Source organism: Phodopus roborovskii, unplaced genomic scaffold (assembly GCF_943737965.1).
Source record: "Phodopus roborovskii unplaced genomic scaffold, PHOROB, whole genome shotgun sequence".
Classification (NCBI taxonomy): domain Eukaryota; kingdom Metazoa; phylum Chordata; class Mammalia; order Rodentia; family Cricetidae; genus Phodopus; species Phodopus roborovskii.
In genome coordinates, this window is record NW_026126480.1 from 20,097,611 (window position 1) to 20,155,803 (window position 58,193).

The window sequence follows — 58,193 nt, forward strand, 5'->3', positions numbered from 1 at the left end:
CAGAGATTAGGTTTAATTTGAAGAAGGGATGATGTCTTAGTTATTTTCTCTTTGATGATGTCTAATACTTGACAAGAGGCCACATAAGGAAAGAAGGAAGGAAGAAGGAAGGAAGGGTTGTTTTGGCTCCTGGGTAGAGGATACAGTCTATCATGGCGGGGGAAAGGCACGGTAGTGGGACCAGTTCCTGACCTCAGAGATGGGGGCTGCTCTCTCACATCTGTGTGGGCCAGGAAGTAGAACAAGAACAAGAAGAGTGTTTGCATTCAGGGCATGTTCTCTCTTTTCTCTTTTTATCCATGGACCACCAACCCTGAGAATGGAGCTGGCTATGTTCTCACTGTCTCAGTTAATCTTCTCTGGAAATGTCCTTATAGATGCACTGAAAGGTAAGTATATGTGGCTACAGTAAGGCCAGTCACCCCAGCTAGATCCAAAACATTTGCTCTCTGGAGAGCTTAACCGAAGGCCAGGTTTTGGGGGAGCATGAGTACCTACCAGCATGAGTAGCTGGTACCTACTACGGAAAGTTGTGGATGTACCTGACCGGTGAGCATTGTGTGTGTGTGTGGGGGGGGGTAGTAAAGCTTTTATTTCATCTTTTTTTTTTTTTTTTTACATACTAATCCTAGTTCCCCCTCTCCCATTCCTCACACCTTTCCCTCACCATATCCCTTTTGATCCTCAAAGAGAGTAAGGTCCTCACCTCTGTGTCTAGGCTGAGCAAGTATCTCTCTATAAGAAATGAGCTCCAAAAGGCCAGTTCATGCATCAAGGATATATCATGGTCCCTCTGCCAGTGGCCCCACAAACTTCCCAAGCCACCCACTGTCACATGCATTCAGGGGGTCTACTTCAGACCTATGCGTGTTCCCCAGCTGTCAGTTCAGAGTCAGTGATCTCTCACTAGCTTGGATTGGGTGTTTCTGTAGGTTTTCCCATCCTGGTCTTGAGCCCTTTGCTCATATTATCACTCCCAGGAACATTTTTATGAGCGGTCATCTCTATAATCATGGAGGGAGAGCTGAAGTGCCTATAAATGGCTCTAGGCAGGAGAAGGCTCCCCACATTGGCTTCAGTGTCCATGCACATGGTAGGAATCCTTGGATCAGAAGAAGCTGGGAACACACAGTAAACACCAGGACCCTAGGGAGAGTGGGTATGAAGAATTTAAAAACAGGTTTGTGAGAGATCTAATAAATGCTGGACGAGTAACAGGGTTTGGAAACATTGATTTTTGAACAGCACTGCCCTGGAGCTCTAAATGTGGTTTTGCTTACCGAGGCTGTGTGCTACTTCCTCTCAGCAAAGCAAGAAATGCACACACACCAAAACCCAGTTCTGGCTGTGTGATCACAACAGAACATCTGATCACAAACACGTGAGAGAAAGAAAATGAGAGCTGGGTGCTGTTTGCATGCATGGTCCCAGGGCCTCTGCAGCACATGAGTCTCTCCTGCCCCCTCTTGTATTTTTGCTCATGTCTCTCTTCCAGTCATGGTTTGGGTTGGCTTTTTGACGAATGTCTTGTCTCAACCATTAGCTGACAGTCTTCATGAAGCAGAGGACTACACTCTATCCTCCATTGCTCCTCTAGGACCTAGGGTCTGACACCTGCTAGGTGCTCTGTAATGGCTTCACAGACGACAGTGTGTTTGTGGGTCCTTCCAAGTGTGCTGGATTAAAACTGGCCTCCTCTGTAAGAGGAGGTGAAGTATAATAGTACCTGATGGTAGTGACTTTGGGTCTGTGTGACCTGAATCTTTCTGCCATAGCTATAGTGGGACAGAGTGTGTGATGCCAGTGTGGTCCTTCAATACATCAGAGGTCCATGAGCAAGTATAGTGAGGGCTTTGAACAACTCAGACTGCACCCTCACATCGTGGAAGAGATACCCAGCTCCCTTTGATGCCCTTGAAGTTACCAAATGTTGTCTTATGGTGGCTTCTGCAACTCTGCAGACAAAGTGGCATTCAACAGGAGGAGTATGGAGGTGTGAAGATAACTAAACTGCTCTGGGTTGGTATTCTTCTGTTTTCTTTAACGTGAGACTCTAGGCCTGGTGCAACCAAATTAGCCATGGAAACCAATGGTAGTTATATTTGGAAAGGAAAATACTTTGGTGAAGTTATAAATGAGAAACGAAATACAGACACATGGTTAGTGATGTTACAGAGAAACTTGGAGTGGCCAATGAGAAGGTAATCTGAAAGCTCTCTGAAGTGACATTTGGTCTAGAGAGTCAGTAAAGCGCTGTCCATGCAAGTATAAGGACCTGGGTTTGATCTGCCAGGATATATGTGAAAAAGCCAGGCACAGAACTCTCAATGTGCCTTTAAGCCCAGCACTTACAAGAGGGATACAGGAGAATCCTTGGAGTTCTCTGCCAAGCAAGTCCAGTGAAATTGGTGAGCTCTGGGTGTCTAAAAAAATAAATGGAGAGACAGTGAGGAAGGGATCAGCCATGAACCTCTGATTTCTGCACACACACACACACACACACACACACACACACACACACACACACACACACAGAGCCCATGTTATCTGTCTTCAAATCTCTACCCCTCCCTTCTTCTTGTTCCATGGAACACAGCTGCAATGGTTAAAGGTTCCCCTGTTGACACTTCCAGAAGGAAAAACTTTTTGCTGTGAGGGCAAGGGACATATTTGAGGGATAGCACAGCATGGGTTGGAAGGAGCCTGGGGGTTTTTGGAGTGGTATGTAGTTTTCAACTCTTAATTAGGAAAATGTTTTCTTTTCTTGCTTAGGTCGTTATTTCAGGTCTGTTACCAACAGCTGAGGCTAACTGCCAAAAGTTCATTGTGAAACGCTGAATTGTTGACGTACAAGTATTCACTGTGTTTATCTAGATAGGATCTGAGTTAGGCATGGTGGTCTTTTAATCCCAGTACTCTAGACGCAGAGGCAGGTGGGTCTCTGTGAGTTCAAGGGTAGCTTGGTCCACATAGGGAGTTCCAGGACACCAAAGCTGTAAGGAAAGACTTTGTCTAAAGGGGAGAAAAAGAACCTGTACTTTGCCATAGGTAATGGGGAGTTGACCTGGTTGGAGCAGGAATTATCCGAGGTACAAGAGAGACATAAAATTTGTAGATGGCCAAAGTCAGGGGCTCATCTTTTGGGAGCAGTGGACAGGTGACAGACACCAGTGAATCCTAAGAGATTTACTACTTCTCTATCCCAAGGATTCGTCCATTAGACAGGCAATGAGCTAAGGGAATTGTTGCTTACCCAGAGCTGTTGAGGCTTTTCCAGTGCACTTCAGTGTCAGAGGGCCTGGACCTCTGTGTGGTAGTGACTGTTGGGTCTCGACTCCTCACGTACGCTCTTTCCCCCGCTCTGTCCTCCTGTTCCCTGGCCTGGCCCATCTGGACTGTGACTTCCTGCTCTGCTTCCCAAAGCAGCCTTGCACCCTTGCCCTGAAGGGTTGTGGGAAGCTGCATAGTTGATAACTAGCCATCTGCCCTGCCCTGTTCATGCTTAATGATGCAAAGACGTAGTGAAATCCTGAAGTAGCATTGAAATTCCTTTACAAGCTTTTGGTTTTTATGTCCTTTATATTTTTATGATTTTGTAGACAAAAGGACACATGAGTCATAAGAGGATATAAGGTTAATTTTCTTTCATAATTTTTTTAATATGGAAAAACATATCTAAGGAAAATTGGCCACTTTAACCATTTTACATGGGCAGTTCAGCAGCACTGGTTGAATTCACATTTTTGTGTAATTGTGATAATTTCTTGTTTGTTTGTTTTAGAGGAAGGGTCTTGGTTTGTAGCCCAGGCTTTCCCCAAACTCTCCAACTTCCCAGCCCTAGGTTTACAGGCTGGGGCAATCATACCTGGCTTTCCTCACAAATTTTTTGGTATTTAATTTTCTGTATCAAATTAATCCCTTCTTCTCTCCCTCATTCTTTCCCTTCTTTCCTTTCTTCTCCTCCCTGACTGCTTTGAATTCACTGTTAGCAGAGGATGGATGACCTTGAATTTATGATGCTCTTGTCTCCACCTCTCAAGTGCTGAGATTAGACCCTATGCCTGGTTTATTCAGCATGGGTTAAACACAGGGCTGACAAGCACTCTACCGATAGAGTGACATCCCTTTCTCATATCAAAATATTTTTTTAATGTAGCATATTTTTAGTTACCTGAGAATTTCATGCATACATACATACACACAGTGTATCTTGATCCTATTCATCCCATTTCTCCCGGAAACTCCTTCCAGATCTCTCCCCTACTCTCTCAATCCTTTTCAACCTCATATCCTCCTCTCCTTTTAAAATAACTATTGAGTCCAATTTGTGTAAGCTGTGGGACCATTTGCTGGAGCATGACCAACCAACCAGGGTTCAAACTGTTAAAGAAACTGACTCTCCTCTTGCAGCCACCAGCTGTCAATAGCTCCTAAGCTGCCGGTCAGGGCTCATGAGCTCCTCCCTCCTTCCTGCTCAAGTGTTGACTGGCATGGTTGTGTGCAGGCAACCACAGTTGCTGTGAGTTTATAAACATGATGATTCTGTTATGTACAAAAGACAGTTTCACTTGAACCTCTGGCTCTTAAAAACTGACTGCCCCACCCCCAACCACATCAAATTTTTAAGCAGACTGTTTTTCTCTTGCCCAGAGGTATCTTATTCTGAGAGACTGTAAGCTCATTCTTAAAGTAATTAAGGAGCTTGAATCGTATGATTTTTCTCTGATACAACTTAAGCTGGCCCTCTTCCAGGTGTCCCTGGTAGAAACCACATTGCTATGGATAGTACAATGAAGGACTGATAGTAGCCAGCTTTCCGGAGCCTGCCACACAAATCTGATGCAAATATTGTATGGCAGGACAGTTACATACCCATGCTTCTGTTCAGCCTTTGCCTGGTAGTTTGCTGAATGGTCAGTCCTCAACCAAGAATAAAGAAGAGGATAGCCAAGATTAGGAATGTTAGAAGGAACACTGGGAAAGAGTATGGCCTAATAGGGATGCATGTATGAGTGTGGTGTGGTGTGGAGTTAGATGGATGTGGTGACCGCATCTCTAGGAAGCAAAGGTCCCAGCCCTGTCTGAATTCTTCATACCTCCCTCTCTTATTTCCAAACATTATAAAGAACCACAGTAGAATTAGAAATCTAGCTTTTAAACCACAAGGCAAGAGATAGTGGAGATTGAGGGCTGATGATTCAGGGTAGTTCCAAGAAAAGGGCTAAATAAGTAAAGATGCTTGAGGTTGTGATTCCTGTCTGTGTTCTTGCCAGAATCTAATTCCTTGTGTCACCTAGTTTGATTTTGGATCGAGTCTTGGAGGGAGTGCAATGACAACAGGCCATTCTTGGATGAGAAAGGGACTCCTAATTTAATTAGACTTCATTTAATTGAAGAAACCATATGCTTGTTAGGCATGTTCCCCGAAAAGCATCAGCACCCACTGTGCTCAGACCAAGGAGAAGCACAGGCTGTGGGCCCCAGCCCTGAGTCCCAGGCCACTAATCTCCTTTAGAACAATCCAGAGAGAAGTGAGGGCTGTAAGCCTAAATATCTCGGTCCCCAAGAGACCAAAACACATCCTCCTGAGCCCTGTACCTCTCCCAGTCCTATTCTCTTGAGACACTGATGAATTCAGTCTCCACTTCTGTCACAGTCTCAGGAGCTTGTGCTTTGTGATCAGGGCCAAACTCCCCACACTGATTTCTCAAGTCCTCAGACAGGGCTGGCTTTTCTTAGGACCCCCCCCCCACCCTCATCCCACAAAGCAGAAACTGGCTCTTTACAGTGAAGGAATAGCTCCACCCTCTGCCAGTCAATGCCAGCTTGTTCGGGTTGGCTCATCTCTGTGGAGCTGTAGTCCTAAGAAGGAATCAGTCTACAGCTAAAGTATATGTGGGGAAAGGCTTATACTCTGCCATACCGCAGCCTCTGGGTGGGCTATGATGTCCTTCCCTGGCAGGAGCCAACATCACTGTCCTGGGTACTTTCCCCGCAACCACCATGTATTCTTGTTGCCCTGTTTCTTCCCTGTTGTCAGACCATATGCCATGATTTCAATCCACTCAATTCAATTAGTAGCAGACCTCAGGCTGTTTGGGCGGGGAACTGAGAGAGGCTGCTCTCAGAAGCAGAGCCCCTCCCCTACAGCCTTCTTGTGGGGTAGGGGTATGTAGTTGTCTCCTAGCACAGGAGACTCGGTATTTTGGAAAGCACCACACCCATCTTGGATGTGTACGTGCTCATAGTGGGGCGACTCTCCAGAGGACAGCATGCCTGTGTGGACTGCTTCAGCAAGCCCCAGTCCCCCAGCGCATCGGAAGTACTTCCTGGTGCAGGTGCCCGTGTCTCTGGCCTCATGTATTCTTTAAGATGCCAAAGGGCTCAGTGAATGGAACAGTTCATTAGAGCAAGGAGCCAGCGAGGTGGGCTGTTTTCCTCTGGAGACAGAAGCATGAAAAGATTGGTGTGTGCTGCAGCTAGGGCAGGCAGGGGGACAGGTGTCTCAGGGAGGTGGTGGTAGTGGCCAAGGCTATCTAGGTAGTGCTCATATTGACCTAAATCAATGGAAGGGAAGTCTTCAATCAGTGGTCTTTAAAGTGGGGTCTGCAGAACAACCCACTGAAATACAGAGGAAAAATAGGAATTACACATATATTCTTGTTTAGAAATTTCTCATGCTAATATATACTAAATAAATCCACATACACACTCCTATTCAGTGCACAGTCTGGTGTCCATCACACATAGGCAGGAAGGGAAGGGAGCTTGGGAACTCCTAGTCCAAGTGCTTTCACATATAGAAGGGGGCAGGGTCTTCAAACGACTTCCATCCCAGGTAGTGAACAGATGGAGTATGCAATCTAATTCTGCTGAAGTTGTTCTCATAAAAGGGGTGGGTGGTTTGGAAAGACCCCCCCCCTGCAAAGGCCTAGAGACAGGTTATGATATGAACAGCTGACTCAGAAAAATGACAGAGTTAATGAGTTCCTAGGAGATGCCCCTGCTTTCCCTTTTCCCTCTCCCTCCCCCACTGCACAGAATTCAGGCCTTGTGCATACTACACACATGCTCTACCACTGAGCCATATCCTCAGCCATCGAAACCTTCTTTGAGGCTCTAATTAAAAGGCAAAACTACCTCTCTGTTTGCCATGGTTAAAGTGACTGCATTGGTTAAGAGAGAAGACAGGCATAAAGGGCACAGGCTTATTTAGGGTTTCTATTGCTGTGAAGAGACACCATGGCTACAGCAACTGTTATACAGGAAACATTTAATTGGGGTGGCTCACTTGCAGTTTTAGAGGTTCAGTCCATTCTCATCAGGGTGGGTGGGCAGACCTGGTGCTGGAGTAGTAGCTGAGAGTCCTACATTTTGTAGGCAACAGGAAATGATCTGAGACACTGAGGGAAGCTTGAGCAAAACAGATGTCAAAGCCCACCCCACAGCAACACACTTCCTTCAACATACTTCCCAATAGTGCTACTCCCTATAAATTTATGGGGGCCACTTACATTCAAACTACCACAGGCACCATATTGAAACACACTCAGAAAACATTGTCAAAGAGTCAAAGAAAGGAATTTAGAATATATAATGTGTTATGCAAGATGGGTATGAGTTGCTAACATATTTCATCCTGTCTTTGCCCTGTCTTAGCTAGGGTTTCTACTTCTGTTGCTGTGATTGAACACCAAGTCCTAAAGCAAAGTGTGGAAAAAAGGGTTTACAGCTTATATAGTCCATCATCCAGGGAAGTCAGGGCAGAGACTCAGGGCAGGAACTTGGAGGCAAGAACTGATGTAGAGTACTGGATTGCCTCTCATGGCTTGCTCAACTTGCTTTCTTATGGCACCCACAATTACCAACCAGCCCAGGGATGGCACTGTCCACAATGGGTAGGACTGTCCCGTGTCCATCATTAATCAAGAAATGCCCCAAAGACTCATCTACAGGCCAGACTTCTGGAAGCATTTTTCTCAATAAATCTTCTCTTTTTAGATATGTCTAAGTTTCTGTCAGGTTGACAAAAACTAACCAGTAAACCATGCTTCTTCTCTATTAACCAAGTTAGTTCTTTAATGATTTCAGACATACACAGTACATTCTGGGTACTCCTCTCAAACCTGTCATCCTCCCCAGTCCTACTCCTTGCCAAGGCTTTCCCAGATTCATCACTTGGTTTAGTTTTATATGCCATTTCATTAGTTTATGAGGGCCATTGGACTGGGGCTACCCACTGGAGGGGAGGGTGGGGGTCACTAGCAGGCATACAGCTGAAGAGAGTGACTCTTTCATTCCATGCATCTATCAGGGGAATAGCTCAGCCCTGGGAGTTAAGAACCCCCAAGCCTCTGTTTTTTTTTTTTTTTCATATTTTGCTGTTGATGGGCCCATTCTTGGCCAGCCCAGGATAGCCCACAATTGTTGAGTGATTCCAATTGCACAGAAGATGCCATGCTTCCTGATGATAAATCCTCTCTGATAAAATAAGGATAAGGATGTGTTCACAGCAATGGACAACTTATCCCATGATGAGTACTACTATGTTCTGGTGGCCCCATCTGAAGACTGTGACATGAAACCAGCCATTTATTCTTCCCTGGATAAACTGCCACAACAAAGTTGAAGGGATATGAATAAGAAATACCCTTTAAACACAGCGGGGTGCTTTACAATACTTTATAGTGAAATATTGGGGGACACAGGAAATCCTGACTATTGTGGCTCCAAAGTTCACTGTTCATCCTAGAGACAAGAACTTGGCATCCATGGAATTTACAGATGTATTTATTTATTTATTTATTTATTTATTTATATGTTCATTGAAGTTTTGCCTGCATGTGTATCTGTGTGAGGGTGTCATATTTTGGAGATGCAAACAGTTGTGAGCTGCTATGTGGGTGCTGGGAATTGAACCAGGGTCTTCTGTGAGAGCAGTCAGTGCTCATAATCCCTGAGCCATCTCTCCAGCCTCTAGAGATGTCTCTCTTTAACACAAAGGCAAATGTTCCAAATTTTCTGACCTCTCATGACTATGACTGTTACAAGTGTGTTATGTAGAGGGGGTGCACACATGTACACAAGGTTGTACACACACACACACACACACACACACACACACCACCACCACCAACAACAACAACAACAACAACAACAGCAATAACAAAAAAAAAAAAACAAACCAAACCAAACAACCCAAAAACCCCAACAACGTCTTTCAGGTAAGGGGGATATTTTTAAGGGAATATTTTAATAAATAAATATTGCAGGAATGCACTATGAAAACTGGCATTTGGACTGTTCCTGTTCTGTAAGCTTAATGGCAAAATGAAATGTGTCCCTTTCCCCTTTTGTTACCATCTTCATGTGCCAAAGCCAGAGGTTGTCAGTGTTTTCCTCAGTTGCTCTCCACCTTATTTTTTTGAGACATAGTCATCACTGATTCTGGAGCCTGCTGATTTGTCTAGACTGGCTAGGTGTGAGCCCCAGTCTCCTGCCTCTACTTCTCCAGTGCTGGAATCATAGGGACACCAAATTAAGGTCCTCATGCTCTCAAGAAGTCCTTTTACTGGCTGCACCATTGGGCCGGTTCTGAAAGCATGTTTATAATTTTATAAGTTCACTATCTCAATTAGCAGTATCCCATGTATTAAAGATAATTGCAAGAACAGTTGATGAAATACCCACTGAGAACACTGATTTCAGGGACAAACCAGTTTTTCTGTAGCACTGCACATTTACAAAGTTGGGAGGCATTATTTAAACAGAATTATGATTTAATAAATGCAAAGACAGAATTCTGTTTATCTTTGCATGATGTAGCTTCTTAGGAAACAAATAATGACAATCCAGGGAGCTGGTGTGATGGCTCAGCAGTTAAGAGCACTTAAGATCCGGATTCTATTCCCAATACCCCATAACTCCAGTTCCAGGGGATTCAATGCCCTCTTCTGACCTCCCCAGGCACCAGGAACACAGATAGTGCACAGACATACATGGGAGCTAAACATTCATACACAAAATGAATTGAAAACAGAACAATAGCCATTAGAAACAAGTATCCCTATTAATTGAATCAGAAGCATAGGTTCTAGTCTCATTAACTACTAAACTAGGACTTAGTAAACTATTATTAGGATTTAGTAAATTAGTTTAATCACTGTGCTCTCACCAAGCAGATTGTGGAAAACTTTAAAGTGAAAAGAGAAAAATATAACATACCATTCATTAAAAAGAAAATAATTTGCTGCGCTTGATGGCACAGGCCTTTAATCCCAGCACTCTGGGGACAGAGGAAGGTCTACATAGCAAATTCTAGGCCAGCCAGGGCTGAAGAGTAAGACACTGTCTTTTTGTTTTTTGTTTTTTTAATTATTGGTTCATCTTTATCACATCTTTTAACACTTGTTAGTGTGCTTTGTGATGTATATTAGCAGTCACGTGCATATTATTTGTAAATGAGCAGATTGTAAGCATCAGGCTATGATGTAGAAAGAATAAAATTTGGTGCTTGCATGAGACAGCTGTGAAATGAGTGAAAACACACAGTGGCAGAAACTTATAGAAAGAAACACAAGTCAAGGATGGGTCCTCAATGTTGCTCAAAGGCTTGGTGATGTCAAGACTAGGAACACGGGCAGACCATTAGGAGTTGGGCCGTGAACCGCTGGTAGAGATGCTCTTTAGTATGTTAGCACCTGCGGCTCTGGAGTATTCTGGGCCTAAGACTAGATTCAACTGGCTGTTAAAACCATGGGGATGAACCTGGATTCCCCGAGTGAGCTGAGGGAATGATCCAGGGAGCTGGCATCCTGAGTCTCCCCGGAGCAGGAGCAGTATAATGGAAAACCAGGCCATGGAAGCTGAGAAACCGGTCACCCAAGCCTGTGGAAAGTGTGCCTCACACAGCGTGGTTGTGCGAGGGTGGCAGGCCCCCGGTGCTAACTATGGGAGCAGTGTTCCAGGAAGGAAGGCGTGGTCAGCAGGCTCCAGTGCTGGGAAGAGGTGAGCAATGGTGCACAGAAAGCTCCCGCTGGCCATGGCTACTCGGAGGTCATTCCGGACTTTGAGGGGCGGGCATAGAAACCAGACCGTAAAAGGCTGGAGAGCAAGGGAGTGTGTGTGTGTTTGTGCTTGTTTGTGTGTGTACATACGCGCCCGCCTGTGTGTTGGGAGGGGCGAGAAGGTAATTCAAGGGACCCGGCAGACACCTGGAGAAAACCAATGCTTGATGATCAGTTTAGCTACCGAGAGTAAGTGTCCTGGCGGGGATCGAGCCTCTAGAATCTCGTTTTGGTGAAAGTCTTGGTGGGGAGGGTAGGAGGTCGGCAAACACCTTGGGGCGCGGCGTTGCAGCTGAGTTGGTGGTAACAAGGCACAGAACGAGTATCCTTGTTGGCATCTGACCCCAGACGGTGTCGCGGCCCCAAGGAGCCCGGGTGGAGCCGGGCTCGCTTCCGGCCGAAGACAGGGCGGCCACCGCTCCCGGGTGCTCAGGTTTCCTGCTGGCAGCGCGGCCCAGCGCCTCGGGTAGCTGCGGGTCCTTCAGGTAGCGTGAGATCCGCTGCGCAGGCCGCTTGCGCTCCTCCAGACCGGCCACCCGGGTCCTGCTGCGCAGCGCTCAGCTCGGTCCCCGCCAGTCGCTGGCTCCTGCCGGGTAGGCACCGGCTGCAAGCGCGGCCTGGTTGGGTCCAGCTCGGCGCGCCCGGCCCCACAGGCGTCAGTGCACTGCAGCCGCTGCCCTGTGCGTCCTGCCTGGCGCAGCACCTGCGCTCCAGCCCCGCAGCCAACCCGCATGGCCCTGCCCTCCGAACCGGGTGAGTGCGCACGATGCTGCGCCGCCGACCTTGGGCCGGCGTCCTGCGTCCAGTCCCCTGAGAACGAAGAGACCTGAACCTCCGCAGTGCCCACCCCAGACCTTGTCCCCTGTCCTGTGCTGCCTTTCCCTACCCAGCAGTGGCGTGGGCTGCCCAGGCCTTTGGTGAGCCTGAAGCATCCAAGGTTCCTATCTTAGATCAGATTCGCAAAAAAAAAAAAGAAAGAAAGAAAGAAAGAAAGAAAGAAATTAGGGAAATTAAAGGACCCGGGATATGTTGGATCTTGAGCTCCTGGATAAGTTTTTAGGTGCTGGAGACCAATGGAATGGGTTTGGCTGGGATGGACTTCTAGCAGGAGGCAGAGGTGTGGACGGGATGGGAGGGTGATAAGTCGTTTGAGTCCCCCTTTCTTACCTCCTCTGTCACTGGGCAAGGAAGAGTACAGCCTTGATCTAGTAGGTTGGGTTCCGCCCTTGAACTTCCTGCCTCTGCTTTGCAAGCAGATTTGCTAATGGCTGGTCTTGGCTGGCAGAGGCCTGTGATGTAAGAATGAGAGGCCCTGGATAGGAGACTACTCCTAACTAGATTGTCCCCAAACTGTATGTAACTGGAAGCTTCTTGGTGAGAAATAAGTCAAGTTACTGAGTAAAAGCGGGCAGCACTGAGTCCAGCACAGTCCTGAGTAGTCGTGGGCTGGACACTGAGAAAACATGCCTCCCTGGATTCAAAGAGTCAGGGATGAGTTGCTGCAGAGCCTCTGAGCCAGGCAGAAGCCTCTGTCACCCCTGTTCCATCATCAGCTCCACCTCTGGGGAGCAACTTGGAGGGACTTGGCTTGCTCTGAAGAGGGAGTCCTCTCTGGGTGGGTTGGTGGGAGACTTTGATCTTTCAGGCCTGTCCATCCTTAGCCCACCCTCAGACCTGAAGTCTTCGATACAGGTTAACAGACTCCACCTACATCAAGAAGTTCTTCGAGATAAAATGTTCACTTTTCTTGCTCTTACTCTTACTAGTCACTCTTCAGATGGCCTCTAAACCAATCACAGATCTTGACAGTATCTTGGGCAAGTTACATGTAGTCTTAGATTTAAGTAAGAATATACTTTTCTCTCCTAAAGCAGTGCAGTCAGTGGCCTGGTTCTGCTACCAAGTATACTAATTTATTTCCTCCAAAAGCGCTGACTGCCGTTCTAGGACAAGAGGCAATGGCTCTCTGTCTTTTAGCACATGGTATGAGGAGCTGATGAGGGTACAGGCTGATGGCTCAGTCCAGGATGTTCACAGTCACTAAGAAGTAGCAGTGGCAAAGGGATAACTTCCCTACCCCTTCAGGTCTGGCGTCACATTTAGACATGACTTCTATCTTCTCGTACGCAGGTAGGAACTTGGGAGAGTACCAGCTCCACCATGGTGTTTGATAAATGTCAAATAAAAGGAGTTGGTGTCCGTGTGAAACGTCACATTCATTCCCCTGCTGGACTCTCTTGTGTCTGATATCATGATGATGAAGAAGATAGCGACGCTGACAGATAATACCTATAAAACACATATGCTGAGCTAGGGATGAGTCTAAACACTTCTCATGTGCTGACTAATTAATCAGGGCATCTCATGGCACTGCTATTTTTGTTACTCTTCTTTTATAGGGAATAAAAAAGCCACGGAAAGTTTCGTCATCTGCCCAAGGCCATATAAACAAGTGGTGGGCCAGGATTCAATGCCAGGTAGTCTGGCTTGAGTCCATATTCTTAACCATACACACAACTGACTTGAGATCACCATAGGGGGATTCCACCTCAACTTAGACCATTCACTCATTCATTGTCTTATGTAAACATCTTTTCAACATGCACACACGCTCATGTGTGTGCCAGCGTGTGTGTTCTTTGGAGTGCCTTGGCACTGGATTATAATTGAAAATGAGACAGGTGATGTTGTGGAGGTGATATTTTGCAGGTGTCCAACTCTTGTCACACACATCTCAGAAATAAGAAGGAAATTGATCCTTCTAAGCAAGCCTGCAAGCCTGTGCCTTGCTTTCAGAGAGCAGAGTGGTATGTTTCTTGATGACTCATAATTTGATTCTAGTCTTTGCTGCCATGTAGGGACAATTAAGTGATAAATGTGCACACACCCTGGTCTCTGGAGGAGATGCAGGCCTTTGGGTCTTGTTATCTTAGGTCATCCTGACATCCATTCAGGAGGGATCAGAAGGGAAGTGAGGAAGCTGGGGAGATGGCTCAGTGGATAAAGTGCTTGAGCATGAGGACCTGAGTTCAGATCCCCAGAACCCACATAAAAATAGGGTACATTAGTACTCATCTGTAAACAAAATTGGCTGATCCTGGGCCCTTCTTACCATGCTAGCTGAACAGTGACCAGTAAAGAGACTTTGTCTCAGAAAGATAAAGTGATGAGCAACTGAGGAAACTGACATCAACCTATGGCTTCTACATGTTCAGGTGAGTGCACCTGCACACACACATGCGCACGCACACACACAGAGACCTGAGGCTTTGAGTAAGGGATGAACACTTAGTCCAATTGAGGTAAATATCTCATGAGCCACAAGAAGCAACAGCGTGCCAGTCTCAAGGTAAACTGTGAGGTCTTGAGCATCACAGGTCCTCCTGAAAGAGTTGTCCCTGGTCATTTAATCCTAAAGGCCTTTGGCCTTCGCTCTGCCTGTGTCATCAGAGCAGACCTGCCTTACTCCTCTGTCTAGACCTGGTGGAGTTGACCTTGCAGTTAGCTTGGTCTCAAGATGGCAACTTTCTCTAGATTGGAAACTGAAGACCAAGTGGAAGGTGTTTCCTAGCTCTGATGTCACGAGCTATTAATACGTGTTCTTTCCCACGATGGGATGGTCAGTGAAGCTTTCTTTACTATGGGACTTCTCACTGATGTATCTCCCAGTAGAAACTGTGGAGACAGGGCTGCACTTGGGAGGCAGAGACAGGTAGATCTCTGAGTTTGAGGCCAGCTTGGTCTATGTAGTGAGTTTTAGGACAGCCAGGACTACACAGTGAGACCCTGTTTTGAAAATAAATGAGCAAACAAACAAAAACCCAGAAACTGGGTGGGACTCTCTATAAAAGAAAACAATATTTTCAGATCTTTTTCCCTTTTGGATTCTACAGACTACTTTGTTTAGAGCAAGGCTATCTAAAATCCCATTAAAAGTAGAGAATAAAATTATCTGAGTATGTTGGACTCAAAGTCATGGTCCAAGATGCTCTGACCACTTTCCCCACATATCATTGCCTTCCCAAAATGCCAGCAGTAAGAATCGTTTGTCTCATTTGTCTTTTGACTGTGTGTGTGTGTGTGTGTGTGTGTGTGTGTGTGTGTGTGTGTGTGTGTGTGTGTGTGAAGGCTAGAGAGGGCGCCAGAGCTAGGATATACATGCTGGGATTGAACTCAAGTCCTCTGCAAGAGCAAGAAGCACTCTTAACCACTGAGCCATCTCCTCTGTCCCTTGACAATTTTAAGGACTCGGCTTCCCCTTTCCCTATGCTTTAAGCACATTAAATGATTTCATGAATAAACATCCCCCTTCCTTCCATGCTGTATGTGGCCCGCTGACTATCCTGCTTATGAAACAGTTGTGTGGACAAATGGATTGTGATCTCTGGGTTGCTAAAGCCCAGCAACAGGTCATATGTCAGCACTGTAATCCTGCTCTGGGCTCACAGGCATTACAGTGTGGGCACAGCAAGGCACAGCCTCTTGATTGGACATGAGGTGGTGACTCAGGTCCAAGACAGGGCCACAGTTAGCCTCCTAGTAAACAACTGACCTGTTCTTTCTGGGCTCCTCTCCCTAGGATTTCAACAGCACCATGGAAATAGCCATCTCTCACAGGGGAATTTCCAAGACCCACACAGTGTGTATCGCCACAGCCTCCCCATTTTCCTAAAGGGCTGAGGAAAGGGCTTGTGTAAACCCTTTATTTGTCTGTGTTGTCCTCTGTGGGTCACAGTTATAGAATCCAGCCTGCACTTTGGAATACAACTGTGAGTAGTGGGGAGAATAGGAGGGCTGGGGTGAATTTGGTCAGGCCAGGTTTGAGGTGCTTCTGTCCTGGCTGTGAGTGAGGTGTATGTACATGCATGTGGGGGGTGGGGTGGGGATCATGTGAAGGGAATGGCGCTTGTCAGTCTAACCAGTCACCTGGATGTGTGGGTTCTTTTGGATAGGGTGGGCTCTTTTTGTCTCAGCTGCCTGCCCTTCTGCTGTCTGCTTCTGTATGGAGGCTGTCCCTTATTCTGGGCTCTGTTCTTTCCTGGCCAAGGAGGAAGCAATTTATAGGCCTTTCCTCTTTTTTTGAGGGGGAGGGGAAGGAGGAGGTAGTGTTGGGTCCCCTGTCGACTCCTGGGGTGCCTTCAGGAGGGTGGTTTTGCATGATGGGGCTTCTGAGAGCAGGCAGAGCAGTTCCTGCTATAGATGAATCCCCTTGATGATGTTAGCCTTATTATCCCATCAGGCCTAAAGTGAGGTTCATACAGGAAGCAGCCAAGGTGATGGTATCACCAGTCTCTGCTCAGCTTTCATTGGAGCCTGGGCGTTGGAGGGAGGGTAGCTTATCCTGTGTGGCTGCCCCGGGCAGCAGAACGAGCTGCTTTCATTTCTTCTGGTGAAGGCTTGGAGCAGGGCCAGGAGTTGGTATTCAGGATCCTACATCCATTTTGCCTTGGATAACCAGCATTACCTGAGGCCTTTAGAGCTTTTGGAAATTTTCCACTTGCATTTCGTATTCGCAGGAGAATTTCCAGGCCAGACTTTTCCTGCTCACAGATATGCAAAGCAGAGACCTCCCACCCCAGCCACAGCAGGGAGGACTCAGCTAGCTGCTCCCGCCCTGACTCAGCTCCAGCCAGCACAGGCAGCACATCGCCTGGGTGGCATCCTCAGAATCAGTTATGGAGACACCAGGCTCAGGTCTGTGACATGGGTACTGCATTGAGGTTCTGGCAGGAGGAGGGAACAACAAGTTTGTGATTTTGGTGGCATTGGGCCACTTTTCCGGAGGGGTCTTAGTGCTGTGCAAAGTTGAAACTGGTGGTGTTGTAGCGCTTCCTAACTCCTGGACAATTGTTCATGGTCATTAGAGGGTGCTGTGTGTAGCATTAAGATAAGCTGTATCGTTAGCCGACTGATGCTGGTGAATTCACAGCTAAGCCTCACAAGCCTGCTGGCTTCAGTTGACAAATGATTTAAAGCCAGGCATGATGGGGCTGCTGGAGCAGAACTTTACTTGGCATCTGTAGAGTGGGCTTTCCTTGGCAAGACTGGCCTGGCATATGCTAGTAGTTTGGGAACAGGATGGCAGGGTGTCCATCTAGGATGCTCAGAAAGCTGCAGATGTGCTGCAGGGTTCAAGGCCCACTGAGGTCCATTTGCACACAGGTCCATTTGCAAGACTGGGGCATGGAAGCCTGGACCAAAGTCCTCACCATATGTGGTACACTCATCATAATCCTTTAGCTGATTCATGCAAGTTCTGAAAAGAAAAGGATCTTGGGAGGGGTCAGGAGGGAAGAGAACACGTGTGTGTGTGTGTGTGTGTGTGTGTGTGTGTGTGTGTGTGTGTTGGGGGGGGGACTAAAATACATCACATACGTGCATGAAAATGACATGCTGAAACCTGTTATTTCATACAGTGAATTTACACTAATAAAAATTTAAGAGAGAAAAAAGGAAAGGGGCCTATAGGGAAGCATTATTCAATGATCCAGGAGTCTTGTGTGCCTGGGGGACCTGGGGAATTCCATGTCTCCTCCATCATTGAACTTAGGCTCAGCCTAGCAAGGAGCATGTATCTTCTCTTGGGGCCCAGCCTGAGGGAGACAGACTCAAGCTAAGGAAGAAGGGAATGATCAAGTGTAAGGAAGGTACATGAGGAAGACTATGTTTGCTTGACTTCAATAAGGAAACAGTGCTTCAGGGATGGAGATGGTGGGCTATGGTGTAAGGAACCTTGGGCATGTGGGCTGTCCCAAATGTCCCTTCCTGAGGGGTCCAGAGTGGCTTAGGTTGTGTGCATCTGTTGAGTAGAGGGAGCAGCTTTACACATGATAGGAGCTAGGCAGAGAGTATTTTTCTGTGTGGGGCAGGTGGGAAAGGGCCCAATAGTCAAATACTGGAGGAAGACGTTTGACTTACTTTCCTTTCATGGAGTCTTAAGACCACCCATTTTTTCTATTATCTTAGTATCTTAAAAATGAAATTAGCTAGGTGTAGTGGTGCATAGTTTTAAACTAGCACTCATGAGGCAGAGTCAGGCAGATCTCTGTGAGCTGAAGATCAGCCTAGTCTACAGCAGCAAGGTCCAGGTCAACCAAGGCTACACAGTAAACACAAAAAACAAGATGAAAACAGGAAATTATAGCAGCATTAATTATTAAAATAAGACATCCCAGCTGGGTATAGCAGTTTATACATTATAATCCCAGAACTCAGGAAGCTGAGGCAGGAGGATCACTACAAATTTAAGGCCAGCTTGAACTAGAACAAATATCAGGTTAGTCTGGGCTATATAGCAAGATTCTATCTTAAACAAAAACAAAAACAAAGCAACCCAAATCAAAACAGCTATCCCCTACCATCTGGTTGTTTTGAATGTGTAACACTCCCATGGCCCTGATCCTAAGGGAATGCATTTTTATACCATTGTAATCAAAGTACATCACAATTTCATATATTATTTCTTTATTTACAATTACTTTACAGGATTACAAAAATGTGGCTGCTCCTGTTTCCTTGGTTCAGATTATCTTCTTGGTGATTTCAGGAAGTTTCATTTGCTTGGGTAGTATTGGCATCTGCTGCCCTTTGTCTGGGTCTCTCTGTGTCTACTTCTGAGATGTGACATAAGGTTCAGGATACTGCACTTGACCAATGGACTAGGAATTGGGGCACAGGGTCCCACTTTGTTCCTGCTTGCCTGCCAAGCCTATTTGTACTGCCCCATGGTTACCTTCATCTCGAGCTTCTGCTCTGATGGCCCCAACCTCCCTCCCACACAGCCATCTCTATTCCTCTTCCTCCTCAAAGTGGATAGGTTTTTGCTTGTTCTTGGCTGATGTGCTCCCTGGCTGCTCTCTGGACCCTTAAGATTGGATGAAGTGGGCCTTCCTCCCCCTTCCTCTCTCATCTTCCTTAGACTGAGAGGCCCAGAAAAGACACATCCCTGGGGTGGGGAGGAGGGAGGGATTTGGTTTCACAATCAAGACCACAGACATGGCTCTGACTGTCCATTACCAACCTGTTTTCTTCCTTCCTGTGTGTGTGTCATGATTAGCCACACGTGCTACAGAGAAGATCAGTGCACTGCATCTCCAGTGCAGGAAACCTCTCCACCACTTACAATAAGAAGACCCAAGAGACCGCTTACAGTGCCTCGTAATCTCGCAGATGAGAAAAATGTGAGGCCTAAGAGTGACTGACCCAAAATGGCCTAATGAGCTCTGCTCCTGTAATTGCTTCCTGTCCTTGACTGAGAGCAGCAAGGCCCATCCCACCCTCATCTAGCCTGGCCAACAAAACCACTGTCTCTTGAAATAGCCTTAAAGAAACTTGTAATAGGTGGTGGTGGTGGAGGAACCCCTCCCCACACCTCACAAAGCTCCTGGGGAAGGCATCAGGACTATAGGCAAGGTCTATTTACCCAGTTATATGCTCAGGACAGAGAGGAAGAAGGAAGAGAGGGAGGGGAAGGAAGGGAGGAGAAAGGACATTTGAAGATAGGAGGATAGCAAAAGCTTCTTTTAGGAAGCGAATTTTCAGCTGAGTAAAGAATGTTACTGTTAAGAGCCTTTGAAGTGTTTGCTGGATAGTGTTCCTGGATAGTTCCTGTTAGATAGTGTCCTCTTAGATAGTTCTGGAAGGTTGGGGGAACTTGGGATTGTGGTCTCAGAGTCCTTCTTTTCAGCTCGAAGAGTACTCCTGGATATCCCCGGGCTCGGCTGAAGCTCACTGTTAGCCCTGAGCTTGGGCCTTCTCTCTTGGAGGGGACTGGGATGGTAGAGGGCTGGGGGTCCCTGGCAGTCTTGAGAAGGGCTGTTCTGATCCCTGTCTTGACCCTCTCAACTTTGAAAGTAAAGAAGGTGGGGTTGCATTCCCACAGGTTGGAGAAATGGAGGAGCTTAGGTGATTAGTCCGTTCTTTGGTTTCTGACATTTGCTGCTTATGAAATGTGAGCCGCCCGTGAGCTTCACACCCACTTACTTATGAAGCTAATTTTGAAATCTGGTCTGCTGGCTGGGCTTGCTCTGGGTCTTCATCTCCACAACTGACTCAAGGACCAGGCCTGGGGTCAGTGGCCTTCTGTTCTTTACTCTGGGGACTCAGGACATCCACAAAGCCAGGAAAACTCACATTTGTTCTTTCTTTGTCAGCCGAGATGCCTCGCCAATTCCCCAAGTTGAACATGTCCGATTTGGACGAGCAAGTCCGGCTGTTGGCGGAGAAGGTGTTTGCTAAGGTGCTCAGAGAAGAGGACAGCAAAGATGTTATGTCCCTGTTCACTGTCCCTGAGGACTGTCCCATTGGACAGAAGGAAGCCAAGGAGAGAGAGCTCCAGAAGGAACTGGCAGAGCAGAAGTCTGTGGAGACAGCAAAAAGGTTTGTTCCCACGATCTAGCTTTCATGTGTGTAGAGTTGTGTGACCTGACTTGGGACACCTGAGGGAGATGACACCCTGGGTCTCTGGTGCTCTCTTAATCAAGGCCATTTAACTCACTAGGTATTTAGTGAAGGATACCTTGCTGCCTCTGCCTGCTTGAAAAGTTCCAAGGCCAGGCTACTTGTGTGTATGTTCATGCATATCCATGTGCATGGAAGAACATGTGTGGGGGCACACATTCATGTGGGGGCCTGAGGTCACTCTCGGGCACTGTTCCTCAGAAACTGTCTACCTTGTTTTATATTGAAAGGTATATTTTATTTTAATTTAAAGTTATGTGTAGGCATGTGCATATTTGAATGTGAGTGCCTGGGGAACCTCTGAAACTAGAGGTGGTTGTGAGCTACCTAAAGTGGGCTTTGATCCTCTGGAAGAGCAGTATGCACTTTTAACTGCTGAGCTGTCTCTTCAGCCCCAATATCTATTTGTGTGTGTGTGTGTGTGTGTGTGTGTGTGTGTGTGTGTGTGTGTGTGTGCTGGAGTATGAACATAGGTATTTGAAAAGGCCAGAAGAGGGTATTGGTTCCCTCTTGGATCTTGAGTTACAGGTAGTTGTGACTGCTTGAGTCAAGCCTTCTGAATGAGCAGTGTAAGGTTTTAACTGCTGGAACACCTCTCCAAACACCATCTCATTTTTTGGGTCTCTCACTGAGACCTGAGGCTCTCTGATTAAGCTAGACTGGCTGACCAATGGGCTCCAAGAACCTGACTGTCTCTGCCTCTTGTGTGCTGCGATTATAAACTTATAACACCAGGCCCAACAGTTTATGTGAGTTTTGGGGACAGAGCTTAGGACTCCATGATTGTGCCATGGGCACTTTACCAAGTAAGCCATCTCCCAGGTTCCCCTGCTGCTGTTGTGGCAACAGATTATAGATGGAAACACACACCATTTTCACATAGCATTTCTCTCTTCAGGAATTTGAGGATTTAGGTAAAACACCAGTTTTTACTTGTTTTCATTTTTGTTAGCATGCTTCAATGTTTGCCAAGCATGAACTGGGACTGTAGGTGTCACAATGTGTACTATAGATAAAGTTTCTGCTCTGTGGATCTTACGCTGGGTGGGGACAAGAATTAAGTAACTGTATACATTAATAAAAGAATGACAAGTTGTGATAAGGACTGGAGTAGTTTATGGTTAGACAACTAGAAAACAGGAAGCACCCCAATATTAGAAATAGGGTTATAGTGTAAGGAATTGGTTATATGGTTCATGGAGATCTGAGAATAAAAATAGGGGAGAGATTTGCCAGAGGCAACATGCAGTAGAGGGCAGTCACCACCTCTAGGTGAGACAGACAATAGACAGATGTGTGCCTACATCTGGAGCTGGGGTCACCTGGAAAAGCTGGACTAGGCAGTAGCTAAGAGCTACCTTCAGGGCCAAGGTGCAGGCCAGGATTCTCTCTCTCTCTCTCTCTCTCTCTCTCTCTCTCGTATTAAATATTTTTTATTTGTTTTAATTTTTTTATTAATTTATTTTTTACATTCCAATCCCAGTTCCCACTCCCTCCACTCCCTTCCCCTCCCATAGGAAGTCTACTAAGTCTGTCCCATCAACTAGTTGAGGCAGGACCAAGGCACCTCCCCACCTCCATGCCCCTGTGTCTAGGCTGAGCACGGTGTCTCTCCATATAGAAGGGGCTCCCCTAAGTCAGTTTGTGCATTAGAGTTAGATCTTGGACCCACTGCCAGAAGGTTAGGATTCTATCCCTCACTTTACCCTTCCTAGACCTCTGTTCTCACAGTCTCGGTCATTGGCCAAATCTAGTTCAGAAGCCAGATGACACCCTGGGAAGGGAAGGAGAGGGCATAGGTTAGATTGGAGACAAATGGGCCTCAAAGTGGCACAAGTGCTACCAGGTGGATGAATAAGGAATTGTGTGCATGTGTGTGGGGATGGGGAGGTGGGGGAGGGTTAGGAGTGGCGGCCATGAGAACGGAAGCACACTGTTTAAAGGTGGGGTCGTTGAGGGTGGCTTTAGTTGATACCCCAAGTCTAGCTATAGTTTGACCTGTGGCAGCCTGACAGGGAGACAAGCCAACCAGAGCCATAGGCCCTCACACCTTCAAGGAAGCCCATTCAACAAGAAGGAGCAATCCTCTGCCCTGTGGCTGAAGATGAGTGGGACCCATCAGGCTAGCTTTTTGCACCTAGTAAACAGGTCTCGGGTAAGAGCAACAAGGAAGTTCTAATTTTCCTGGGCAAGGAGAATTATAAAGGAATAAGGCTTCTAGGGGTCTTTATTGGAGCTATTAGTCAGGTCCCTGTCTGCCCTGCACCCTGCGGACTTCAGCAGCAAAGAGCTAAGAATGCCTTGGACCTGAGAACTCTCCCTGAACATTCCTCTGGGATAGACCTCTCATTTTACTTTTTTTTTTTTTTTTTTTTTTTTTTTTTTTTTGAGGCAGGGTCTCATGTACCCCAGGCTGGCTGTGAACTCTTGGTTCTCCTACCTCCACATCCTATGTTCTGATGTTACAGACGTGAGCCACCACGCCTGGTTTATATGGTCCTGGGGAAGGAACCCAGGGTTTTATGAGTGCAAGGCAAGCCTTCTACCAGCTGAGACTGAGCCATACCCCTAACACGGAGACCTCCCTTTTGAGAACAAGCCCCACTCCCTTTTTCCTTGGCAGGACAGGATTTTGGCATTTCCTTGGAAGGATGAAGTTGGTATTTGTATAAAGAGGTTGATATTTGTATAAAGAGGCAGGGGCAGAGCTTGGCCATCTGGAAGATCAGCCTCTGCTTCCCTCAGATATGCCCTTGAGCCCTTGAAGGAAGGCGTCATGGCTAGCCACTGAGTGCCATCCTTGTATCAGGAGGTAGCTGGCCCCAGACCTACTGCCATGTTCATCCTTGCAAAGTAGAAGGAGTCAGACTGTGGTGTCCCTTGTCTACGCTGCCTGGCATCACAAGGGCTGGCCTCAGGGGCTGAATGCTCGGCAGGGCCTTCTGTGTTCTGTGAATAGGGCATTCTGGGTCTTCATAATGAAAGCAGGAGTCCCTGGCATTTGGTATTACCAAGAATAATAAGTGTCTGAGGCAAGTTTCCATTGACATCTTCAGAGGGAGTCTGTACTTTCCCATCAGAGCCCAAACCCAGAGCAAAATGAAAGCTTTGTTACTCTCGATTCAAATGGCACTGTGGTTTCCAGAGAGCCTGCTGCAAACTCTGCAGAAATGTATCCTGTCTTTTCCTGCTAGGTGGAAGTTTCCTGGTTTGTACCTATCTGATTCCCTGACTTGGGAACTATGTCTGCCTCTCACTTCCCACGGCCCTGCCTAGGCCTCAGCCAGGTTGGAGACCAATGGGTGTCAGCAAAGAAGAGGGTTCTGCCTTTCCATTGCCACCATGCATAGGACAGCTGCCACTCACTAGCATGCTTTGTGACTCATGGAAAAACAAAAAAACCTTTCTGGGACTCAGGTTCTTCCCATCTAAAAATGGGGGGGTGATAATGGCCAGCCTTTATGGGGCATTTTGAAGGATGATGGAATTAGCATATGTAAAAAAGCTTAGGACATCATGTCTGGGTCATGGTTCACCATGTAAATATTGCCGCCTGGCTTCCTGCTGCTGAGGTGGGTGGCAATAGCACACGCTGCTGTTGGATGCTGATGGTGTGGCAAGTCCTAGGCATCACAGTTTTGTAGTAGTCCTTCCTTGGTGTCCCAACCTGGCTGACTAGGCAAGTAGAGCTCTTGGGAGTTGCACAAGGGCACAGTAAGTGACAGAGCATGTCCTGTGGCCCCACACTTTAACCAGGACACTGTCCTGCCCCCTGAAGTGACACCTGGAATGTTAACTGCTGCTTCTTAGAGACATGTGGGGAGAAAAGCCAGCTATAGCTTCATTTCTGAAAGACACCTGGATCCTTGATTATTTGTCTGATGTCCCAGGGACCCCTGGGGCTGAGTTTATTCACCTCTCTGCTCACTGGAGGTGCCTTTATGTAGCCATTAGATACCCACATCTCCGGGGACCATACCTTCCCAGGTCCTCATCCATCAGTGATTCCTCCCAATGTTCTGGGATAAGTGGTGACAAGGACCTTTGGGGCACAGGCCTGCCAACAGCAGCAGGTCTCCAGATCCCCAGTCTATGAGTCTGTATTTCCAACTGTGACACAAAATGGATCTTCTAGTTTGGGACACACACCTCCCCCACACTCCATCTGCCCTGAATGCCTGTGGTGCTAGCAGAAGGCTCTTCATACGGCACCATATTTTTTCTCTTATTTAGACAAAACAAAACACCTACAACTCTTTTTAAATCTAATGTAGAGGCACAAGCTGGGAGCTGAGCTGTGAGGAGGAAGATGAGCACCTGTCACTTGGCAGCCTGCCAGGTAGGAGTGCCAGCTCTTGGAACAGGGCAGGGTTTAGACAGCCTTGGTGGAGTTGGGGACCAACTCAAGGCTGCTCAGAGAAGTGCTAATTTTGTAGGTCAGGCCCAGATTTCTAACCAGCAAGACCACTCACTGAGGATTACCTCCCTCTGACAATAGCCCCTCTGACAATAGCCAGGTTTCTGCTAGGCAGGTGGGTAGGTGGGTGAGGGTCTAAAGGGTGGAGGGTGGGCTGCTTTTGAAAGTCAAGTTTGGAGGCTGGGCTGGAGGGCTCTGCCAGTGGGTCGTGCATTCCCTTTGAGGCTCACATGTGTTTCCTAGCATGTAGAAGGCACAGCTCACAGAAAGTGTTTGGAAAAAAAAAAAAATCAGAACTGTTAAACATGCAGGCTTTTAAACGACTGGTGCCTGTTCACCTGGAAGGCTGGAATGGATGTTGTCTAACAACCTGGTGATCTCTTGCTAGTAGTCTAAGAGCCAGCCTTCCTGAATCCCCCACATCCTGAGCTTTGTCTCTCAGTAAATAGAATCCATACCTATGAAAGGCCCCACGTACTCAGCATGCTCAATTAATAGACCCCATCTTTAAACCCTTTAAATCTTCCTTAGGCCCCATGCCTGAGCACTCAGAACTCATTCTTATGCTAAAGTCACAGGTGCTTTGCTACTGGGATGTACTTCCCAAGGGAGTGCAGATGTAGCCAGGCCTGAAGCTTTGTTGTGATAACAGTCGCACAAGGAGACTTTCCCCCAAATTTTACTGTGTTTAAATGTGTAAAAACAATAAACAGCTTGGTCAGACTCTAGAAGTTTTTGACCCGGCCTCAGCTAAAATGCTGACGGGAGTTTCATCCTTAACCTCACCTGACCCCCACACTAGCAGAGTTCAAGTCCTACTAATGCATGTATTGGAGCTCCGCCAACTTTGAGGACAGCATGGAACATTTTCTGAGAAACCAGTGTGCATTCTAGAGCACCTCCATCTTTCCTGTTTCTTGCTGCCTTTCCCTCTTCTTTTTCTTTTACAGCTGTACGGAGATCATTCATGTGCCGTGTAATCCACCCACTCACCGTGTGTGTGATTCACCGGGTTTTAGTGTACTTACTCATATGTCACCAGTATCATGATCAGTTTGAGAATGTCATTCTTATTTTAATTTTTAATTAATTAATTAACTTTGTTTATTTGAGACAGGGCTTTGCTCTGTATTCCTGGCTGGTCTGGTACTCATTATGCAGCTCAGTCTGACTTCAAATACATGACAATCCTTTTACCTCCAGCCTGCCTCAGTGTTCCCTGCTGGAACTATAATGCTATGAGACCAATACTGGCCTTGGGCCCATGGCCCTCCTGCCTCAGCCCTTTGAGTATGAATCTGTACCACCGTGTCCAGGCTTTGAACTTTGTCATCATTCCCAGAAGAAACCCAGTGCCCTTGACCTGCCACCTCCTAGATCCCCCCACCTCTTGTCTCATTTTAAGACATATTCTAATAAACGTGTCTATTATGATAAAGCTCCAGGGGAACCTTGCCTGGGGGGACCCTGGCGGAGTCCATGGCAGGTGAGGTTGACCATGGCAGAGGGACAAATATGTCAGGTAGACAGAGCTTAAGTGAGAAGTTTTATTGGAAAGGGGAGGGAAGGGAGTGGAGGAAAGAGAAAAGAGGTAAGGAGACACAGAAGCAGAGACAGAAGAGGGAGACAGGAAAAATCCTGTCTGCCCCTCAGAGGAACAGAGGGAAAGAGAGAGCAGAATGGAATGAAGAGAGTGGAAAGAGTAAGTGGGCGGGGGTCTTTCTTTTAAAGGGGTCCTTTGCATCTGGTGCAAACTGCACAGTCATGGAACTCTGGGCTGACCACAGTACTGCCTGAGTGCATTCTGCTAGGTGGCAGGGGCAGACCAGCATAATGCCTGAATCCTTATAGTGTCTTTCTTGCTTTTCAGTTCCACGGTAGGTTTGAACAAGAAAATTAGGAAGATGGATTTTAATGGCCTGAGCCTGTCTCTTGGTTTGTAACAAGAATATGATCATAGGACCTGCCTCAGGAGACTTAAATGAATTAAATGAACTAATACCCATGATAGCCAAGCGTGGTACTAGGGGCATCTCCCTGCGTTTGTTATTGTTTTGTTTGGTAGTAAGCAGTGAGGGAGGAGACAACAATTATGAAAAGTAAATTTGAGGATTGGAAGCCTAGAGGTCAGGGACACATTGAGACTGGATTCCATGATGATGATCTGAGTCAGCCAGGGAGAATTTTAAGTCCTGTCTGTGTGCTCTGACAAAGAGCTCAGGACTTAGGGATTTCATTGAAGAATGCCTTGTACAATTATTTTTAGAATCAGGATATAAAGGGGGCAGACTTAGGGGAAGCATTTGGCTGTTTAGAACAGCTGCCTCCCTGAGAATGTCTTGAGTAAAATCGATAAATGGGTATTTGTTATTAATTGAACGTAGTGTAGCTGAAACGCCATTAACTTATCTTGTTTTATGAAGCTTAGTAAGCCAGAGATTTGTAGTTATCAACAAAGCTTTATCTGAAACATCCAATTCATCTGCTTTTACAGTAAAGAATAGAGTGTAACATTTACTGTAAAAAGGGTCTGGGGAGATGCCATCATTTTAAAGGACCTGCTGTGCAAACATGAGGTCCCGAGTTTCACCCTCAGCAGCACTACATAAAGAAGGTGGGCACGACAGTGTGCACCTACCGTTGCAGCTTTTCGAGGATGGAGGCAGGAGGATCCCTGGCTTTGCTGCCCAGCCAATCTATCTGAATTGGTAGCTCCAGGTTCAGTGAGAGACCCTGTCTCAAAAGCTAAGGTAGAGATCCACTAAGGAGGACAGCTGGTGTTGACCTCTGTCCTCCGTATGCACACACACATACATGTGCGTACCTACCTCATATGTGTACATACACATGAGCATGCATGTACATACAGTAATAAATAAACAAATTGCAGTAAGGACTGTGCTTCAGTCTGGCCACTGGGGCCTTTCATGAAGAAAGACAGCTGGACATGGCTGGGCAAAGTGTGATGAGGCCAGGGGAACAGTTGAGGCAGATGAGACCTGTCCTTGGTTAGGTTGGGAAAGGAGGACAAAAAAGAAGCCTTCCGGTGACCAAGAGGGACCCAAGACAAATAAGGAAGGAGGGTTGTGAGGCTCTATACCTCATGAGCTTCTGGGTATGGAAAAGTTGCACCCTCCTACTCAGGCTGCTGGTCTCTTGGCCACATCCACAGAATGAGTGGCCTGCAACCCTGTTCCCCACACATTGTCTGTAGATGCCTGTTAGGGCAGTTAGCACACAGCATGCCCCATGCTTTCCATGTCCTCCCCACATAGGCTTGGATCTCTGGTATCAGGCACACAACATGTGTCAGCCCTTTCTTTACCTGCCCCCTCCTTACAGCAGGGGTCTCATTTCCATGTGGAACAGTTCCGTGACCATGATAAGCCACCAGCACAACTGAGTCTGTGGAAGAGAAGAAACCTGTCCCTCCTAATAGCATGCAGAGTGTTCTATTAACCATTCTTTGCTGGCTGCTGCCTCCAGAATTTAAGAGTCTCCTTGCTTTTCATCTGGAGGTGGAGGGACCCCTGGAATGAACTGGTGTGCTTCAGGGATGAACTCCAAAATCTTGCCATTCTGAGAAGCCCCCTCTCTCTCCCTTTGCCCCTGTTGTTCCATTATTCCCATGCCCAGTCTGGATTAGGTGTCTCCTCTGGGATCCCAAAATACCCCGTGACATGACCACATTGCATGTTAAACATCTGTCCAACTTTCCAGGCCCATCTCTGTGATCCTAGTGAGCCCGCAGAATCTGGGGTTATGTTTGATGTACCTGTCATTACCCAGGACCTGGCCCTCAGAGATTCATAAAGTAGGGTCACAAGTGGTCCCTTGCTTCACTGTGCATTTCTGAGAGCTCGGTGAGAGTCTTGCATTGGCTCTTCTGCTTGGCTAGCTGGCCTTGGACAAATGCACAAGAGCGGAGGCTTCGGAAGGCTCTGAGAAGACCATCCATGCAAACTTCTGGACTTGGATTTAGTATGTGAATCAGAGGGATTGGGCAGAGTGGGGGTGGGGATATGATGAGTGGCAGGGATATCCAAGGGCTGTAGCACAGGTGGAGAAACTGGATCGGTCCAGCTTACCTTATTGTCTTGAGAGCATGGTCAGCAAGAAGTTCCCTGTGGCCCCATGAGGATGAAGCTGCTCCCAAGCCCAGGCCTCAGGCTTGGTATGAAATTGGTGTCTTCACAGTGGCACACCCTGCCAGCTCCTTGGCAAGCAAGAGTATTTCTGCCAGGTGGTTGGAGGAAGGAAGGAGCAGGCCAGCTGTGCCAGAGTGAGCTGGCTAAGCCTGGTGCCCTAGAGGCTAGCACAAGGCGTGACAGGTGGGCTGTGGACAGACTGTTGACGAAGTGCTTCATATCAGTGGCAACAGGTCACACTTTGTTCAGCTCTATGAGTGTTTGTGCGTCTTGCACTGGCCTGGCCAGGAACAGGTGTTTGGTAGATGTTTAATGAATGACTAATTGAATGTTGACGCTTCACTCAAGAATGTAGGACTGGGTATATAGTCTTTCAAGTCTTCCTGCCAGAGACCCTATGGTTCTCTAAGTCTGCTGAAGCTTTTGGTAGTTCTGTGTGACTTTTTATTATTGTGATACATGAAGGGTTCATACAGCCTTGTGAGGGAAAGAGTGCATGTATGGCATATGTACACACATCCACATATACACATGTGTGGATACAAGTATACTAGTCTATAGTCTATTGTAGGCAGAACTAATCAATCAATTAGTTAATCTTGTGTGTGTGTGTGTGTGTGTGTGTATGTGTGTGTCTATGTGTGTATGTATGTACACATGCACACATGCATATGTATGGAGGCCAGAGATCTTTGTCAGGTGTCTTTCTCTGTGGCTCTCTGTTTTATTTATTTATTTTTTAGGTACTGTCTCTTACTGACCATAAAGGTAGACATTCTGTCTAAACTTACCTGTTGGCCTGCAAACCCCCAGGATTCACCCAGCCTCCCAGGGCTGGGACAGGCATGTGTTAGCAACTCACAGATTATATGATGGTTCTGGGATCTGAATTCAAGTCTTCATGGCAAGCACTTTACCTTTGGGCCGTCTCTCCATGCCCCATAGGCAAATTTTTTTAAATGTCTCGCTCTGCCAAGATGTTGCGCTCTGGTCTCCAGACTATGTATATAAGCTGTCACTCTTGTAATTACCCTACAGACAAGGCATCACCTGACATTATAGTTGGGAGGTTGCCAGTGGACTGGATCTAATTACAAAGGCTGTCAAACAGCACTTGTCTAGGCTCAGCACAGAGGGGTAAGACAGAGAGACTGGTAGCACACAATGCTCAGGGTTTCCTGACTGAAGACACAGGGATTTCTTCAAGAATTAGTGCTGTCTGTAGGGGTCAAGGTGACCTCTAGCCAAGTCACCAGGGAACTGGGGATCTCAGTCTTCACAGTTATGTAGAACTGAATTCTGCCAACAACCTGACTGATCTTAGAAGAGAATTCTTTCCAGAGAGCCCAGTGCAGCCAATGTCTGTTTTGGTCTGAGCTTGGAGCCCTGCCAATCCCAGCTGACCTTCTCACCAACAGAACTGGGGAGTCACAAATAGGCATTGGTCCAAGTCATGAAGTCTGTGGCAATGTTATATAGCAGTAGACAATAGCATTTCTACTTCCAGATGCCAGCTCAGTGTTTCCAGCCCCCAACCTACCCCTCACTAGGATTGTAGCCTTGAGGAGGTGGTCCAGCAATTAATTTTAAACTACCCCTGGACTTGTAAGTGTGAGCTGTCAGCCTGTGAATGTTTTTTGTATGATAGTCTTTCTTATGTAGCCCAGGCCATCCTTGAACTTGCTGAATATCATACAATGTCCTTTAATTCAGATCCTTCTATCTCTACCCCCCCCCCGATAGCTTCAATTATAGGTGTGTGTGTGTGTGTGTGTGAGAGAGAGAGAGAGAGAGAGAGAGAGAGAGAGAGAGAGAGAGAGAGAGCATTCCTGATTTATATGGTTTTGGGTATCAAACTTAGGACTTTGATGAATTCTAGGCAAGCACTCTACCAACTGAGTCATATCCCCATCCATGTGTGACAGTATGGCTAGACCCTCAGTGAATATGGGCAAGAAGGAACATTCTCTGAGTACCAGCTGGTGGGTACTGGCTTCCTCAATGGAACAGATGTATTCATTCCTATCAGGGCATTCATAGGAAAAGCCTAGTAGGTTCTTGACTTAGGCAGTCTTCCAGATGATTTTTTTCAACCTTTCTTACCTGTCGCTCACCTGAGAAGTTACTCATTGCTTTGCCTTGGTTGGGCCAGACCCCAGGCTGAGGCACAAGGGGATAATGTTGGTGTAGATATGAAACAGTGGTTGGCGGGTATAGGTATGACACAGAAACTGGAGTCTCACTGAATGAGCTGAGCAGAGTCAAGATGTCCAAAAGATGCCCATAGAAGAATCTCTGTGCTCATGGTTCATCTAACACCCAGGACTGGCTGGCTGGCCCACACTGGCATATGTCCTTCATGGTGCAGGATATTGGTTCAGTTCCAGGTGAAGGAAGAACAGCAGGGCAGGAAAAACCTGGGATTTCCTGGGGTTCTGGTTGAGGTTTCTGAAGCAGCTTGGTTTGGGAGCCATGGGAGCTCTGGGGAGGTGCCTCCTGAGAAGGGGACAGTTCCATCTCTTAGTTGTAAACAGCCTTGTCTCAGGGAGGTAGGAACACAGGTCCTTAGGGATGGCACGTGAAAGCCAGAGAGGCCCATGGCAAGCAGGTGGGGTGAACTGGGTTCTGGAAGGTTGGGCAGGAGGAGACCTGGACAATGCTAGCCGGAAGTTGGCTGCTTCTGGGTGAGCAAGAGCCCACTTGCGATGGATTGCTTTACCACACCCAATGCTGTCAGGCATGTCTTAGTCACTATTCTATTGCTGTGAAGAGACACCATGACTAAGACAACTTATAGAAGAAAGTGTTTAATTGGGGGCTTGCTTACGGTTTCAGAGGAGGAGTCCAGCTGCTGCTGCTGGCATTTTCCCAGTGCCGAGTCATTTCCTTCCTGAGGATCCCAGGACTTGGACTGATGTCAACTGAAACATTTTTGATTTTGTTAACAAAAGAAGTCATCACAAATCAGATTTACAAGTAACCATGAACTTGCAGTATTTTAAATCAGTCTGAGGATTCCTCTTTCAGTGCTAGAACCAGAGGCCCAAGGTCCAGGTGTAATACTGCTATTGGCCAATTCCTCTCCTATAGCAGAGATGCAGGAGACCTGTGCCAGCCCTGGCTTCTGCCAGGATGGCAAACGTCAGGTTTGAGGAAGGAGAAGCTGGCTAATGGCTGGAGAAAGCAGCTGCCTTGCTGTGTGATTTTGTGTAAGGGCCGTTCTGCTCTGGATCCTAACCAAGGGGGTCAACAAATTGATTACTCCCATCCCTTTTAGTTCCTGTGTCCAGATTTGTAACTAATATACAATGTTGTGCTTTTGTATACCTGTCCAAGATCTTCCTGGAGACTTCATCTGAGTTTGGCTTATTTGAAGAGAGTAGGCTGTCCACACCTTGGGGAATGCCTCTCTGACCCAGTGTCACCCTGACATTCATGCACTGTGGTATTGGAGTCCCTGCAGTGTAGTCTGTGTCTGTCTGTTCCCTGTCACATTGACCCATAGCACCAAGGCATGACCTTAGTACAGGGTTGGAAGGCTGGGTAGAGGGAATCATAAGCAACCAGAAAATTGTGTGTGTGCAGGTGTGAGTGTGGAGGCCAGAAGCTGATGTCGTCCTCTATTGGGCGCCATCTTATTTTTTGAGATAGTCTCTTCACTAAACCCTTAGTCTCTTCAGCTAAATGGACTGACCAGAGAGCCCTCCCTCCGTGATCCACCTGTGCAGTCACTGATGCCCACAGTGATGTCCAGCCCTATGTGGGTGGGGACTCGAACACAGGTCCTCATTCTTATGCAGTAAGTGCTTTATCATTGAACATCTCCCTAGCCCACCAGGAGCTTCTTAGTGATACTCAGCTCCAGTGGTTGATGACAGTGGAATTTCCCTCCTCCTGAGTGAGACTCTCCCTATTAGCAGCTGATGCATTTTCTGTCCCTTGTCCTTGGCTCTTAGAAAGAAGAGTTTCAAGATGATTCGGTCGCAGTCTCTGTCCCTGCAGATGCCAACACAACAAGACTGGAAAGGCCCTCCAACCGTCAGTCCGGCCATGTCTCCTGCAACTCCTCTGGTTCCTGGAGCCACTTCCAAGCCTGGGCCAGTACCCTATGCCATGCCTGAGTATCAGAGGGTCACTATCAGTGGAGATTACTGTGCAGGGGTAAGATCATACCTGGCCCAGTGTGTGTGGGGAGGGAGGTGGTAGAAGGGGACCCAGGAACCTAAAGAGAAGGGAGGCCCCAATGGAGACTCTGGGGTGTGGGCATGTCTCTGGAGCTGCTCTATCCTGGTATGCAAGACCAAGAGCTTCCAGCTGGCATGCTGTGGCCATGCCCAGTTAGTTCTGTATGTTCCCCAGCCCAGAAATCTGCCCTTTGAGAAGATTGCAAACTAGGCCTGTCGACAGTCCCAGTGTCCAGTGGCGATGATGTGATGGTCTTGACTTGTGTAAAATTAACCTTTACATGTTAAACATAGGCTAGAAACCCCTCAACCAGCAAGGCAGGCTCTTGATGAGAAAACGAATATGATTTTCCTGGAGATGAACTATATTAATTTATGAAAGAGCTTCCTTGTTCTTCTTTATGTGTACATAGTGTTCCATTGTGTGGTTGTACCACATATTGACTTCTTGGGGATGGGAACTAATGCAGTTCCTTTTTGGCCAGGCTGCTACTCTACCAACTCCTGGCTATTAGCCTTAGCCACTTGGCCAGGGCTTGGTGTCCACGTCATGCATGTGGGCAGAGTAATGGACTAGAGGATAGAAGTGGGCTGAACGCATGATGAATGCCCTGAAGGGCATCTGAGGCAATTAGGAGAAATGTGAATATCAGGGTCTTGGTAGACAGGTGCACAAATGTCTGTAGAGGGACAATATTTCAGTCAAACCAATGACACTGTGAAGCAGAGGGGGGACATTCCAGGTCCAGCTTCCCTCAGTCTGCTCCTTCGGCCTCCTGAACCTCACTGTTAGTATCCCCTCCCTCCTGCCATGCCTGTCCAAACTGCACCTCATCAAGCAAATTCAGACTTCAGTGACATTCATCCTCACTGAGGGACTAGGGTGATGGAGGCTGGAAAGGTGGTCAGAGATTTCACAAATCTCTGAATGTGAGGAGAGCATCCTGGGGCTTTGTGGATCAGTCAGATCAGGGTCTGAAGGTTGGCCTTGTGATTTCCTGTCAGTGTTGGATCCTTTCTGGTCCTAGTTTCCCCAGGTAAGAAACAAAATGAAACCTATGGAAACACCTAGTGCTTAATATATGACTAAGAGTCCTGCTGATATGATGAATCGGGTGATTGCCAGATGGACTGACAGTTCTGGGTTGGCAGAGTAGCATCCTGAGAACAGAGATGTTTTGCTTTTAGTATCTGGGGACCCATGGATTTTTCTCAGCTGAAAATGATGGTGGTTATTCTTACCAGGGACAGGTTCCAGGCTCTGTATGCTGCATGCATCCACATACTTCTGGTTCAGTCAGCATTTTTGGGGCCAGTCTGGGGTGCACAGGCTGAGTATCCGTCTCCCTTCTAGCAACCCCATCTCTCTTCCTGTGTCTTCTGTGTCAGGGTCTCCAAGATCACCTGCAAGCTTTGGGACTTTCTAGAAGGGCTCTCAGGATGCAGAAACTGGTTGTACCTACAGTCTTAATTTATTATAGAAAGGACATAAAGCAAGTCAGCGAAGGGAAGGAACACACAGGGTGATACCAAGACAGGGGATACCAAGACAGACTCCAACAGTCTCTCCTAGTGAGGCACCAACACCTAGTGTCCATCAGGGAAGCTCATTAGAGACTAGGCTTTACTTGCACATCTGCATAGCACATCCCCAATTCCAGACTCTTAGGAGGAACTCAGGTACCCAGCATAAATCCTAGTGTTTGTATAAATAGACCACACACAATGAGGCCCCTCTTATCAATTGATGGGTACTGTCTGGAAATCCAGGCTCATGGGGGCCAGGCTTGCACAAGACCTCTCCAAGCACAGTTGTCTTGTGTGTAGACTCTTTCTTGCATGTCTTCTTGCTGCAGATCACTGTAGAAGACTATGAACAGGCTGCCAAGAGCCTGGCCAAGGCCCTGATGATCCGGGAGAAGTATGCACGGCTTGCCTACCACCGGTTCCCACGGACCACAGCCCAGTACTTGGCTCACCAGGGGGAAAGTGTATCTTTGGAAGAAGGTCTCCCAGGTATGGTGTCTTTGGAGCAAGTGAGATCCTATTGGGCCTGACCCAAAAGTTGGCTGGGCTTTTTTTTTTTTTTTTTTTTTTTTTTTTTTGGCTGTGTATTTTTCACCAGTGGTGTTTTTTTGGGTGAAGCTCCTGATATGTTTAAAACTGTACAATCAAATGGACAGCACAGGATGAGTTGTGTGGGGTTAGATGTGGCACCCAAGTGCCCTGGGCAGAGGAAGCAGACTGTGAAGCAAAGCACACTTGTGTTTGTATCTGGAACATGCCAATTTCTTGAACCTTGAGCAAACTGCTTCTCTAAGTTTCAGTTTTGTGGTCTAAAAAATGGAATGCCAGTGAAAACTGTCTCCCTGAGTGAGACTGTGTGAATGTGTATAGAGTGTTTAGTACATATCTGGCATCTAGAATGTTCCATAAATGGCAGCCACATTTATGCTGCCAGATTCAGGGACAGGAGATGAAAGGGCAGGGTATCTTCCTGATGTGGTGAGGGACCTAAGAGCAGGAGAGATTGGAAATGAAGTCACTAAAACAAGGGCAAGGGGACCCTCACCTTTGAAATCCAGGGATGGGGATCATATAAAGGCATGAGGATCACATCCAGGCCGGTAACTTGGAGTTGCCTTGGGGTAGCTGGTGCTAGGTTGTCCCTGTTTCTGGCTCAATTCTGTGTTGAGCATCCATTACACCCAGGGAGAGGCCTGGGTAAATCTCAGCCTTCCCAAGGCTGTTTCCCTGTCTGCCTGCGGGCCAGGTGGGAATGACTGTCAGACATGTGCTTTATATGACAGAAGGCCCCTGTGTCCTGGGCATGATTGACACAGCCTCTGGTCGGTTGGACTGTGGCTTCACAGGGCCATTCCAAGTATTTGCCCCTTCACAATCCTAGCACTATTTAGAGGCTCTTGGGCTGGCCTCTTGCTGGGTCTGATGGACCATCAGCATCCTGCTCTGCTGTGCTCTGCTTTCCCTGTGGCCATCAAAGCTCAGGGTCAGCCTGTTCCAGAGTCTGAGGCAGGATGCCCAGCCCTAAGCCCTGCATCTTCCAATCACCTGCAAGGTGCTGGCTGACTTTCTGTGTTTATTCCCTGGCCAGAGACAGCTGCTTAACAGCCCCAGAACTAATGGGAATGTAGATGCTCACAGCTGCTGACAATTGTGTTCCCAGTAAACCAGTCAGAAGCTGAAAATGTCCTATGTTGAAAATGCATTTAAAAATCCAACCTGTGTTAACCATCCTCAGGACATTTCTGCCAGCCTACAGCTGGGCAAAATCATCCAACTACTTAGAAGCAAAGTGCTGAATATCCCGTATAACTCACGGAGTATTTTGCTGGCCGACAGAGACACTCTACACAATCCTAAAGTCAAAAGGAAAATCATTAAGTCAGCCATCATAAGCAAGGCCCTGTGATCTTGTGCAGGGCCACCTGCTCATAAAGCATCTCCCTCCCCACTTTTACAGCCCTCACAGCAGGGTGCTGCATAAGGAAGGAGTGTCTCAGGCTGGGAGACAAAGAGGAAACAGCAAAGGCGAGTTACTGCTTGGGGTGGGCTGACTCAGCCAGGCTCCCTGCTGGGCAAGCAACTCCATCCTGGGCAGTTCCTGGGGATGGGGAGATGGGGTGAATGGGAGGTTGGGGGTGTGAGAAGTGGGGGTGGATGGGGCAAGGGCCTGGCCCCTGCTCCTTTTGCTTTTTGGGGGGACAGGGTGGCTTCTGTCTAATTCCTTGTCTGCCTTGGGTTCAGAAAAAAATGTGGAAGAGGAGGCATTTATTCCCCTCAGACATTCCCAGTGCTGTCCATTCTCTTACTAGGAGAATACTCAGCCATTGTGTTCTGAAACTAAAACTAAAATAAAACAAATACTCTTGAGGGCCGAGGACAGGGTTTCTCTAGGGACTAGACTCTAGCAGCTAACAACACAAATCAGTGTGCCTTTTGATACCCGAGGTGTAAAGAACAGCTGTGTCTCACAGTGATGAGAGTTATACAGACCAAACCAGGGGAGCCGGCAGACTGCATAAGGTCGGTAGTGTCACTTGGTCATCACCTCATCCTGTTTTGCAGACTTCCACCCTCCCCCACTACCCCAAGAAGACCCTTATTGCCTGGATGATGCACCCTCCAACCTGGGCTACCTGGTCCGCATGCAGGGAGGCATCCTTTTCGTGTATGACAACCAGACAATGCTAGAACGCCAGGAGCCCCACAGCCTGCCCTATCCTGACCTGGAAACCTACACTGTGGACATGAGCCATATTCTGGCACTCATCACTGATGGCCCCACGTAAGTTAATTCCCCCGACTCCTCATTTCATTGTGTGGGTGCTATGGGAAGGAACAGCAGGCTTTGGTCCATGCAAGCCATCCTAGATTTTCCTTGTTGGGGTGGCACAGGGTTAGAGTTTCACTGCTGGAACCTGTAGGGCTTTCTGTGATTTTGAAAGTAGCATTTGGGGAGTCTGGGGCCCTTTGTATCCCCACCCATGCTCGAGGGCTTGGCTGGAGCTGACAGGGCAGGTGGCTCTCTTTCTGGTAGAGATATGAACTAACCAATGGTAAAGGGTCATTTACCTGCACCATGGGAATGGGAGTCTGGGGGAGGTGAGGGGCTGCCAGAGTGCCAAGTATCCCCTCTCTCATGCCTCCTGCCTTTTGGGTTTTGCTGTGAAGGATGCAGGCCTAGTCTCAGAAAGAAAATAGTAGGTCTGGTGAGGGTGGGCAGCTAACTCTTGGTCCTCACTGATCAGAGGCCAGAACTAAGACCCCTGAGAGGAAGGAACAATTTCTGGGAAGCCTTCCTTGACCAGGCTTGTAAGCAGTGACTGTTGTCTGAAAAGTTGTCAAGGAGAGTCCTTTTTGGGACAGACACTGGACACAGTAATGTTAACTTTCCTGTCCTACCCTGAGACCCCTGTGCTCACTCCAGGGCTTATCTCTGCATATAGATGATGACACTGCTGTGGAGTGGCATCAAAAACGTTATCATTGAGGAGGTCAGAAGTCTCGAGGTCCCCTGGAGCTTGAGTATAGGCTGTGGTGATTTGGGTCCTTGGAATCAAACTCAGTTCTTCTGCAAGAACAATATGTGCTCTTAACCACTGAGCCATCTTTTTAGTTCCAAGAAGTTGCTCCTTGTGGAGGCCTAGGGGACTAGATGAGAAGGCAGCTGCGGTTTGGGGATGCCGTGGAAGCAGGATGGCATGAACTGTGGTCAATTCTGTGTGGCTGGGCAGCTGAGCTGGCTGTGGGAGACATCTGGCCATAGCAGTGAGGCTCACCTATGCTGGCTGAGGAAACCCTGTGAGTGTTTTCTCTGGGTGGGGAGCCTGAGATGTCAGGCCAATGAAGCTTTCTGTCCCAGTGTTCCTCACCTGCCCTCACTGAAAATGTCCCCTTCCTGGCCAAGAGTCTCAGAGTTGAGGAACCCTCAGGTCTTGGGATCTAGGGCAGTTAATCATGGGTGAATGGCTGATGCTTCTGCATCCCAAGGTAGTCAGGTTGTACAATATAGTTTGACTGTATTGATATTCTGGGCAATGGATTCTATCTTTAAAGGATTAGGGTGGCTGAGGAGAACAATGGGAAGGTCTGCTCAGTCAGACACTGGCCTCATAACTTCAGTTTGGGGGTCTTACCATCTACATGGTTATGCATAGGATGCTTATTCATGTGCTAATTGCCCAAACACATAAGACAACAAAAACCTGCATGGGGTCCCAGAGTTGGTGATTCCCTCCCCTGTGTCTTAATTGTCCCCTTACAGGCATGAGATGTATGCTGGCCAGGTTCGAGGGAAGCTGGAAATATCTTGGCTTTTTCCTCCTCCATCCTACCAGAGCCTGACTCTTCCACTAAGGGTCACTACCCTCTCTGGAGGTCGCTAAACTGATGTTTGATGTGACTTCTTACTGTGGTCTCTATCTCTCTCCGACTTGCAGGAAAACCTATTGTCACCGGCGACTGAACTTTCTGGAATCCAAATTCAGCCTCCATGAGATGTTAAACGAGATGTCAGAGTTCAAGGAATTGAAGAGTAACCCCCACAGAGACTTCTATAATGTGAGGAAGGTACGTTGTGGTCAGTGTTCAAGTCACTCACCTGGCTCCACACTGGGCCCGGCTAATGATGCCCTGGGTCTGTTTAGGGCCAGAGCTGGGTGAGTGTCAGGTCTCCTGGCTGGTCAGTCTTCTTGACCAGACAGCCTGGTGTGATACGGTCACATGTGCAGAAGGAAGACTGCATCCTCAGACACCATGGTACCATCTGTGTGGTAGCCTCTGTGCATGTCTCTTCCTCCATCATCAGAACACAGCCTGCTAATTGGTCTGAACAGTTAAGCACTGGTAGTTTCAGGGTAGTGGATGTGTTAGAGTCATCTCAGAGGAAAAGCTGTTAGGACTTCTTTGGACATAGGAGGTGGCAGGTTTACATCCTTTAGAGTTGGGTCTCTTGAAGCAAATCACTGAGATGCCTCTGTCTCTGCCCATCTCTCTTCTACCCATGGAATGGCTGAATGTCTCTGGCACCTTCTGCCTGCAGGGGTGGCAGCAAGGACAGGTGTGTGTGTGTGTGTGTGTGTGTGTGTGTGTGTGTGTGTTTGTGTGTGGTGTGTTAATGGATCCTGGCCTGGAGCTTTTCCTCTTTCTCCAGGTAAGTAAAACACACTGAGGTTTGGGACCATGCTGAGCACGAATGAGAGAGCAAGAGTCACTTCCTGCCCTTAGGACTTCCCAGAGACAAGCTCTGTGATGGGGTGGGGAGCAGCTTTCAAGGAAAGGCCAGAACTGAGCAGGGGAGGGTGTGTGGTATGGGGAGGGAAAGAATGACAGAGTGGCAGTCCCATGGAGAGAGCAGCACGTGCAGGTGTCAGGAGAGGGGGTGAGGAAGGGGAGAGAGGACAAACAGCAGGGCTGGAACTTAGGTGTTAGCCAGGTGGGCAGCGAAGGCTGCAGGGCTGTGGGAAGGTTCTGAACCATGGAGAATATGCCTGAAGTCTCTGTCTGGACCACAAGGCTTCAGAAGTGAGAATAGGGTTATGACAGGCTTGCCTAAGTATGCCGGGGCAGAGGTGAAAGGTCATGGTTAGACCACGTACCTAGACACAGAGCCACTGTTCCTTCTCTGGGAACCTTAGGTGTTCAGTCAGGTGGTGCCTCAGTTACTGTAAGAGCTCAGCACAGACCTGGAAGACCAGTAAAACACCTCACTGAGTCCAGCACAGCCCTGCTGGCCACAGGCGCGAGCGCTCTGGGCCTGCTCCTGATGCTTGGGACCAGGCTGTCCTAGCCGACTGTGCTACTGATGGCCATCCCTGGACTGCCCTGAACTATCCCTGGGCTGCTCCTCAGCCGCTCCTTGGCCTTGATGTGGGACCGTGGGGAGAGCACAGAGATGATTCTTGGGGTTCCCTGGCAGCTTGGGGTTGATGCCTACTCTATGACACCAACAGTCTGGTCTTCTTGGGCACCTTGGTTATTCCATAAACATGAGTCCAGAGCTGCTGGATTAGGCCTGTGCTTGCTCCTCCAGGGTAGGAGAGCTGGCCTGCTGGGTGCTGGAGGCTTTATTTCTCCCCTCAAAACCTGTGTGCTAGGGACAAGACTGGGATTTTAAAATCCACAGTGCCTGGGAAGGGGCATCCTATTTCTGTGGTGGCTGTCATGTTCAGAGCCAGGCTCTGAAGGCAGGGGCCTGGGGTATGGCATGTGTCTGATGAGTGGTGGGAAATGAGTTACGACACTGAGCCCCAGCCAAACAGACCCTATAACTGAAAAACCTATTTTCTGCCCAGTGCTTAGAAAGGATGTGTTTGCCACTTGCAAGTTGGGTATTAGATGCAAATGGGCATTGTCCACTTTGGTTAAAGTGGACACCATAGGTATCATTTGGGCCAAGAGTGACCAGTGGGGATTGACTCCTTGAAGCTACTCAAGCTGAGGAAAAGAATAGTATTATGGATTACTCATGTCTGCATGGGTGTGGGAATGGCCAGTGTTAGCTCAGGTCCCAAATATCTGCATTGAAATGTTACTGTGTGTATGAACCTGGATCTCATGTGACATTCTTCATGTAGGTCTTTCTGGTAAATTGAAGACACTAGTCTTTACTGAAGACCTTTCTGACTTATTTCTAAAAGAGTCATTTTGAGACTCTGAAGCTCAGACTACATGGCTCCTGATGGTCCAGCTGTTTTCATTTTATATCCTGTGACTCACAGGAGCCCCAACAGGCAGTGTGTATGACCGGGAAGCTGATGGACATAGCTAGAATCGCAGAAGAATGTGTGGAGTCATGCTGAGATAGTAGATTGAGGCCTCGATGCCTCAGACTGATCTGGTCTAGTCTCAGCGCTGAAGTGCTGGAGCCTCAGCCTCGCTCTGTGTGATGCTTTGGGTTTCACAGCACTTTGAGTTGTTTCTGTCTTTTTTGGAGGAGTGTCAGAAATTGATGGCAGGAAGGACCCTGATGAGTGAGCGATGTGCCCAACACCATGGGCTGGCTGGGATAATGTACACAGAGGTTCAATAGATCAAATGTCTGGCTTGGCATGAGTTACAGATGACCAACTAGCTGTGGACAGCATTCGCTGGCTTGAGGTCAGTGCCTCCTCATCCCAGCCTTGGCAGAGAGCAGGATGGTGTCTGAGAGCACCCACCCTTCTTGGTCTTCTTGGGCTCATGAAAGGTGACCCAGCAGGAACACTGAGACAAAGTGGCCTCTTCCCTTAGCCTGGTAGGTAGAACATAGTTACAAGGGTAGGAATAGAGGTGACAGGGAGATAGGACAAGGCAATATTAAGAGTGCCCTTGTCTGAATTGAGTTTCTATTGCTGTGAAGAGGCATCATAACCACAGCAACTCTTATGAAGGAAAACATTTAATTGGGGTGGCTTACAGTTTCAGAGATTCAGTCCATTATCATTATTATGGGACATGGCAGTGTGCAGGCAGACATGGTGATGGAGAAGGAGCTGAGGATTCTACATCTTTGATCTTCAGGCAACAGGAAGTGAACTGAGACACTGGGTGTGGCTTAAAAGTAGATGAGACCTTAAAGCTCACCCCCCACAGTGACACATTTCCTCCAACAAAGCCACCTCCTAATAGTGTCACTCCCTATAAGCTTATGGGGGTCAATTACATTTAAATTACCACAGTCCTTACCCTAAAATTAGTGATGGTGGTTTAAAAAAAATCAACTCTAGCTTGTATATGTGTGAGTTGGTATAGTTGATAGAGGACAAGAGAAGCTGGAAGAACCAGGAAAGAGGTCATTTTGGAGTCAGGGGTGGCAGTGAGGTTGGAGCACATCTGTTTGGAGGGTAGAACTGATGGGATTGCCTGGTAATGGGAGGAGGGGACGGGAAGACTGTGCATGCCCCCACTCAAGGTGAACGTTTGAGTTTAGGATGTGCCTGAGGCCTGGAAGATGGTCAGTCTGGGCTGTGGTCTGAGATGGAGAATACAGTTTTTGGGTACATTAAATCTGAATTATCTTTGAGTTCCTCAAATAGAGGAATAGGCAATTTGTGAGTTCTGGAGCTTTCAGCTGCTGGTCCACATTTGGGAGGAGTTGGTGTGAAGACAAAAGTTAGAGGCACAGATGGAGCCCAGAGAGACGGCTCAGTGGTTACAGGTCTTGTTCTTGTGGAGGACTGAAGTTCAGTTCCAGGATTCATGGCAGGCAGCCCACAACTACATGTAATTTCATCTCCAGGGATCTAGTACCTTCTTCAGCATTCCTCCATAGGCCTCCTCTCTGTCCTTCTCTCAGGGATCCCTTCTCCCTAGCCTCTTTCTCTCTTTGTTTTTCTCAGAACCCCCCTAGGCTCCTCCTCCCTCTCCTCTCTCTCATATGCATTCGGGCACAATCATATACATATAAATAAAAATCTCTAAAGGCACAGTGGCATAGGTCTGGGGTGAAGATGAGCTGTCATAGGAGACCAAGGAGGAGAGGCCAAAGGTGAAGAGAAAACTTGATTTTCCAGGAATTTAGCATGCTATTCAAGACCCGAGACCTTCTACAAGGATGTCAAAAGCCCACTGGGCTCCTTGCTGGCACCTCATCTGTGGAATTTATGTTTCCACCGAGTGCAGAGGAACCCAAGCTCCAGGTTCTTGTCTGAGTTAGCATTGGCTCATTGGCCAGTGGGGGATGTGTTCCAGGTGGACACGCACATTCATGCAGCGGCCTGCATGAATCAGAAACACTTGCTGCGCTTTATCAAGCACACGTACCAGACAGAGCCTGACAGAACTGTGGCCGAGAAACTGGGTCGGAAGATCACCCTAAGGCAGGTGTTCGACAGCCTGCATATGGACCCCTATGACCTCACCGTGGATTCACTGGACGTCCATGCGGTGAGCTGCCCTGAGTACTCTTCCCACAGAAGCCACCATAGTTGTGACTGTGGAATCATCTTTCTCTGCTTGTAGTAGAGGAAGGAATGTGGTGTTATTGAATAATGGGGCTGGGAACAAATATGGGTCAAAGGGAGACTAAGCGGCATGAAGTCAGATGGTTCCAAAGTCTAATCCCACTTAGGAGTCATGTGCCCTTAGGTGGTTCACTTAAGATTTTTTTCCTTGTCTATAAAATGATGACTGTGGGACTGGGGAGCCAGTAGTTAAGAGCACTTTCTTCTCTTGCAGAAGACAGGTTCAATTCCCAGAACCCAGAGACAGTAGCTCACTATTAGCTGAACTACACATCCAGGGTCCCAGCGCCCTCTTCTGGCTGTTACAGGCACTGCATGCACTTGGAACACAACCAGCCAAATAGGCACATAAACAGAAGATTAAAAAAAAAAAAATCATTAAAAAAAAAAAGATTTATAAAGTGATTGCTATCATGAACCTTCTTAATTTTCAAAGTTGTGAATGATGGTGTAGTTGCTGTAGAAACAGCATAGTAGTTCTTTAAAGTTCAGAATTCCTCAGTCTTGTTGACTCATACATACTTGAAGGCATTGAAAACTGGGACATCAATAGATACTTGGAAACTGGTGTTCATAGCAGTGTTACCTTCAATAGCCAAATGTAGGAAGTAACACAGTATTCAAAGACAAGTAACCCAAACGTAACAAATACACACAGAAAATACTGTTCAGACATAAACGTCACAGTAAAAACTTTTTTTTTTCTGATTTTTGTGGTGTATGCTTTTACATGTGTGTGGCACATATGTGTACATGTATGTGGAGGCCTGAGGCAGATGCTGGGATTCATCCAGGATTGCTCTCCCACCTTATTGATTGAAGCAGGGTATCTCCATCAAACTCAGAGTTCATCGTTATGGCTAGTCTTAGTGTCTTTGTGGATCCCCTTTCTGCCTTCTTAGGCAGAAAGAGCCACTGCCCGCATCTGGTGTTGATGTGGGTTTCTGAGGATCTGAACTCTGGTCCATAGTGTGAAGAAAGCACATTATCTATCTGCCCAGTCATCTTCCCTGAGGCTAAACTCGGGGTCTTGTACCCTCTGCTGTGTAAGCCACTTGTGTTCTCCAGACCTCCACCACTGTCCTGTCCAAAGGGGACTATGGCTGACTGAGGGGACATGGTTCTGGCAATCAGGACTTCCAAGGTTCCATGCAGGAAATTATGTAGAGCTGGGCATGGTAACACATGCCTGTAATCCTAACACTCTGGAGGATAAGGCAGGAGGGATTGCAAGTTTTAGATTCCATCTAAAAGAAGGGAAGGAAGAGGGAGGAAGGGAGGTAAGGAGATAGAAGGATGGAGATGGGGGTGACAACATTCTCCAGTGTGGCTATCTTGTAACGGCCCGCAGAAACATAGTTGATAGCTACAGAGAACTGTGGTGGAGCTGGTTGGTGTCTCCTCACAGGGCCGACAGACATTCCACCGTTTTGACAAGTTCAACTCCAAGTACAACCCCGTGGGGGCCAGTGAGCTCCGGGACCTGTACCTGAAGACTGAAAACTTCCTGGGAGGAGAGTACTTTGCTCGGATGGTCAAGGTTAGTGAACCTCAGTCTCTACAGATCCCTGACATCAACTGCCTTCAACAAGTAGGGGCATGTATGACCTCTGTCTCTTCCTCTCCCCGAAGGCCCTTCTACCACCCAGCACAGACCAGTGCTGGGTTCCTGCTCTCAAGCATGGGCAGGTGTGTTGTGTGGGTCAGTGGCAGGGAAGGGGACAGAAGGGAAAAGCTCATAGCATCCTGGTGCCACCCCTGTCTGTTTGCAGCCTGAACTCGGCTGGTCGCAGGCTGGTGGAGACACGGCTGCTGCCCAGCCTGGTTCTACAGCCAGGCCTGTTTCTACAGCATGCCGGTGTCAAACCCTGGCCTCCCTACCAGGAGAAGCCTCAGCTGGGGAGTGGGTGCTTACGTGGCAACACCAGGGATTTAGATCAGCCTTCCTACCTATGAGCAGGTAGCTAAGGGATCCCAGGGCCCACCTGGGGATTGGGGGTCTCCCATGTGGCTGTGGGTCTCCTGGGCTGACTCAGTTCTTCTTGGTACCAGGAAGTGGCCCGGGAGCTGGAGGACAGCAAGTACCAGTACTCAGAACCACGGCTCTCCATCTATGGCAGAAGTCCCCAGGAGTGGTCCAGCCTGGCCCGCTGGTTCATCCAGCACAAGGTCTACTCACCCAACATGCGCTGGATCATCCAGGTGCCCCGGATCTAGTAAGTCTCAAGCCTTCGACTGCCCTGGGTTTTTTGGGACTACATACTGTCCTTCATGGCTCCTGTGCTATTGAGGGGTGGGCAGGGCTGCTGGTGAGTGGCTCTCAGCACATGTCACCCTTGCTTTTGAAGAATATATGGCAAGGCCTTGGTGGGGTCTACCATCCTGCCTTCTTCTCACTGAAGATCTGGGTGAGCCTGGGGCACGACATGACCGGCAGTGTCCTTGCTGACCTCTCCCTGACTGTCACTCAGAGTGCCTCTCTCGTCCCCAGCTTGGCTGGGCTGGGCATTAGGTTTAGAGCAGCTGAGTAGCAGAATCTGTTCACTGGAAATGTGAGGACTCTTTTCATCAGATCTCACTCAGCCTGAATCTCACTTCACTCTCTCCCGAGTGGCCTCTGGCTTGATGGGCACTGGAAGATGTGGAGCTTGCACAGCACTCAGGGTCCTGGCTGTTTGCTCTGCTGAGAAAGTGACTGGGCCCACCTGAGAGACCAAGTCCTAACGAGCAAGCCTTTGATTTCCCCAGTGACATATTTAGGTCAAAGAAACTACTGCCAAACTTTGGGAAGATGCTGGAGAACATCTTCCTGCCCCTTTTCAAGGCTACCATCAACCCCCAAGACCACCGGGAGCTTCACCTCTTCCTCAAATATGTAAGTGCTGGGGCCTCTGGTGAGTTCGCTGAGGCAGAGGAGGGCACACCTGCTCCACAGGGGCCTGGTAGGGCTTCCTTCTGCCTTCCATTGCTTCCCTCCCCAGCTCCTGGACCCTAAGCCTGAGCACCAGCTCCAAGAAGCTGTTTAAAGAAGGGAGGAGGAGCTGCTTTTCAGGGTAGCAGTTGCTGATAACTGTGTGTTCCCAGAAGAGGGCAGCCATGGGCAAGAGTCACCAGCTCTGAGCCTGGGGGCTGGTGTACCTGATAGAAAAGGATTTCCCAGGTCTTTCGCAGGGAACCAGAGATGCCTCTGGGGCCACTGCTGTGTCCAGCCCAGGCCTCTATGTCTGTTGTTAGGCTTCTTGTTGTCTCATGATCATACCTGACATACCCAAAGGAATCATCTACCTATAGCTCTGCCTACAGCCCAGAGTCCGGCCCTGACACAGAGGCTTATTAGCTTCGAATGCTTGGCCTTGCTTAGCTCTTTTCTGGCTAGCTCTTTTAACTTAAATTGGCCTGTTTCTCTGTCCACTTTTTGCCTCACAGCTTATTACCGTTCTTACTTCTTCTTCTTCTCTGTGTCTGGCTGGCTGGTGTCTGCCTGGCTTCTCTCCTTTCTCATTCTTCTCTTCCTCCTCTTGAGCCTAGCTTTCTCCTCCTCTTTATTCTTTGTGCTTGGCGGCCCCGCCTCTCCTTTCTCTGCCTCGCTATTGAGCCATTCAGCTCTTTATCAGGTGCCTCAGTCAGGCAAGGTGAAGCAGATGAAACGCATCTTTACATAATTAAACACACATCCTTACATCATTAAACAAGTGCAGCATAAACAAAAGTAACACACCTTTACACAGTTAGTGTAATATTCTGCAGCATAAACGAGTGTAGCACATCTTTGCCCAGTTAAAATAATATTCTACAACAAGTGCTGGAGCTTATGTGGGTCCAGAGCCTGGTCATCCAAGGTACAGCTTCCTAAATCACTTTGGTTCTGGTTTGCTCAACAACAAAATGAGGCTCCAGTCAGTCATTCTTCCCTACACAGAGACACTTGAGTACTAACTAGCTGGTGAGCTGCAAAGCCAGGAGGACGTGATGGTCGGTAGTAGGTAGCATATCAAATAGGCCCCTTCCCACCTCAGCCTGTACCTGCTGCTGTTGACAGTGGCTGCCATCTCTGCAGCACTGGCCTCTTTGGCATGGCAAAGGGAAAATTTGGCAGCTCGAACTCTATGTAAGGAGTAGGTTTTTACGCCCGCTTTTGGTCTTGTATCGCCACTGTGCCAGCCCCAAATAACATACCGAGACTCTGTATTTGATATAATGCTGTTGGCCAGTTCCAGCGGGCGGAAAAACCTACTCGTTACAGTGCTCACCCTCAACTGGCCCGGCCTCAGTTTCCTCATTTTCTCTGCTGCCACACAGGGACTCAGCGTTCTCCAGGCTGGCCTACTGGGCCCACTGGGAAGCCTTGAAGGACAGACTGAGGTGTCACACCCCATCTCTATGCCTTTGAGGGATGAGGCTGCAGAGGCTCAGGGTCCCCAACAGAAGTGTGAGCTCCTAAGCCCTGCCTAGAGCTGAGCTCAGTCCTGGATGATCCTACCCTGGCTCAGTGTCAGCATCCTTACTTCCCACACAGGTGACAGGGTTTGACAGCGTGGATGATGAGTCCAAGCACAGCGACCACATGTTCTCAGACAAGAGTCCCAGTCCAGACCTCTGGACCAGCGAGCAGAACCCACCCTACAGTTACTACCTGTACTACATGTATGCCAACATCATGGTGCTGAACAACCTTCGCAGGTGGGTGAGGTGGCCCTGGAATGAGCCCATCTGAGTTCCACACACATGTGATCCTTGGGTCTGTGTTCACTCCTGCCAACTCAAACACCCAAATGGATACTTAAATTTATCATTACTGCTCACGCATATGCATGAGAAGTCGTGACGATACAGATATGTGTCATATGTCCACACACATGTTCATATGTACATATTCACCAGTACATACCTCCATGTGGACTTATAGATCCCGAGACAGGAGAGACCTAGGACATGCTAACACATATGCATGCTTATTTACTTCTATGCGGTAATCTATCTGCACACATGACTTTGTGATTTGGGCACAGTCCAGGCGCAGGAGAAATGGGGAGTGAAGCAAATTTAATCTACATTAGCCTTAGGGTGGTCTCCCATACACAGGCTCCAGACTGGAGGAAGTACATGCTGGCAGGGCCCAGATACCTGGTTCACGGGACACAGCTGCATTCCCTTCTCTACAAATCTAGTATTCTGTACACCATCTTTTGGGGGCATGGCTTCTCACTGGCTAGTTCTGAGTCAACCCAAATTTGTGGTGTGGCAGTTCAGAATGGGATTGAGAGAAGGACCTGGGACCAGGGTGAAGGTGGTCCTGAGCCGAGCTGTGAGATGGGCTTTCCAGATCTGGCTTTGTCACTGAGCTGCTCAGTGTCTTTCAACACACATTACCCTCTGGGCCTTTGTTTACTTCTATGGCAGAGTTTGGACTTGGCTTCTCATGGAGGATAGAGGTCGCAGTTCTGGAAAGCAGGGAAGGCAGGAAGGGTGAAGGAAGGCCACGGCCTTTCTCTATAGCTAGTCTCCTCTATCCCGAAAGTCATGTCTCAGCTTCTATGTTGTAGGAGGGGCTGTTTCTAAGGTGCACTGGGTTAGCTCTGCTGACCATGTCTCCCCTGGGCTGGGGGGGTGTGGACAGGGCAAACCAGGGTCACTTCCTGACCTAGAACCTCCCTTCCACAGGGAACGTGGCCTGAGCACATTCCTGTTCCGGCCTCACTGTGGGGAGGCCGGCTCCATCACCCACCTAGTGTCCGCCTTCCTGACTGCAGACAACATTTCCCATGGACTGCTCCTTAAGAAGGTGAGTGGACCACTCTGAGGCCAGGCTGGATGTGCTGGGTTCCCATCCCCCACTCTGCTGGAGGCTATGGCTCCTGGAGGGCTGAGCTACTTGTAGTCTTTTTGGGTTCACTGACAATTTTATTTAATTTTTTCATATATTTTGATCATATTCTTTCCCTTCCAACTCCTCTTTAACCCTTCACAAGTTCATGCTCACACTCTCTCTAAACAAATACCTAACTGTTGTAATTTTAAAAAGCAGCAAGCGAGAGAAAGACACCTTGCAACAGAGCTTGGGTAGAAGTTTTTTTGGGGGGGGGTAGTGAATGGGGAAAGAAGGGGGAGGACCAGCCTCTGGTGACAAGAGCGGCAGAAGAGAAGAGAGGCAAAGAGAGAGAGAGGAAGAGAGAGAGAAAAAGAGAGAGAGAGAAAGAGAGAGGGAGGGAAAGGGGAGTGGAGGGAGGGAGAGGGGGAGAGGGAGAGAGGGAGAGAGAGAGAGAGAGGGAGAGAGAGAGATGGGAAGTGGGCAGGGCCCTTTTAAAAGGGAACATAGTGAATATGTACAGGTGATGCTCTTAGTGGCTGCAGCTGAGGGCATACCCTGTCAGAACCACAAGGACAGGCAAGTACAGATGCCTGAATACTAACACTAACAAAGAGCATCTTAAAGCGGGAGGGTCTTATTTTGGCTCACATTTTGAAGGATACAGTCCATCATGGCAGGGATGCGGTGATACCCGGGTTACATTGCAGCTGTGGTCAGGAAGTAGAAAATGGGTAAGAAGTATTCTAAAACTTCAAGGCCCACAACCAGTGACCCATTTCCTCTGCTGAGGCTCTATTTTCTAAAGGATTCACAACCTTCCAAAAACAGTGCCACCAGCTGGAAATCCAGTACTCAAACACAGAAGCCTCCGGGGACATTTATAACCAAACCTTTGAAAGTCTGAATTTGAATGCTTCACACACAAACGGGGTTCTTCTGGCCTGTCCACCTAGGGGGCCTGTGGGGAGGGTAAGATGTGGCCTCCTGCCCAGAGGTAGTTCCTAAAACCTGGAGCCAAAAATGGGTGCTTCAAACAGTGGGCAAGAGTCCCTGCTTGCCACAGAGCAATGACAGGAGTGCAGGCAGGGGACGAAGGTGAGTCTGGGCATCCCAGCTTTCTTGGGCTTGGTGGAGGGGTCTACAACACTGGCCAACCTCTGCTTTCCATTGGCACTGACACATTCTTCTCCCACACCACCCCCTCTGGCACATATCACATGAGTGTTTGTTGGGTCTTTTGCAGAGTCCTGTATTGCAGTATCTCTACTACCTGGCTCAGATCCCTATTGCCATGTCTCCTCTCAGCAACAATAGCCTATTTCTGGAATATTCCAAGAATCCACTTAGGGAATTCCTACACAAGGGACTGCATGTCTCTCTCTCTACTGATGACCCCATGCAGTTCCACTACACCAAGGTGAGGATGTTGGGGGTAAGGGTGGGTGCAGTGGTGCCCCAGCAGGCATCGGTCCTGGCCTGTTCCCCAACCCCTGCCACTGTGAAGATGTGAGCCCATAGCCCAATTCTGTTTTGGGGGCAATGTGGCTTGGTGAAGACAAGGGGTGAGCCTGTGTTGAGAAGAAGTCTTTATTTTTCTCTCCATTCACCTTTTTTTGATGTATCTCTGTGATCTTGGTAGCGTTATTAGAACTCTATGTATTGTATTCCTTTTTATTTGTGAAGTGGGCATAAAATCATTTCCTTAAGCTAGTAGAGTCTAATTGGTAGTCTAATAGTCTAATACACCATGCATTCAAAAAATCAGGCAATTTAAAAAAAATTAGTAGTATTTGTCCCTTTTCAGGGGAGGGCAGGTTTCACTGTGTAGCCAGGGCTGGCCAGAACCTAGAACTTGGTATGTAGACCAGGCTGGCCTTGAAGTCACAGAGATCTTCCTGCCCATGGCTACGCCTCTAGAGTGCTGTGATTAAACATACCTGGCTTTGTTAATAGTATTTTTATGATTATGCATTGGGTCTCTGGGAAGAGAGAAGGGAAATATGATGTTATGAACAGGGAACAGCCACAAGTGTTTCCAGAACATTCTACTGGTGTTGACTGATTGCTAAAAGTAAAAGCTGCAATGTCCTGGGTGGGGCTTCTGCAGGCATCCAGCACCCGGGCCCTTGACACCCAGAATGGTGTCACCTCAGAGAGCTTCCTTTCTTCTTTGTTGTGTCTATTGCTCTTTATAGTGTGAGAAATTAGGGATGCTTTCAAAAATATTTACAAACTCATTTAAAATCAGTAATGTAATACTCTGTCTCTTCTGAATGTAAAAATCTTTCACCTTTAAAAAACAGTAATGTGTCAGTTTGATGCCTGTAATCCCAGCACTAGGGGTCTCAAGGGTCTCAGGCAGTAGGACCTAGAGTTGGGGCCAGCCTGAGTCACAGATGAAACCCTGCATCAAAACAAAGCAAAAGTAACCAAGAAACTAAAAGCAATGACCACACACACACACACACACACACACACACACACACACACACAAACCTTCACCCATCCCAAAATAGTAATGGAATCATTAAGTATTGTATAAATAGCAAAAAATGTTATGAAAATATTTCCCAAAACAACAATCCCAAGAGGAGTGGCGTTGTTCTGCAGTTTGCTTTAATGTCTCACTTAATAGAAGACAGCTGGGTTCCCATCTCCGCCTCTGCATTCAATTTCTTGAAAAGTATGCTAAAGCAACCCTGTCTCACAACAGCTACATAGCTGGCAAATGGAATTGGCAAAAGGTCTCTGAGTCCCAGAGGTCTTTGTAGTAACAATTTAAGCCCCTCAGCTGGAGGTGATGGGGCTGTAAAGAAAGGACTGGTGATGGATGGCAGATAGTTTTCAGCCAGAAGATAAATCAGGGCTGTGACTAAGCCCAGCCCCTTAGGGATTGCATCATCTCCCCATGTGGAATGAGTCTTTCTTCTTAGTTAATGTTACATTTTACTCATTTTAACTTTTAGTTTTGAACATTTTTATGAAAATAATGTGTTAAATAAAAAGCAAAGCCAGCCAAGTGTAGTGGTGCATGCCTTTAATCCCAGCACTCAGGAGGCAGAGGCAGGCAGATCTCTGAGTTTAAAGCCAGGCTGGTCTACAAATACAGTTCCAGGACAACCAGGATTGTTACACATACAAACCCTGTCTGAAAGAAAAAGAAGGGAGAAGAGAGAAGAAAGAAGAAGAAAAGCAAAGCTAAAAGCAGGCCCTGAAAGTATGCCTGATTGCCTGATGGGGGCTGAAGAGATGGTTCTAGAGGACCAGGGTTCAACTCCCAGCACCCACATTGCAACTCAAGTCTAACTCCTGTTCTAGGGGATCCAGCACCCTCACTCAGGCATACACATAGGCAAAACACCAATGCACATAAACTAAGTATTAAAAATGTACCTGAGTACAGGGTGCTGAACTTTTGAGGTAGGCAGTAACCTGTGTGCTCTGGGGCGGGGTCTAGGAGGCACTCATGGAGGAATATGCCATCGCAGCCCAAGTGTGGAAGCTCAGCACGTGTGACTTGTGTGAGATCGCCAGGAACAGTGTGCTGCAGAGCGGCCTCTCACATCAGGTAAGTGTGATGGGCTTATCTGTCCTTCCTCCCTTCATCAGTGAGCACACAGAATTCTGTGCACTGCATGCTTTCTAGGCACTGCAATAGGTGACAACCAAGGAAGCCAGGCCTCAGGAGCACTGACATTTAAGCTGCAGCCCCCCTTGGAGGCCACCACGGCTGCCCCTCATCTCAGACCTGCCCTCAGCCAGGACTTGCCTAGCTGCCTTCCTCTTCCCCCTTAATCTATTTGTCTCCATGGCCTGTGGCACTGCAGACACCATGCCGTGCATTTCCTTATGTGTTTTCCAGCTTCTCTTTCGAATGTGTCTCCAGGCCCTAAAATAGTCTTGGCAAGATCAGGCACCGAGTGCACACACGAGACGCAGCAACCTTTGTATGGCTCCCCTTAAGAGTCGAGTCGGATGTGGAACCGACACTGAGAACGTGGGCGTCTGCTTAGGGGATGTCATTTGAACAGGATGAGGCGGTCTTACAGGGTCTTGGGGGAGGTGACAGTTAAAGGCCTTATTTGTTCTGGGATCCAGTCTCTCCAGGAACACATGACTGCATGCCCATGCCACCTCTCACAGGGATTCCTTGTCCTAGTTCTTATCCCCCAGTGTTGGCCATCAGTTCTGTAATTCTTTCTGCTTCTCCCTCTCACAACGGAGGGAATGACCAAATGGTCAGAGTCACAACATGGGGGGTCCAATGCAGGGAGATTTGGATCCCATGGGAGGAAGATGTCCCCATTGAGTGAGGATCAGCTTTAGGGACACTAGTCAGGTCAAAGCTGTCTGTGTGGATATAGAAATGAATCCGGTCTCACTTCTCTTTCTCTTGGCCTACAGGAGAAGCAGAAGTTTTTGGGACAGAATTATTACAAAGAAGGACCAGAGGGCAATGATATCCGAAAGACCAATGTAGCACAGATCCGGATGGCATTCCGCTATGAGACCCTGTGCAATGAGCTCAGTTTTCTGTCTGACGCCATGAAGTCAGAGGAAATCACAGCCCTGACCAAATAGGCCCAGCGTTCCTCACACACTTCCACCTTTCTGTTTAATTTCAAGGCTGCTGGAGCTAATGATGGCCAAGATCTCAAACTAGGGCTTTTGTCTGTGACGAGGCTGATTTTGGTTGCACCTTACGAACACCTCCCACGGGCGATCTGGGAGCTGGCACTTGTATTTGTTCCCCATTTTCCACATTTCTCTTGTGATTGCCAGTGCTCACCTGGTTGAGGCTGGGACTCTGCGAGGCTGAATGCCAAGTGACACGGGCCTGTGTGGTGTCCACCACACTCCTCTCAGCATGCCCTGTAGGGTAGTCCTCATCTGGCTGGCTGGCTGCCCCCTTTCATAAAGGGGCTACCTTGAGAGAAAACATGAGGCTCCCCTATCGATCTGTTAAGCTCATTTTTAAAAATGAGTTTCACTGGTGTAGCACCCTCCTCCCTTTCTGGTTAGGAAGCCTAGTGTACCCACTGAAGCCATCACTCCTGTTGTATTACTTTCCTCAACCAAGACTCAACGAGTCATCTTAAATCATGTTCTGTGACTCCATCTCATGGACCACTCCAAGGCTGGGGTGAGCTTCCGGGGCTGTTAACATCATATTTTTTAATGAAGGTCTTTGAAAAGCACAGGACCAGAGGACCTCTGTTCCTTGTGGCTCTAATATCCTATGATTGCAGCTGTTACCACTTTCCCGAGTCAGACCAGGGCAGTGACACACACGGTTAGAACCAGGTCCCTGAACCAGTCTTTCCCCACTCTTCCTTTAGGCTTCACAAATGTTAGAGTAAAAAAAGAATATTTTAACATGGTGCATTTTATTTTAAAGTACAGATTTCTTCAGAAGCTATCATAGTCCCAGGACCAGGTAGAAAGTTTTAAAGATCAATGTGGAGTTAAATTTTATCTTTGTTACTAGTGCCTAGAACATGGTAGGTGCTCAATAAATGCATATGAAACAACCAAATGACTTTCTCTTTTGGCACCTGTGTACAGAATACTCAAACATGTTTAAATACCACCCTAGCTATTCACAAGGCAAAGGTCCTTCTGTATCACTATCAGATGAACCCAATTTTACCCAGAAGATACTTAATTGATTCTAGATTATCTCATCCTGTGCCTGTCATTTTCCCAGTGGTCAACATAGCTTAGGGAACCGTGACATCCTTTTACTAGACAGATGTGCTATCTTACGTGGCTGATCACGAAACCGAACGAAAACCTGTCATCTGAGGGATTGTTTTTGAAAAGCCTCCATTTGTATACATTTGCCCAAACATAAACAAGTACTGTACAGTTTTTTTTCATTGTATCAAATACCTTTTTAAAAAACAAAACTACAAATAAAGTCTCTCAGGACTGTGACTTGGTAGAGCAAAGTTAATTAAGATGGGGTGGGTGAAAGGTGTGAGAAGTGGAGACCTTGCAGCGGTGTCTGGCACCTGTCTAGCATCAGCAGGGCTGCACCTGGAGTTCTTTCCCTGGATGTTGTCTTTGTCTGTTTGCCAGCATGTGATGAGTCCTATGTCCTGAAAGCTTCCCAGGCTCCTGTTTCTCTAAGACTGTTTTATTCATCTTATATTTCACTGACCCTCTTGGGAGGTGGAAGGAGGGTGAATCCCTGCGTTTGCTTGTTTTACAGTTTGGAAGCTAAGGCAAGTGTATATGGACCCGGGTTTCTAAAGGGACAGACTCCAGATGGTGCTTTCTGGCTGATTCCTAGGGGCAGATGGTTGCCTTATATCTGACTCAAGTTGTGCTGTTGAAAACCACCCTGCCTGGTGAATCTGTTCACTCTGAAAGAAAGCAAGTTTGAGAGCTTGTCTGGCTTCCTCAGTAGTTACTGCTTGCTGAGGGGTGGGCTCATGAAACAATATTTATCTTTCCCTGGGTCTTAAACACAAATGAAGGTGGTTGGTTGTGATGCACACACTGTTCTGTGTCTGCACCTTGTGCTTTGGATGGATACCAGTGTGTACTTTTCCACAGTGTGGTTGATGGGCACCAGCGAACTTGCCTCTCTCTAAGCTGCCACCTCCTTCTGTTTTCCTTCTTGGGCAGTGAGACTCAAGGCACTTCTCTACTGACATCCATTTACACGAGATGTGCAGAACTGCCAGGGTGCAGGGCTAATCCTCTATTCTGTCTAATGGGCAGTAGGGCAGAAAAGGCAAGCGAAGTCACACCACTGTTAATACTGCCATTGTGTTGCCACTCATAGATGTGTGTGGTGTACTGACAAGGTTACGTTTAGTTGAGAAACAACCCCCAAAGCAAGAAAACTCCCAACATTACAAATGCAAATTATTTGAACTATTTTTTTTAATGAACCCAACTTCCCAGTGTTAAAAATAAGGAAACCAGCAGGTCTCCAAGCAGCCTTATTACCCAGATATATATTAATATAAGGAAATCATCTCAAAACATAGCACACAAACACCATGATCCCCAGAGCACAATATAAAACAGTCTTCTAATAAATATAAATATTTAGTACATAAGAATGTGAAATTACATAAGCAAAAGTCTTTTTCATTAGCTAATGTTCACTTGCAAAGATTACTTATCGCACACTATCAGTTTTTTTTTTTTAAAGACTAAAATAGGTTCTGCTGCCTTTACACTAGTACACAACCAAACTCATTTTCTGAAACCCAGTGTCTACAGCATCACAGTCAACCCAGTTACTAAATGAGCAGGAGGCAGTTCACACATTTTGGAAGGCACACGATTCCCTACCATGGTAAATGCATTTAATTACTTTTTATTTTGAAGACAGAGCTGTACAGAGTAGAAAAGGGTCTATTTACTCAGAAACAAGGCTACACCTTTTCTGAACAGCAGGCAGGCCCTATTCCATCCACATCTGGAGAAAGATGGAATGAACAAAGAGCTCTGTTCATTTACCTGATGAGGCAAGCAGAGACACCAGCATTTCACAGTGGAGCAGTTCGAATCTTGCTGCTCACACTGTAAGGAATGGGCTAAGGGCAGTGTCAAGACACTGGACTCACTATTTAATTCCTTCAAAAGTGAGGAATTCTGGGGAATAAAAGTTTTGGCTATTGCTGAAAAGATCTGAAACCCATAAAGCTATGTTACTCACTTTCAGAAACATTTTTTCAGTTAGGTAATTTGAATTAAACTGAACAACTCTAATCCAAAATAAATAAATAAATTTTTAGGGCTGGAAAATATCTGAGGGTCACTTATCCCACGGTTTAAAAACTATGTTCCATAGAGCACTTAAGAATCAACACAGGAGGATTAATCATCTACAAATATAAATTTTAAAATGTTTTAAATATTTACTTTTTGGGTATGTGTGTGACATGTGTATGGGTACCCTAGGAGATCAGAAGAAGAGGGTGTTGGATCCCCTGGCACTGGAGTTAAAGGCTGTGGTGAGCCACCAATGTAAGCTTTGGGAATTGAATTCTGGTCCTCTGCAACAATAGCAATTGCTCTTAACCACTGGACCATTTCTCCAGCCTTATCACCCACATTTTTTTTTTTTTAAACAGGGTCTCAGTGTAGCCCAGGCTGGCTTTGAACTCACTATGCAGTTGAAGATGTCCTTGAACCTCTGTTCTTCCTGCTTCCTCCTCTTAAGTGCTGGGGTTACAGGCGTACACCAACAGGACTGTTTGTTTCTTATGCAGTGCTGGGATGGCTCCCAGGGCTCAGTACATGCTAGGCAAGCATTCTACCAACTGAGATACACCCCCAGCCCTGAAATATTATTTTTACAAAACAAAAGCTTTTCATCACACAAATCTGTTATTCACTAAATTCTAATGAAGCTGTATCACCAATCACTGATGTTTTCCTACACTGCCAAATGGTGACTACACTATGCTAAGTTTATAAAAGGACCTATTATTAATAAAATACAGCTTCTATAGAATGGGGGTAGCATGTATGCATATAGTCAGTACATATGGACTCTCAAAATTTACTTGAAGGAAGTTTCACTGCTAAGGTTTGAAAGCCACAAATACAGTCTCAGTTTCTCAATAGGAATCTACAGCAGAGTAAGGCTGTCTCAGGCTGGGAAACCATCACTGCACAG

General features: G+C 47.5%; 1 protein-coding gene across 8 annotated transcripts; it reads left to right on the top strand.

The window, feature by feature from the left end:
- Positions 1-304: 304 nt before the first annotated feature.
- Positions 305-54,418, top strand: Ampd3 (adenosine monophosphate deaminase 3). 8 transcript variants are annotated; one of them, XM_051192681.1, is made up of 16 exons: positions 11,156-11,255; positions 16,583-16,760; positions 20,219-20,444; positions 33,047-33,251; positions 35,131-35,290; positions 37,364-37,583; positions 39,238-39,367; positions 43,469-43,663; positions 45,149-45,280; positions 45,793-45,956; positions 46,489-46,615; positions 48,257-48,420; positions 49,402-49,522; positions 50,793-50,966; positions 53,007-53,117; positions 53,954-54,272. In XM_051192681.1, the coding sequence occupies exons 2-16, from the start codon at positions 16,742-16,744 to the stop codon at positions 54,128-54,130; spliced, it is 2,325 nt and encodes a 774-aa protein (XP_051048638.1). In that variant the 5' UTR covers positions 11,156-11,255; positions 16,583-16,741; the 3' UTR covers positions 54,131-54,272. The 8 variants fall into 8 exon arrangements, with proteins under 8 accessions (XP_051048633.1, XP_051048634.1, XP_051048636.1 ...); XM_051192676.1 differs by lacking the exons at positions 11,156-11,255; positions 16,583-16,760 and adding an exon at positions 305-389 and having other exon boundaries at positions 53,954-54,418; XM_051192677.1 differs by lacking the exons at positions 11,156-11,255; positions 16,583-16,760 and adding an exon at positions 10,917-11,007 and having other exon boundaries at positions 53,954-54,274.
- The last annotated feature ends 3,775 nt before the right edge of the window (positions 54,419-58,193 follow it).

What these genes read in the sequence shown, in the direction of transcription:
- Ampd3 (XM_051192676.1), top strand. Translation starts at nt 320, where the DNA reads ATGGAGCTGGCTATGTTCTCACTGTCTCAGTTAATCTTCTCTGGAAAT. An exon ending in CTCATCACTGATGGCCCCAC is followed by an intron (nt 37,584 to 39,237) that starts GTAAGTTAATTC and finishes TCCGACTTGCAG; the next exon opens with GAAAACCTATTGTCACCGGC. An exon ending in AGAGCGGCCTCTCACATCAG is followed by an intron (nt 53,118 to 53,953) that starts GTAAGTGTGATG and finishes CTTGGCCTACAG; the next exon opens with GAGAAGCAGAAGTTTTTGGG.